This window comes from Sciurus carolinensis, chromosome 7 (assembly GCF_902686445.1).
Source record: "Sciurus carolinensis chromosome 7, mSciCar1.2, whole genome shotgun sequence".
Lineage (NCBI taxonomy): Eukaryota > Metazoa > Chordata > Mammalia > Rodentia > Sciuridae > Sciurus > Sciurus carolinensis.
Window position 1 is genome coordinate 25,673,805 of NC_062219.1, and position 72,089 is coordinate 25,745,893.

The 72,089-nt window shown below is 36.5% G+C and overlaps 1 long non-coding RNA gene across 1 annotated transcript; it reads right to left on the reverse strand.

The window, feature by feature from the left end:
* Nucleotides 1-39,619: 39,619 nt before the first annotated feature.
* LOC124987967 (uncharacterized) lies at nt 39,620-47,710 on the reverse strand. Its single transcript, XR_007109326.1, has 4 exons — nt 47,639-47,710; nt 43,359-43,432; nt 41,327-41,396; nt 39,620-40,070 (listed from the first exon to the last, which is right to left on the reverse strand). It is a non-coding gene; the product is annotated as an uncharacterized LOC124987967 (long non-coding RNA).
* Nucleotides 47,711-72,089: the final 24,379 nt, after the last annotated feature.

Below are 72,089 nucleotides of genomic sequence, written 5' to 3' on the forward strand. Positions count from 1 at the left end.
AATATCTTTCAGAAAATTTCCAAATGACTGGAACCATAACCAATTAATTTATGTCATAAAAATCCTAACACAGCTGTAGGCAGGGGGAATACCTAATCAGTGTTGCTTGATGGTAGTTTGATGGAACAAGGTGAGATGAGAACAAAAATAGGAACATGAAAATTAGAGGTGATGAAATCTGACCTAAATGTCTTCTCTAGTAAGTATTATGCCTCTGTAAAATTTTGAATTCTTGATTGAATCAGCCTCCACCTAAACTTCTCCAATTTAGAATTATGATTATGTGGTCAAGGTGCTGCTAATGGATCAGTGGACAGATGCTTAACCAAATACTAATTTTCCCGGTAGGGAAAATGATACACATGAGGTCAGCAGCCAGTCTGCTGTCATAGATCATTGTAGATAGATGGTTGCGACAACCACAAAACATGTTTCTTTGAATAAAGTTAAAAATAAAAAGAGGAAAATCAAGAAAAGTGCTAGAATTTTTCTACAGGTCTCAGTAATTCATTTAACTAAATGATCCTCTATATATTTATATTTCAAGTTAATTCTATAAATATCATTGAAATTGAAATTCACCATTTCTCTTCCTCATACTCCACAACTGTATGACAATCAGATGGGGAACAGGAAGTTTGCTAGAGCTTAAGGAACTGGTCAACTCATGGGTCAACCCAAGACAAACTGGAGGACAGAGTGGGAAAGAAAAAAAAAAAAAAAAAACAGAGGGTCAAAGTGGAGTCAAAGACTTGACTAAGTTATATAAACTCCCTCTTACTTACAGTGAATTTTTATGCTTTGTCCAACTGTTATTTTCGAGAGTCAAAACTTTTGAAAAGTGGCCAGAATTGAATGACATTCTGAATCAACAGAACCAAAGTCTTTTCATCTCCATCAAAAAAAATTTCACTTTGCTAAATGAGAACAGACAAAATGTCATCAAAATATAATGTTTTTCTTCTATCAGCTGACTTGACACAAGAATTATCTCATTTACAACTCACAACAATTCTGCCAATATGGATTAATAGTATTCCATCTTGTACATCAAAAGGCAAAGAATCAAGTGCCTAAGTCACATATTTCATAGGTTTCAGAGCTGAGATTTGAACCTAGACAAGCCCATAAGTACACTTTTGCCTTTAGTCACTATATCTATACATCTTCCATGACAAGAGTGCTGAACAACAGGCTCTTCAGGAGCACATATACCTATTTGTGTCCTACCATAAAGACAGGTTTGGAACTCTTGGAAATTTTATGCAGATATTTTATATATATATATATGGGGTGTATATACATATATATAAACATATATACATGGACGTATATATACACATACACATACATACACATACATATACATACATATATGTACACACATATGTGTAGATACTTTCTTGGAAATAAAAGCTCCATATTTGATTTCTTTCTTTTTTTTCTCCATCTGCTCTACTTTTATCTGGAATAAATAGTCTAATGGAAAGGCTAAGAGGGAAAAGCAATACAAGGTAAGGAGAAAAGTGAGTTTAATTCAAGACTGGAAGCTAAAGGTCAGAGTTTGACCTCCTGCCTTTTGCACATGCTGTCAAGTAACAGTATGGATATGACAGCTTGAGTATAATGACTGGAACGATCCAGAATATCATGCCAAATCGATGACTAATATTCTGAATCATCATGTAATTAAATGTTGATTTGAATAATAAATTAAAAAGCCATCTCAATCTTAGGGAAAGATCAATATTAGAATCTTTCTGTCATAAGTAGAAATTAAACTGAAATTTACAATTGTGATGAATATTAAGAAAGGCAGACAAAACTGGGGATGGTAACTCAAAGTAAAAAAACGATACTGTGAAGAAAGACAAGGAGTCCTAAATTAGCCTGGAATGTTCATAAGACTGTAAAGAGAAACCATGTAATTTCAGAACAGGAAGACAAATTTTCAATATAAGTATTTTGCATTTTCTTTGCATAGGCAATATTTGATGCCAGTTGAGTTGGTATTGGGAGAAACCAGATGGAGATCCAGTTATAAAACACTTGTATATTAATGACATGAGATAAGAAAGGTTTTAAATACAGTGGTCACAAGGGATATTAATCTATTGAGAGACAATGCAGGTGTGAAATTTTAAAAGAATTTTCAAGGTTTCTGAACAGGTAAACATGGACAGTGAAGAAATGTAAGACATCAACAAAAACTTCAAAGCTACGAACATTAAAATGTAAAAATATGATAGTGCCTTGAGTAGACCATAGGGAACAGCAAGAAAGAGCATTGGGTTGGAAGGCAGATAAAGTATCACAAATGCCAACTTTGACAAGAAAGGAAGAAATTCATGTGGAATTGATCAATCCAGATTTGGAAATCTGACAGTATGCCTAGGAGAGAGGTCGCAGATTGAGATTCATCTTTGAACCTTCATAAATGTAAGTATTGTATTTGAATTAGCAATCCTTCAAGGACAGTCAAGAATTCTGTTTCTGACCATGATGAATTAACAGGGTCAAGATTTACCCTCCTATCTTAAACAACTAAAAAGTATGAAACAAAAGTTTTGAATTATTCACCAGTGAGTATGATCCCCGAGAGAGAAAACAAATGAACTGAGTCTTGTTATTATTTCACACTACCACCTGCAGATCAGTCATTCTAATCGGCCACAGTGACTGGAATTTATTCGGCAGAATATCACAGTGGGGCACAAGAAATGGTGCTACAGAAAACTACAGGACATTCATCTAAGGATCCCTCACATATGAGCATGGATCTGCACATGCATGAACAGAAATTAACTAAGGGTGAAGAAAAAAACTACCGGAAAACAGTAGACTAAACATCTAAAACTCACAGCAAACTAGAACTAATTCATGTTCTCAACAGCCAAAAAGGCACAGAGCACTAGTACAGTTCTAAAAAGTCTAGGATCTCAGTAGTGGAATTATGTTGGGCAAACGCAATTGGCTGCTCTAGACCATACCCCTCAAGAAACTTAAAAGGAACCCTAAAACCCAGCTAATGGATTCCAAGCAAATGTTCACCAGGAAAAATTGAAAACATGTTTTTTAAAACTTCACAGTATCTATCGACATAACATTTGCAATGTTTGCTATCCAATCAAAAATTATTAGACCTGGAATTGAAAGTCAGGAAAAATAAGACTCGAAACCAGGAGGAAAAAAATCAATAGAGCATATGTAGATATGAGCCAGATAATAAAATTAATAGGCACAAAATTAAAGGGAATATATATGTAATATACATCAAATACATATACATGCACACACCATATATTAAAGAAAGTGAAGAAATATGAAAGTAATAAGAAGCAAAATAGAAAGATTTTTAATAATAAAGCCCAAACTTACAAAGTGTAAAAATAAAATATCTGAAAATGTAAAAAGACTTTCAGGATTAAAGGTCTTGACAAATGCAGCAAAGTAAGAAAATGAAATAAAGGAACTAGAGTTTGGAAAGAAATATGCAAGACTATCTTTATTCACATATAGCATGGTCATTTACACTGGATTCTGGTTTTAAAAACCATCTAGAACTAATAAATAATTTCTTTAAGGTGTGGGATACAAGATCAACACACAAAAGTCAACTGCATTTCTATGTACTGACATAGAAATTAGATCTCAAAATTTTAAAAACTACTATTTAAGATAGCATCCAATATCATGAATACTTAGAATAAATTTACCAAAACAGATGAAAATACTGTGTTCTGAAACTTTTAACCACTGATAGAAAAACTGAAAAGGCATAATGTATGTAAAGTTTAACATGTTCATGCTTTTAAAAACTCAGGATTGTTAAAATGCTGGGTTCCCCAAATCATTCTATAGAATCAAGATAGTTCATTTTGTAGAGATTGCAATTCAATTCTAAAATTTTATATGGAAGAATAAAGTTGAAAGACATACCAACTGATTTCAAGCTTTATTATAAAGTTACAAGAAGCAAGTGGATGTGGTTTTAGATTAATGAAAGACATATAGATCAGTGAAACTGAATAGAAACAGGAAATACACCCATATTTATATGGGGCAGTTGATTTTTTGTTTTTTTTTTTACAAAAATAAAAAAGCCAAGGTAAATCAATGTTGGAAAGAGAATCTCTATAACAGATGGTGATATAACAGTTGACTACACACACACACACACACACATACACACATATATACACACCTCAAGCTTTATCTTTCATCATATATAAAAATCAACTCAAAAGGAATGATAGACTAAATATAAAAACTGAAACTATATAAGTCCTAGAAAAATACAGGATAAAATCTTTGTCATCTTATGATAGGCTAAATTTTCATATAAGATACAAAAAGCATAAAACCTAAAAAGAAAATAAATGAGGAATAGGACTTTATCAATATAAAAATTAAATCCTTTAAAATACTGCTAAGAAGAAAAAGCAAGGCACAGTTGACTGAAAATATTTTCAACACAGGTATACATCTACCTCGTATACGACTTATATCAAGTGACTATAAATAACTCATGCAACTCAATAAGAAGAAAAACAATCAAGTTGTATAATGAAAAAAGTTTGAACCAACACTTCTCAGAAAATAAACTGAAAATGAATACATAAACTCATGCTCTCATCAGGAGTCATTAGAGAAATGCAAATTAAAACCACTATGAAATCCTATTACAAATCCACCGGAATGACTAAAGTTAAAGGAAAAATCTGACAATATCAAGAGTTGGTGAAGATACAGAATAATTGAAACTCATACATTGCTGATGTGAGTGCAAAATAGTACATCCACTTTGAAAAATATTTTGACTGGTTCTCATGATACATACTGCTTCATATATTCCAATGATACCTTCGCAGACACTCGGTATCATGATTTGGATGAGAGTTGCATGGTTATATACTTGAACCACAAATTGCACACTGAAAATTGGTAAATTATTTTGTATATAAATCCTGTATCAATAAAACAGAGAGAGAAACACCTATGAAGGTCTAAGGACCATACCTTGAAGAATGTGCACAGTTGAGAGTGACTGAGAGAAAGGAGACAATAACCCACCAGAGGAAGAGGATGGAGAGTGAAAGAAGTTAGCCATGTGAGCTACAGAGGAGATCATGGGAAAGACAGTTCTTAAGAGGTGCAGAGGCATTTCTGAAATTTTTGGTTGACACCAACACTGAAGGATGTTTTTACACTGCCTATGGGAGGAGGGAGGTAGGAGATGTTAGACATCGTGCAATGTATGAGACAGTCCCACATAATGGAAGATTGTCTTCCCTGGAGCAGATGTTGAATAATTCAAGGACACTCATTTGTGTAAAGAAAACATGTGAAAAGGTATTTCATCAAGTCTCACTTATTTTATAAGAACACAAGTGTTTTTGCATGTTTGAAAATATGCTAATCTTCCAGAAATGCAACTACTATGTAGTTCTTTAATTTGCTTTTTTGAATTTCTACCAAACCTCATTCATCTGTTCCAAAATTCACGTTATTGATGGTAGTGCTGCTCATGATATTTGAATCAATTTGTATTTGTATCTATTATATTAAGGTGCCTCTATGTATTAATGCATATTGTTTTATTATAAATGATTTTAATTCTTACCTACAGTTAAGGCATTATGCTGAGCTGTTAATATAAAGAGGAAAACTCTATTACCAAATACATTTCATTTCAGCATGATAAGGCAACATTTTAAGCATTGATTTTTTAAAAAGATTGAAGGTCTGATAGAATTGAGAATAATTATTCTAGAGGAAGGGATTGTTAGAAAGAGTCCAATTTTAAAGATGGCATTAACAAGAATAAGAATTTAGGATATTGCCTCAGCAAGTTTTGTTGATTTGAAATAACTCATATGAAGGAATGCACAGGCCTTGAGACAGAGGGTAGGTTGAACGTGCACTTGAAAGCTAGGCAGTAACAGAAAGGAGGGAAACTCTACTGCAAGTACCGGCACCTGAATCAGATAAAGAACAGTCAGGTTTCAGGAGCTTATGCATCCTTGAAAATCAAAGGCAAGATATTCCTAAAGAGGAAGGAAATAGAGATGGAGAAAGCTAGAGAAAGCACCAGATAGCCACGAGAACGGGGCACATCCTGCACTAAATTGGGTGGAAAATTTAACTCTGGGTGACTGCTAGGTTGGGCTGTATGTGCATAGACAGAGAACCTGACCCACTACCCAAGGTCATGTGATTTGAGAACCGCCACCCCTAAAATGCCTTAGTCCTTTTCAACACTGTCTGTCCCTGAATCATGAATATGTTTCTGTGGCACATGGACTCTTCCTCCTATTGAAACGATAGATGAAGCTCCTCAGCTGAGGAAAAATGCCATTGAGACGGAGATTTTTACAGTTCCATGTTTATTAGTTTCTTCTCCAAGTTCAGATTTTGATTGAGGGATGTCATGGTGAGATATGGACTCCTAGGGCTTCCGAGATGGAATGGATGAAATCCTGAGGGCTCAAAAGGACAAAAGCCCCAAAGCCAAGTCTCACTACCGTACCCTGAAGGAAAGTCAGCAAGGAGCAGCTTACCTAGCACTGGGCAGAGTGCTGGGGCAGGGGTGCACAGCCAAGTTGGAGTTATTACTGAGGTGAAAATTAGGTGCAGCCTGTCAGATGATGCCAGTGTTCTCAGTAAGATACAGGATGAGATCATTTACCAACTGCATTGAGAACTGGAAATGAGAGAATGCGGGAGTGGTTCCTGGGAGGCTTGGAGAGGGCCGACCAGCAGAGTCAGCAGGCAGATGTGGCTGCTCAGTTGTAATGGGAACCCCTGACGTTGCAGATGGCCAGGGCTCCGTGGTTCTCCGTCTTCCTTTGTGTTTCCTCTATAAAGCAAAAAGAAAACCAGGTAGTAGGGTGTGAGTGGGGTGGGGGACACAGCAGCTTGGTAGGTCTCACACACTCAATGTTGCTGATCAGCATGGAGGGGAGAGAGGCCATGGGAGCTGTCAGAACACTGGGCGGGCATGGAGAGAGAGTGCTGTCTCAGTCTACAGTTAATAACCTATTTGACCTTAGACAGGTCTCCAGGAAGGTCTCTTCTAGAAATAGTTTTTATTACTGATCTGACTGATCTGTCCCGAGAAGGAAACCTAACTACACAGAAAGGGGCTGATAATTCAATTGGAACAGAAACAGACAAGGGTCTGAAATTTTCAGTGGGAAAGAGAGAACTCAGAAAGAGGAAAGGGAAGAGATGCCATTTTGGTTATTTCCTCAGAGATCCCTTTTATTTATTTGCCAGCAGGTTACAGATATGGTTAAAAATAATAGCTGGGGAGCTTAAGTTCCTGCCCTGCCTCTTTCTAACTACCTGATCTGGGCAAATCACTTATCTGCCTGGATTTCAGTTTCTTTACCAATAAAATGGTCATGATCCTACAACTATATACACACCCTTACATAACACGATGTTGTACATATAAGATTCCTAAAAGTGCTTAGTAGTTTAAACACTATTGTACTTTGAAAAAAAAGTGAACTCAAAGTTCCCTTTTACTGAGTCCTACATACACGTTATTTGCGCTTTCACATTTAGTCATTTAACAAAGTGCTCCGTAGCTTCTGTTCCAGAAAGCCTGTACGTATAGGGATGTCTGTCTTGTCTCCTTAATGAGACCACAAGCTTTTGGAGAACAGAAAAGGGTGTGTTAGATTCCTTATGTATCCCTTTCAGTTTCTAGAATGTACTTTCAATAGCACTCAGCATATACAAATGAGGTTGTGAGACCTCGATGCAAAACTTCCCTATGTTCCCTATCAATTATACAGCTTAGGAAGAAGCAGGTGGAGAATAATTTAGCTAGATGCAGGGTGTTTGTGTTTGTTTCCAGTTGGTCTGTGACTATACATAGATTCAATCATAATGAAGCTGACAAAGGAGAGATGACATTTTGGAAGCAGAAAAGGAATTTTGGATATTACAGACTAACATTTGTCACCTCCCTGGCTGATAGCAGCACACGTTCGTTCCCTTTGGCTAAATTTGGATCAAATGCTGGCTGAGTGCACTAAGCAAGCCAGAACGGCATTGTACCTCTATTTTGTGACATATGAGCTCCCCGCTTTAATCTCCCCTCTACTGTATAAAAGAGGATCTGAGGCTGTTAGACTTCAATCCGGTGATTCATGCAGCTGGCACACAATAGATTCCACCTCTCTCCTCACTGCTGCACAATATCAAGCTAAACAAAATGTCTTAGAAAGCTTCAGTACATGTAGTTACCCTGTCACAGAGCCCTCCCCCGCCCCCACCCCACACACTCCTTTTTTTCTTCTACTGAGCAAAAGAGTCCAAATGCCCAGCACCTGCCTTTTTACTGACATTTCCACAAAGGTAAAGGAATGAACCTTTTGTCAATTCCAACCAAACGATCTGTTTTGAAACAATGAGATGAAAAGCCTGGGCCCCTCTCCTTGCTACTGGATTACAGTGCAGGGGATTAAAATAAAAGACACTTGATTTTATTGATTTAATGAGGGATGGAGGCTTTTGCCGAAGCATCCCTCGTGGCAAAGGAACAAGTCTTGTTGGCAGGTACCTCCGTGGAGGCCCTTCTTTTCCATTTGTTTGGTTTTGCAGTGGGGCTTGTTTATGGGTTTGGCTGTTAAGATGACCCACCGTGTTCCTTCCTGTGCTGCATGAAGCAGTCAAATGCCTGCAGTGATTTCAGAGTGTGTCTCAAGACAGGGAGAAAGAGAGAGAGCCACAGAGGGGAGGCTGCAAAGTACTGCAGGATGAAGAGCTGCAGGAAGAGGTGACAGGGGAAAGCACACTTTGAATAAAGAAGGGGAATCAAAGAGAGCAGACTGGAAAAGAAATGGCACTTCCACCTGCAAGAGAGATTGTCTGCAGAACCTATTATTTCTCGGCAGCATCTATTTCAGCGAGGTGTCTAAACCCCCTTTCCTGCACACCATTCTGTTCCCTTCCCCAGCCCTTCCCCCTCCTTGTCCATCACCCAAGTTGAGCAATGAAGAAAGTAACTAAGGGGGTTCAGGCACCGAGCTAGCTGTGGACCCGTCTGGGCACAGCTCCATAATCTTTTTGCTTTTGTTCTCCTCTTCTTTGGGGGTTCTCCTGATATTATTATTGACATGTTCATATGGTAATTTTTTATTATATGTGCATCTTCTTTTATATTTGCCCTATTTTTTTCATACAGTCTGACTTCATTGTCCACTGAGCCATGTGAAAGGGACACTGCCAGTCACCTGCTGACCAAATTTTAAGCAGTGATCTACTTTTCATACCGAAGTGGACTGTGTGCTTGTTAATAGCCGTGTACAGCCAGGATTCCTGTTAATATGAGCATATGTCTCGATACACTGTGTACATTTATTTAAATGTATTTATGCAGTCCACCCATAGATTAAACACCCCCAATTCCCTCTGGTGTTACTGTCTCTCTGATTGCTAGCTTAAAGAGAAACAGTTCCTAAGAGCATATGGTTTCCAAAACACAGCCCTTCCCCCCTCCCTTTCAGTTCACACAAAATGAGCGGCCACCCCTCCCCCACTGCTTCTCTGTTCTCTGCCAAAGCGAGTCTGAAACCAGGGGGCAAAAACATTAGTTCCCAATTACCTTAAGCCATGCAAGATAACCTCTCTCAAGGGCTGTTGGTAAAATATGCACACGGTTCCAATGTCTAGACAGTTATGAAATATAGGTGTAGGCTCGGCCACTGAAGAACATCGATGCATCTTAAATGAAGTGCTTTTATTAAAGAAGTATAATCACCAGGATAACTAATTACGTCAATACCACATAGTTAATTAAACCCATTATAGTTACTATTCCCATGGAGAGGAGGTCAAATAAAGCGACCATCTTCCTGATCCTCCTATGCCAACAAAAGAAGGAGAAATTAAATAAAATACAACACAGACCTCTTCATTTTGTGCCTTTTTAGAAAAGAAAAACATTTAATAACTACCTAGCCTATCATCCAAGAAGGTCCTCAAATGTAATTCATATCCAAAGATTGCTGGGTTGTTCAAAACACCACCTCAGAACTCACCTGTACTTCAATTAAGAGATTACCAACTGTTTGCTTGATTGGTGCAAGAAGTAACAACAGGGAGAAGCGGAAGGCACACTGAACAGCCACTGGGTTTTTATTAATATCTTGCAGTGAAACATGATGGAGGGCAGGGCTTATGTTTCAGTTCAGTCTGGCTTCGTGACTAATGCCAGGAATGTGGCCCTGGGTACCCCCTAGACCTTAGCAGGGACTGTGAGAGTGACCCACTGAGGTTAGGTGTTAAAGCTCATTTACCAGCAGAAGGCACACAGATTACAGCACCAACAAAACCTTCATGCACTGACACCAAAATATAAAGGGTGATTCGGATATGAGTGTGGTAACAGAATTCAAGACCCCCATTGCCTGGTGACATTGTCTTCTGGAAGAATTTGGACAAACACACACACAGGCCCAAGCATGTGTACACACACACACACACACCTCTCAAATACTAATCTCTGGAAAATAAAACCCAGATATTTTGATCCCTCTTGTCTGAAAATTCACCAGGTCATTATATCACTGTCACACCTTCTTCTCAAAGCAGTTCATTGTACATAGGGAGGATTTGCATTTACTTCTCCCGATTAACAAAGAAAACTTTGTATAAAAGGGGCTATGCACTGAGACGTGCAAATGTGGCCAGTCTGACCCCCTGCAGGAGAAGGCAGACAAGCAGGAGGGAGAAGAGGTAGATGAGGAAGGAGAAAGAATGCTTTGATCCCAGTGCAGCACACACAAGGGGCAGGCAGCGTGCTCCCCGCCAGCCCTGACCCTGAAGTTTGGCATGGAGTCAAAGAATGGAAGCAATATAATGAGTGTCGTCTCATGCCATGGCGGACAGGAGGCTGCAAAATCCCTGTTCTTGCTGCGTTTTGTTGTCGTGGTTGTTGGGGTTGTTGCTGATGTTATTGTTAGTGTTGTTGTTATTTTCCAGCTCAGAAAATTATAGTATTGCTTCAACGGCAAGATAGGCCTAATTATTTTAATACACACTGAAAGCAAAAGACAGCATGAAAAATCACACAGACCCCATGAAAAACAAAAGGTCAGGTGTTAAGTCCTTTATTTGTCCAGTGGTTTAAGCTGACATGAAGCATTTAATTTAGATGTAAAGCAACTCCTGGACTCAGCCTTTTTTTTTTTTTTTCTTTGTAAATCATCTACAGCCCTCACCTCCACCCCAAACTCTCCTTCTCAGATTTCTTTGTTCTCCTCTTGAAGCTACCAAGCTTTGAGTCAACCAGACAGAACCACAGGGGAAAGGGACTTTCTTTTATAACTTTGTCTCCTTTTCCCCTTTATGAAACCAATTGCCATGTCCCCAAGATCCCTTGCCATTAACCACCTCCTTTGAGTCCCCTTTCCATTACAACTTTCCTCACATCTTTCCCTGTTCTCCCTGTTTAGTTACCCTCCTCTTTCAATCCCTGTCACATAACCCACCTCCAGATTAAGCTAAGTATCCTTCCCATCTGGTGACTCTGCTTCAAAAACACACATGGATCCGCCAGAATTGCCTTACAGAATAATCTATAAATTCTTCATCTACGTTGGGCATGACGGCACACATTGGTAAGCCCAAGAACTCAAGAGGCTGAGGCAGGAGGACTTCAAGTTTGAAAATAAAGAGGGAAAAAGGACCGGGGATGTGCTTCAGTGGTAGAGCACCCCTGGATTCAATCCCCAATACTAAACGCACGCGCGCGCACACACACACACACACACACACACACACACACACACGAGATTCCTCAATTTGGAATTCAGGTAGTCTTCATTCTGTCTATGCTATTGGTGCTGACTTTTCACTTATGACTTTCTTACCAGTGATTTGTACTCTCTTCCTAATGGGGTCACACACTCCATCAACCCTAAGCTTTTGTTTCCTTAATGTGGGTCACTTTCAATACCCTGCCACACCCCCATAGCCATCCCAACCCTTCTAAAACTCAGAACTATAGATCCTTCAATATGTGTCTTAATACTCCACCAATAATGCTCTCTAAAGCACCTTAGCTGATGTCTGCAACACTTTGCTTTCCCAGAGCATGTTTTCATATATACTGTATGACCGATATCATACTCCACCTATAATAATCATCAGTATTGATTTTATCATTTATTCAGATTTTAAACTCTGGAAAACAAACTCAGATACCATGTCCTACTAATCTCTGTAAGAGCTCAATTAAATATCTGTCTCCTGGAATTGAATTCAAATGTCATAAGACTTTGGAGTATTCTTAAACACAGGTTCAACATCCATTTACTTGGAAAAGATTTTGCCATCATATTTCAAGAGAGTAAATGAAATAAATACCTTCAGATACTTCCATCACCATCATTAACGATATAAAGAAAATGAGCTTCATTATTGCTATGGTTTGAATATGATAGTATCCCCCCAAAGTTCAGGTGGTAAAGATTTAGTCTCTAGAGTGGTGCTATTGGGAGGTAGGGTCTATTGGGAAGCATGCCCTCGAAGATGATTATGGAACCTCAGTATTTTAATCTGTGTTTCATAATGTAATTTATCGTCTACCACACGATGTTTGCCATGGTGTAATACTCTCCCCAGAGACCACAGGCAAATGGGATTGCCCAGCCTTACACTGAAATTTCACAACCATGAGCTGCAGTAAGCCTTTTTTCTGTATAGTTAATTGCCTCAGGCATTTCATTATAGTAACAAAGAGCTAACCAATACAATTAATGTAGTTAATCTACAAAAGAATTTGGTGGGCCAAACAATACCATAGTTATCCAAAAAGTTTTATGACCCAATAATACTTTGTAATTTCATTTAAAATTTGTGTTAAAAAGTTAAGTTATGATTTGTATGTTGATGCCCAAGCAAGTACAAATACCCACCTTATAACTACAAAATTTTATTGCTACCCACCTGCTCTGATCTGTGCCTTTGTAAAGTTCATAATGGACTAGATTTGATGACCTGAAATTATTTTACTTAACTTTCAGAGAACAAGGCAATTGATTGGTATATTAATTATATGAAGGGGAGAGTAATGGAGAGGAAAGATTGATGTATTAGGACTCCTAAGATCTGAGTTCAGACTTTGCCTATTTGCAAGTTGGGTGAAGCAATGAAATCAAAGCACTTCCCCTCATGCACGTATACACCTGCACACATGTACACACATGCACACACTGGCACACATCCCCCCAGCCACACTGCTGAATTTCATATACTTTAAAAGGAAAATTGAAGAATATCTTTAATTTATTAAAATAAGCAAATTAAAAATAAACATTCATAATTTTAAATTGTATGATACTGTAATTTCATGTTATTTTGATGGAGAATAAAATTTTCTGCTCACTTGATGTTATAATGCAATGTGACTAATTGAAAGGAAAGAAACAAAATAAAATTAGGCATAAAGTACTGCAATACAAACTTGGAACAATGCAAAACAAAACAAAAACACAACATAAAATGTCACATAAACTCAGAACAATAACTAAGTCACCACCACCACATGCCTGTGCTGTAGAAACACTTGGAGTAATAACAAAATAAACCAAGGACTAACATTCTGGGTGAATACATAATTGTAGTAATGCAAGTACAAGCAATTTTGAAGAAACACATAAAAAAATCATTGGCATTTCAAGATTTTAATGCTTACTGAATTTCTTTGGTTTACTGGTAGAGAAAACTAATTTTGAGATTGAAAATGATTCTATTGTTTGAAAATGAGTTTCTCTTCCACTGAATAAATAAATATAAGCTACTGGACTATAACAAACTGAGTCAAGAAGCTTAGAGCTTGACTGTTTTGGACTGGAATGAACCCAGATAATTCATGGTTTCCCAGTAAACTCTTCTCAATGGATAATGAGTGGATATTACACCATCTTCATTCAAAAAGATCAAACAGAAGAAAATGAAAATATAGAATCAGATTCTGCATTAAAGGGGAAAAAGGAAGGAAGAGAAAAAAGCAAAGAAGGAAGAGGGAGAAAAAGGAAGGGAGGAGAGATGGGGGAAAGAGGAAGAGAGAAAGAAGAAAAGAAACAGTAGAAGAAAATTCCTGGAAGATGAGAGGCTGATAAGTCTGGAAAATATAACTAATTTCCCCCTTATTTCTCTCAGAATCTCCAAAATCTCTGCACTACATGTATTTTTGACATCTCACTCTTATTACAGCTTCATTAGGAAAATGATAGTATGCAGCTGAGACATAGCCATGAATAAAAAGAAATGAGAACCCTAAACTTAGCAGTAATGAAAAGTTTTCCCATGAATGTCCAACAAACAAATATACCCAGTCTACACAGGAAAATGTTCAAGATGCTAAATGTTTAAGGCATCAATTTCATGTACACATAAATATTTCCCTATATGATCCATGATCCATGAGACTGTCCAAAAGTCAGGTATGCTTAACTCAACATCTTTTGTAACATCTTCATTCAGACAGTATTTTGCAGTAAAACCAAAGGACCTATCATTTCCTTTGGTTGTTTGCCAGAGAACAAAGGAGTAGTGATCATTTCAGGAAGGATGCATGTTGACTCAGAGGCACAGAATATTTGTCTGTCTTCTGTGGCACCTCCCCTGACCTGGTAAAGTGGACATTCCTTCCACAAAACCCTCTAACCTGTAACCATCTTCTCTTAGAGCCCTGATCTCACACTTCTGGACTTCTCATTTACATTGATGCCTTCTGTACTAAATTGGAAGTTCAGAGACAGTCAGGATATTTCATCAATTTTGAAGTAGAAAACCCTAATAATGTGTCTGAGACATGTTAATAACAATAATAGTTAATAGATCCATCAGGCATTCAGAGTAATTCTGCAATTATGAAAATCGTACTGAACTCTAATAAGAATTCCTTACATTTATAAAATACTTCATTGTTAAAAAGACACTTTCACAAACATTATCATATTTTATCATTAGGTCTGTGAAGACATTCTTACCCTGGACTGCAAATTGAAGGAAGTGTTAATAGATCAGATAAACTAGTCATATTAACCAACTAGATTAACGAGTTGTAGAATTTTGGAGAAGTTAATTAACTTCTCTAGGCTTTGGTTTTTCTATTGGTAAAATAAAAATATTTTATGTGAGTCTCTTTATAGTACCTTGGCCTCTTTAGCATGAGGAAAAATGGAAAATTATAAGCTACCAAAATTGCCTTGTATCAGTAAAAAGAAGAAGGATCAGACAAGCCCACAGAACAGAAAATGGTCACAATCTGTAGGAGTTAGCTGTTGGCTCTTTCTGCAAATCCTCAGATGTCAAAGACAAGAAAGTCTTTTAGATTTCAGAGATAATCCCAGCAATTTAGTAGTCTGAGGTAGAAGGATCTCGTGGGTTCAAAGCCAGCCTCAGCAACTGAGCAAGGCACTAAGCAACTTGGTGAGAACCTGTCTCTAAATAAAATACTAAATAGGGCTGGGGAAGTGGTTCAGTGGTCAAGCGCTCCTGAGTTCAATCCCCGGTGCCCCCTAAAATAATAATAATAATAATAATACATTAAATTTTTTAAAAGCCGACATTTCCTGTTACTGAAAACTTGTAAAACTTATTACAAAAATTTAAATTGTTAAACATTTGTAGTGAAATCACAATGAAAACTTACAGATCAATTTCTGGAAATCGTACTAAGAAGAAATTTTTAAAACGGTTATCGAAAACTAAGAAGGATTTAAAGAAACAAGTGATTACTCAAAGCACTTGTAAAATGCTGACTAGGTAAACCAAAGAAATTAAAAGGAAATAATAAAAGATAACAGCAGGGATTTTCAGTGGAAAATAAAGGACTGGATGTGTGCCTTTTAATCCACCCCTCCAGAAAACCCATAAAACAATGGTGAAAAGATCTATTAAAGCATACACCTATAAGGTATATGAGAACAGAGGATGGGAGAATAGCAATAAAACTTCAGAAGATGAAAAACAGAAGGAGGGGTATTAAATCACTTAGCAAACTAAGAAAGAGAAACTAAACTGCTAAACTGGTAACACAGAACTGAGAAACTATTCTATTTGGCAAAACCTGCCTAAAGTTGAGATACTTTCAGCACGGGGCACCACTGAAAGTAGGGACGAAGGGAAATCAACAAATAGGTATGAAGGCTGGTTAAAAGCCTGTTTATGAGACATATCTCCATGCACCCTCCTCCATTCTGTGCCAGCACCCATACTCCACCCAACAGAACTGGAAGTGTATTCTCCAGAGTCAGGGAAACAGTGACTCCTGCACTTGGGGGACACCACATCTAGCAGAAAAAAACAATGACATCCTGAACTAAGAGAGACTTCACAGCTGGAATTTTGAGATCTCCATTACTAGGCGCTAGTCAGCCTTAATGGTGTCCAAACTGGAGATTAGAAGATTATTCTCTGGAAACAGGAGAAGTCAAAAGAGGGTGGCATGACAGGCTCTCAAGCATCCTAGCTGGTTCAGGCTACAGTCAGGCCCGCTCTGGTTTTCAAATCTCCACCCTAAATATGACCAGGTATTAGTGATGGGGGAGCTAAGAAGCAAGTCAGAGGAAAGGGAGACTCCCTAAGAGGAAAATCAAATAAAGAAACAAGAGTATTATTAATATTTTTAGAGAGAGAAGAGAATATGTTGCATCCACGAATCAAGAACAAGAAGCTGTTACAAAGGAATGATGGGGAAATGTGATAAAGTCCTTGGATGTTAAAATTGTAATAGCATAAAAAATACTGCAGAAGATCTATAGTGCACTATGGAGAAAATCTCTACCACAATACAGCAAACAGAGTGAGGGATAGGAGAGAAATTAAAATTGGAAGATGGGTTGCTAAATATTAACTAAAATCTATTTTTAAAACTGTGAAAACCAATAAATATCTAAAACAATCTTGGGGAGAGAAACAAAACTATGGAGTTTCATGATAGCTGTGCAGGAGTGAAGGCCAATGGCAGAGAAGATAGAACCCAAAAACAACCTTGTGTTTATGCAGACCTGGTATTTAATACAGTGGAAACCACTAATTTAGTTATGGAAGGATTCATACATATTCATAAAACATTGTATTTTTTTCTGTTATATACATATAATTAATAACAAATGAGAGTTGGAAAGGCATGCTAGTTTGAATCACATGAAATTGCTAATATTCTTCTGACCTACATCAATGTCAGTTTCACAAAGTTCAACCTCATACACTAAATTATTAATATCAAACTATGTAAGGAGGAGAATAGATGCAGAGGTACAAATTGAAAAATATAATTTTTTTTTAAGAAGATCTTTTCTGGATATACCATAAGCTCCGAACTGGAAAGAATAACTCAGTTCTATGCACCAATTGGTGTTGATAAAGAAAGTTTTGTAGACCAGATTACAAAATCATAACAGATGGGAAAATTACCACCAGAGAGCCCAAAGTTGTGATGTTAAGAAAGTTGGCAAAAATCTAAAAAGAAGACAGTTGAAATAAGAAATTAAAATAAAGCTATCTTGGAAGATAAAGAAATATTTAAAGGTGGATAGTTACAGCTATGAGAAAAGGTAAACAGCTAAATATGGTTTCAGAGGACAAAAACAAAAGAAGAGAAAACATAAGACTTTAAAGACAAAATGAAAGTTTAAAAAATTTTTAATAATAATTTGCAATACTTCCTAAACAGAAGAGAAAGACTGCAATGCTTTCCTCAATGAAGCAGAGTCAACAGTGAAGGCAAGGCAGATGTCCAACAGGGTTCACCTCTGCCAGCACCTTCAGACGGGTGCCAGACACATGCTAGGTCCACAAAATGTGCTCCAAGGAATGTAGTTGGAGAGGGTGATCCTCTTCAGAGAGATTTTCCCCTTAGATTGCACAATTTCTTAAGCTCCACATTAAAAAAAAAGAAAAAAGACAGAGGTTTCACATATTTTTCTGATAAGGATCATCATTCTTGCCCTCTTCAACAGACACTTATGACAGTGAGAATTAAGCCTGTGAATTATATATATTAGACTTGACCATGACATGATACATCTTCTACTTATAATTTAGGTGATCTTATATAATGTGCTAGACAGTAATGTTATCATTATTTACAGAACCTCGAATGGAACAGTAATCATCAATCTAAATGACCATGCATTATTTTTAACAGAGAAGAACAGTGAACTAGTTCAGGTTAATGCACGTTAAGTGGGATAGGGGATGAAATTGGGAGGTAGAAGCAGAGATTTCTCTACAGCTACAATAAGGATCTCCATGCACTCTCATTCTCCCCACCCCTCTATTAAGCTAACTTCCTCAAATATCAATTTACTGTTAATTCTTCACAATTTTTTTGTGAATGAAGTAAAAAAAAAAAAGTGCTGTAAATTACCAAAGGCATTAATTGTGCCTTAAAAATGTTTGCACATCATATACAATAATCTTTCAAATAAAGACTCGATAGCTGTGCTTGCACTGACCTGTACTGAAAATTCTTTTTCCATTTTAATTGGTTTTAACATTTAATTTGCTCAAATTGTTACTTTGCTGATATAAATAGATTGTTTACTTACTCTAGCCTCACAATAACTAGAAGAGGAAGCCAAAAAAATTACATTCTGTAGTAAGAATCTATGAATCATCGCATAATAATTGAGGCAAGTGTCTTCCATCAATCTCTAAGTTGCTGTCCATTTTCAGCATGAGACCAAAACGAAGCTAGGCAGCTCTCGTAGGCACTTCAGTGTATAAACTGGGTTGTTTTAATTGAACTCCTAGAGTATCTGACCTCCCTGAATGTCAATTCATGTTCAGAACCACTCTCCAGTTATGATAGGAAATGCAGGTCCTCCATAAATTTTATGGGTATGGAATCAGCTGAGTCTACCAATTTAAATTATTTATACCATTTTGCTCTCCTTAACCACACAGACTCTTGCATACCCTTCCTTATTTTTAAGCTAATAATAATTCCTGAAAGTACTGTGAATTATCTGAGAATCTGCTACAGACATAATAAGCAAAATATAAATGAATTTATGATTTTTCATTACTTGAGAATTTCCATGTCATTTCTTCTTAAATATGTCAATAAGCTTTTTACATGTACAAGTAAGATAATTAGGCTCTAGATGTACAAATTTGCAAATTACAAAATGGTGTTCTAACTACCTTCAGAGTCAGAGGTTAAAAAAAAAAAGGGGGAACAGGAATCCAATAACTAGAAAGAAATTAAATATACATTTTAAAAAGTTTTTCAATGAAGTTCTCAGAATATGTATGTATATAAATATATTCAGGCTCTACTAATTATTAGTTGTGTGATGCTGATTCTTGACCGTGTACTTAATCTCTTTGAACTTTATTATCTTGGCCTATAAAATAAAGATAAAAACAATTACTTTATGGAGTTGTAGTAAAGTTCACAGGGAAAAAAATGGATAAAAAAGTAATTTGTTAATTTTAAAGTCCTATGTAAATGAAATTAGTATTTGTGCACCACGTACTTCAGGCCTAAGATTAGTTGTTGAATTTGCAGAGAATATAAGAGGAATACAGGTATGTTTTCTTCCCACGACAAACTTTATATCCACTTAGGAGACCAGGAAATAATTAGAAAATGAGATGAGCCTGCATAAAACCAAGTTGCATAGCCCAGGTTATGCATGCAGTAACAATTCTAAGAACGGAGAGTTTAAAATGGACTGGAAATTATGACCATTTTCTTTCCAAAGGGAACAGGCTAAGCTTTGCCTGAACAAAGAAGCAAAGATATCTAACAGCTGCTTACCACTTTCTGTTGCTTAAAATATCGGAGGAGTATGAGGTTTAGGCAGCTCTGAGTCATCTTCCTCCTAACTTGGTATTTATTCAGGACACAGCTCTAGCCCTGATGACAACAGCATTCCTGACCTCTGAGCTGCTCAAATGCTAGGATGGACTGAAGGTGAAATGGACACCTCATCCAGATTCCTCTGCGGTCAGTTCCCAGCCCCACTCATGCTTCTGCTGCCTCCTTGTTTATCACAAATTTTGTTCTCCATGAGAGAAGTCTGCACAGCTGAAGAGGAACTGAAGCAAAATAAGAAATATCCTAGATTTCCTTCTTATGATAATGCTCAAGACTCACAGCTGAGGCAGTTACAGAAAGGACTGGAGCCTGGGTCCTTACCACGCAGCCTCTGTAGGTTGAATACTACCAAGTTCAATCAATTCAACTCAGTTGGTCAAGATCCATGAGGGCCTATTTTGAGTCAAGCCCTGTAAGTGCTGGGTATGCAAAATATAACAAGGGAAGATATTAAAAGATGTGTAATGTGACAATTACACACGTCCTTTCTGTTTTCATCTAATCCACTAGTGTCTTCATACTAAGCTGTATTATTAGTTTTATAGGAGGAGGAAAGGGAGCAGCTAGGTTCCATAACTTCCCAAGTTCACATAATTTACAAGCTGCAAACCGAAAATTCAACTCCAGAACATCCTGGCCCTAAAGCCTGTGCCCTTTATGCTTACATTGTCAGAAGAGAAATATGAACAAACGCACAGAAGTAATTTTAAAAGGAAGGAGGGTGAAGGGAGTAGAGTATTCTCAGTATTCTAGATGATGGGTATTTTCACAAATAGGTGAGTTGTGGAGAAATAGCTAACAGAAGGTTGAGACCATGTTATGAAGAACTCTGTTAAGGAGTCACACTTTGTACCCAGTCACCAGTGGCTGACCAGTGGCTGACCAAGTATGGAGGTAGTAGGAGTTCAGGGTACAGGCAATAGGGGGTGCTCTGTCTATAGAGAATTTTAAAGCTATAATAAGAACCTGTCATTCTGATTCTAATCATCACCTCCTGCCTACGATTCTAAACAATAAAGTGATAAAATATTCCTCCTCAGGAAAAAAAAAAACTCTTTTGTAGGTCTTAGTTTTGAACAGTTACCATTATATGGAGTTTTAAAAATACATCATAAGGTTGAATTAGCACATGTTTATTATTTGTCCTTACTAAACACTGTGTTCCACTTGGAAATTAATTCAGGGAACCCCAGTTATAGAGTTGTCCCCCAACACACCCACAACTCAGCTGCAATCTTTCAACAGTGAACTGGGAATCCTTGTACTTACCTTGAGCACAACAAGACAGAACTTGAGTTACAGAACTTGGATCACTTGGAGATTTTTATTTTTCTTTCAATGCAAAGTGAAAGTGTAATATTTTTTATTTGATAAGTGGAAATTTTAGTTCATATGTAAAATAGTCTGAATTTGAGCACTATTTAAAATCATAATCATTTCCTTTTATGTGTTATTTTAGAGCAAAAGATTAAACACTTACGTTGTTTATCAATTACTACATGTAAATAATTTCATCACATGGAGGGAGGGAGGCCATTGTAAAAACAATCTAGTCAAGGTGTCAAAAATGCTAGGAATTGCCAGGCACATGGTGCACGCCTGTATTCCTAGAGGCTTGAGAGGCTGAAGCAGGAGGATCAAGAGTTCAAAGCCAGTCTCAACAACTTATCAAGGTATTAAGCAACTCAGTGAGACCCTATCTCTAAATAAAATACAAAATAGGACTGGAGATGTGGTTCAGTGGTCAAATGCCTCTGAGTTCAATCGCTGGACCCGCCCCCCCCCCCCAAAATGCTAGGAATGCCACTGGAAGTCACTGACTATTTTGAAAGGAGGAGTCAAAAAAAAAAAAAAAAAACAAAAACACATGATGAATCATGAAAGAATTATGCCAATATATGGTGGTATATATGTCTAGTTACCAGAATGTTCTAACTAGAGAAGAACAAAAGTGAGGTACAACTTGTTGCAGGCAATAAAATGTTTTAATTTACAGGAACTATTCTGGCACAAGGCCTTGATAGGCTGATGTGTTTTCATGGAAGAATATCCATCTTACCCCCGGCTGGTCGGTCTGTCCATGAAAGCAGACAGTTCTCATTTTCAATCACCAGCAGAGAACACTGCACTTCAGGGAGTCTGTAGGAAATAATGCAATTTAGAGGTTTTTGTCACCCAATATCTTGGGAAATGTCAGCTGAGAAAATCATTCTTTAGGGTTTTTTGTTAAGGAAGCCTGCTTGTCACAACCTATATTGTTGTTTATGATATTGAGAGCACTTCCCTGTGGGAAAACTGCACATCTGCCTTTACAGAAGACTGCCCTGGTCTGATGATCGCCTTGCTTCAGCCAGTGAAAGGTCAGCAAATGTGATGAGTGTGCTGGACAAAAGTTTTAAAAGCCAGTGCATGGTTTGCCATGTTCCTTCTCCAGTCTCTGTGATCATGAAAGCACAGAGTCTCTACTCACTCAGGTTCCTAGGTGACTCTAATGAACAAAACCTTTTTTTTTTTTTCCAATTTATGATGAACATGTTGCATAAACAAGAAATAAACATTCTAGTTTTAAGGCACTGAGATTTTTCTGGTGTTTTGGTATTACAGCAAAAATCAGCCCAACTTAACTGAGAGGGTAGTCTTTCCATTTGGGCAGATTCTCAGATCTATCCCCAAACTTAACCAGATCATGGACTCCTTGTATAGATATCGGTTGATGTGAGGATCAATTGTCACAGCTCTTGATGTGAAGATCATTGGTACTGGAACACATGGTAAGCACACCTCATGAAACTCATCCTGGTCCACTCTTAGAGAACTTGCTGTGGTTGAGAGGCATTATATAGTCACAACTTCATAAACACCCAAGAGGTCTTTGCCTGGATTTCATGCTAAGAGTGGTTATAGTTCTTGTTTTGGTTTAAATATGAGGTGCCCCAAAAGCTCATGTGTGAGACAATGCAAGAAAGTTTAGAAGTGAAATGATTGGGCTATGAAAGTTTTAACCTAATCAGTGCATTCATCCCCTGATAAGGATGAGTGCTAACTGTAGGTATACGCTGGAAGAGGGGATCCTGGGGGACATGCCTTTGGGGTATATTTTACTCTTGATGAGTGAAACTTTCTACTTCCTGTTGTCATGTTCTGAGCTGCTTTCCTCCATCATGCTGTTGACCACCATGATGTTCTGGGTCACCTTGGGCACAGAACAATAGAATCAGCCTTCTATCGACTGAGACTTCTAAAACCATGAGTGACAAATAAAATTTCCTCCTCTAAAATTGTACTTGTCAGGTATTTTGGTCATGGTAACAAAAAGGTAACTAACAAAGTTCTCAGGAGAAAAAAGTAGACTATTTTGTCTCTTAAACACTATGTACCATATACCTGATCAAGTACCTAAACTACTTCCATTGGTTGCCAGGAAGATTAGACCCAAGTTTTTGGCAAGTGTGTAAGCCTTTGCAGGATCCATTTTTTATGTAGTCTTCATTTTCACTCTATTATAGGTATCTACTTTTGTGTTATTTTCTTTTTTTACAATTTTTATTTGGTATATTTTATTTAATCTTAACATTCATTTTCAAACCCTTAAAAGAACAAATTGTGGATAGAAGTAAAGAAAGAAATATTATATATTAATATTGTTGCCATGTCACTATTTCTAAATATGTAAATGTTATGACCTATGTCGTGTTACAAAAAATGCTCCTAATGAATATTTTTGTTTCTTTGAATCAATGATTAACCTATTAGAAGAAGTTCCCTTAAACCTGTGCTCTGACTAGTTCACAGCTCAGTCAAATTGAAGAAATACTTGCCTGGGAACAGTTCTACCAGTTGCATTTGCTTTACCAGGTTTTTTGGTTTCCAGGAAGCCTTTGAGGTTCAAAATGAACAGCCTAATTCTTTTAATGAATTAATCTAATACTTTAACTCAGTTGAGCTGTCCTTCATTCTGACTACAATATTAAGCATTGTTAAATCACATAAAGGCATGGTAAGTATATTCCTAGATTTCTGGAAGTTCTCCTGGTCTACCTGGGGAATTCAATTTGGTGACTAAAGCAACAAGCATGAACAACCTAAAATAGACAAAATTTCTCCAGGCCAACTACAGACCTAGTAACTGAGGAATTCAAAATCAAATGATGGTCACTGTGAGATGAGAATGAACTGGGGAAGGCTTTCTGAAGGAGGTAAGACTTGCATCGGGTCTATTCATCACTATTCCTTCGAAGTTCCCCTTATCACTCTTCCCTCCTCCTCCTCCCTTAAACATTAAAAAAAAAAAAAAAACTCTGCTAATTAAAATGTCTGGCGCAGGGAGATTGAGCCTCCGCCCTGCTGCAGGGGCCATCTAGAGTTGGGCCTCAGGACCCCTATGGCTTTTTTCTGGCTTAGGTGCAGATCTGCCAGTTGTAGACAGACCTTTTCCCAGCACCAAGTATGTTGGGGTCACTGGGAAAGAGGAAACTTATGAATAAATTTGAAAGGGGTCTGAAAATTTAGAATAATGCCAAGAGAGTCCTTTGTGACTAAAATTAAGCAGTCATTGCCATAGAGGACAAATATTTTTTTTAAAGGACTCTGGCCCACAACAGCCTCCTGAGGCTTCTTCCAGGAGGCGGAGGCATGAGTCTATGCTAAATGGCTTAATTTTCTTAATCAACTATTTCATTGTGAGTTTTTAATTTCATTCCCATGCCTATTATTTTTTTTTTTCATTTTGCCATAATACAGCTCTAAATACCGTGGCAAACATTTGACAGTTTACTCAGCAGGTGCTGGGCTCTGCGGAGCTTGCGGAGCTCTCTACCTCTTATTAATTGGGTTTCAAAATGTGTTCTTGTGTGAACAGAAGCTAAGATGGGACTATTGTACCTGTCAACATGAAGCTGGGCGAAATAAAATATTTGGAATGTGTTTTAAAATAACTCATTGTGAGTTTGATCGGTAGAGAATTTAAAGCAGAAATATTCTTTAATGTTGAAATAAATAATCATGCAATCAAAACAGTAATAAAAATTAAAGAAACGATGGGTTGTGTTCAAGGTCCTTCAGTATTTGGTAACAAAGAGAACATTTTCTGTGTGCACAAACAGGTTATGCACTGATGAGATACTTCCAAAACATCATCTTAAAATACCTAGAGGCCTGGGGAGGTAGGAACAATTTTGAAAACCAACAAATAAGGCTCTCTAAATGCTTCTGAGTGTTTCTAATTTAATTTTTGTCTCCATTGGGAAGAGTTTTGGTTTTTTTCCCCCATATCAAGAAAAGGTCTAGATCTGAAATTTCACACTCCAGCTTGGAAAAGCTCTGCCCAACCTCGACCCTCTGAGGAATATATCTCTCTTTTGCTGAAGCAGAAGTTGCTTTGTGACTCTTTCTTTTTTTATATACGTGCTTCAAGTTAAATGAACTTTAATGACATACATTCTAAAACCCCCTCCTAGGGCAGGAGATCAAAGGGAGGTGAGGAGAGAGCAGTCCAAGTTGAGGGAAAGCTCAGAGCCCTGTCAGGCCCTCTCTTGTCATTACCACTGTCACTGCCATCATTAACTGCTCAACTATGAAATAGTGAATTTAGTCTGTGTCCTCCTGAGGGACCATCTAGGCAGTTCCCCTAGAAAAGTAAAAATGTCTTCGTGTTAAAGAGTGTACTATTATTATAAAAATCTCGAAGAATTATAGAAATGGACAGAGCGAAAAAGCAAAAAACCTCAGAAATTCTACTGTCAGAGATGGCCACTGTTAACAGTTTGGTCTTTCACCTAAATAAATGTTTTTGCATGAGTGCATCGTTCTCTCTCTCTCTCTCTCTCTCTCTCTCTCTCTCTCTAATATAGAGCCACATAGAATAATGTGTTTCAACTTGCTTTTGTGCACTTGTCACTCTATCAAGGACAATATTTTTATTTGATGCATAGAACTGCCATATCTTTTTAAATATCCGTTCAGTACTTCCCCAAATAGATGGAAAGTTTTTTAACCCAATTCCTAAGGAAAACGTTTATGATATTTTTGATATATCCATGTTACAATCACTTAGGTGAATATTTTTGGAGAATAAAACAGAAGTATAAAGTTAAAAATTTTAAATGGCACTACATATTTCTGAGTTACTGCCAAAAAAAAAATGTTGACAATTCACATTCCTATTAGATGTTTAAGAAAATATGCCCTTCCACATATTTTATGTTTTGCTAAACTGAAAGATAGAATATATCTCATTGCTGTTTAGATTTGCATTTTTAGTTATACTAGGTTATTTACATGTTTACTTGGGATTTTTATACCATTAAGTCATCTCACCAAGGGATACAAACAGCTCTGCATTTATGAAGTTCTGCTTTATATTTTTCAGTATTTTCTTGATAGATCACTTACAAAGTTCTTATTAAATTTCTGTGTAGAATTCTTTTATTGCTGATGAGTTATTTTTGTCATATTTTCAAGTGACTTTACTAATATAAATAATATCTATTGATGTTTGAATTTGTTTTATATCTAGTCACTTTCTAGTGGTTTAGTGGTGTTTCCGTTGGTTTCAGCTACATTTTATTTAGTTTTTGGGTGGATTATCAGAATGCTGCAGATCATAAGTTGTGCTTTCTATTTCCCACTACATATGTAATAAATCTGATAATCTTTTCATCCTTAATTTCAGAATTCAGTGAGAATGGCTTTAGTTTTTCAGTGGTCATGGTAGTTTTACTTTATCAACTATTTGCGGCCTTTGATCACTTTAAGAACCTAATTGGAGGCCCTTCTTCCCCACCCTCCCATGTTTACATGCTGCACAAACAAGCAAATTTTTCATATATTTTTAGTTAATTCATACACCCTCTGAGGCTGATGAACATACCCAAAACACACTCGGGCATAGCCTTAACTGACATAAGTAAAGTTGAGTCAACAGGACTGGCCAAAAGGAAAGTTTCCAAGTAGGTGAAGGGTGTCACCTTCATGCTTCAAGCATTTGTTGAGCTCTCTCTCATTAGGGGTTCTAGTTACCCAACAGAAGGGTTAGCTTTCCAGTGCAATTAAAAACAGATCCTCTGCAGGGTCCTGGCTTGTAAACTCTCCTCAAATTACTCTCAGTCTATCCAGAAAGAGAGGCAGAGAAGTAAACAGAACAACATGAAAGTGATATTAAAGATGTGTGCTTTCTGGATGAGAATATACCTGGATGCTGTCTTTCATCAAGTGCAGGAAGTTTTACTGAGAATACGCCTTTCAGAATGAGATTTAAAAGATGGCATTTTACAAATGGCATTGAAGAGGCATGAAAAGAAACAAGACTGAAGCTGGTTTTGCCCGGTATATATGTAGGATGATAGGCAGGCCCCTGTGATCAGAACACAGAAAAAGTGCAAAGATTTTCATTGCACTGTCTGAAAAGGCTTCGTTTTTTTACAGTAGCCTTGGCCAAAATAGCATAGTGTTATAAATCTTTCAAAATAAAGATTCCTCAGAAACCTCACACAAATTGCATAATTCTTCCACTATTTTCTTTGGGAGTAAAACCTTCATAGACATTCGCAGGCTTACCTTTGGCTTACCAATTTAGTCCTTTTGTTCCTTTCTTATTTAATACATCCAGAATATCCTGAATATTCTCTGCTGAGAATGCCTGAGGGCTTTCTTTGTCTGGTATCAATCTCAGAGACCTCTGGCTGAATGCAGAGTGGAAATCGTTAGCAATTGCTAGAAATTTGGTGTGAAAAAGCCAGCTTTGGGGGAGATCAACCCAGAAATACCAATTATCCATTTTACGACCGTACAAAGGAAAGATTATGTCTCTTGGGAATTTTTACTTACCTTCTATTTATCTCAATTAAATTCCTTGGATATGTTTGTTCATGGACAGCTCAACTCACTCCCCATTGTTTCTATCAATTCATTCCTTTTCTTGTCTTGGGGTCCCCTGTATATTATAATTTTCTCCATGATTTTCCCTTCTTCACTATTCACAAGCAGACTTCAACACATCATCAGAATACTTCGTAAATCAAAAATCTATTCTTCCATATTTTGTTTGTCCTCCCTTCTCAACTGAATCAAAATATGGAGGGCAGGGGTATTGCAGAGAGGGAGTTGTGATTGATACGAATATTTTTTAAAGCTTCTAAAGTGATTTTCAAGCACAGTCAAAACTGAGAACCACTAGAACCGACAGTATCTCACCACTCACCTCCCTACCTCCACCACCCACCATGGAACTGCCTCTATCATTCAATCTCACTTTTTCCTGAAAAATAATCAGTAGTTTGGAAATGACCTCTATTTCATCACAGTTTTTTAAATAGTTTTAAATATCCATGAATTTCCAAAATGGAAATGCTGTAAGCACACACAAAAAGGAAAAAGATCTTCAATAAAATATAGTTTCATCTTTTTCCCAACTTGATCTCACCAATGCAAATCTACTGAGTTTCTGAGCCTTATCCATTGACAATTTTTTTTTTTTTAACTTGTGGGTCCCTACATATTCATGTAGTATGATAAAGATGGCAATGGTATGTGAATTTTGATGCTCAAAACACATTAAGAAGCAAAAAAAAAAAAAAAAGGAAAAAAAGTCACAATAATGCTAAGGAACTCCTAAAAGAATTTCTCAGTTCTTTAGAACATGCTGGAATCTAAATATTGCCCAGAGTATTCCATCGTGAAAATGCTTAGATATTCTGTGGATAAAATTGTATCTATTTGGGTTTTCTTTCTCCTCTTATTTCCTTAGCTTTAGCTGTACCCTTTAAATCACTGCTGCTTTAGTAAACTCTTTGTTAGTATTTGCCAAATTATTCTTAGATTTAGCTACCTTCTGTTTTGTTATTGTAGTTCTATCCTCAAAGCTTATTTGTATTACTATCTTCACAGATGATTCTAAAACAAGCTGTTTATTAAGCATATAATTATAGCCTATACAGTTGAAAATTTATTTTCAGAAAAATACCAAGTAGCTTGTGAGACTGCTGGAGAATTCTGAAGGATATAATACAAAAGACATCATAAACTTGCTCTTTTTTTCTTCCCGACTTGTTCTTCTTGGTTTTATTCCTCTCTGACTCCTTATTCACTAAGCATCACATAATAGGTGACAAGGGGACTCATGGTTCACATGACAGTAGAATCAACTTGTGTGTGTTGACTTCATCAAATGCCCTTTTTCTCCCAGTACATTGCTAATTTCATTGCATTGAGTTCCAATTAAGTAACAGTGCTTTAAGGGCATATGTTTCCCCAAACCAAAATGTCATATTTATGTTTTAAAGCAATTTAAAATAATTAAAAATTACAGTAGGTCAAAAACAATTTTCCTAATCTCAATTGATAGCACGTCCACAAATAGCATAAATTCATTTCCCTGCAAAAGTTCTACTATTTTGTACTAAAAACTATTTTTGGCTTAGCAATGATTTCCTGCTCTAAGTCTGGTAGTTTCCACATTTGTGAAACCAACAAACTAGAGAAAAATAAAACTGTTGTGTCCTTGGGGCCTAAGGACCTCAGGAATTAATGAGTTAATAATTTACACGAAGCACATTTTCCTTAGGGGGAAATAGCCTTCATAACACACCAACAGTATAAAGTTAACATAACTAATGATGACAGAAGTAGCAAACTCCATTTATTTTGTGATGTGTATGGCATTTTGATTCTTCAAATTCTGCCCTAACATGTGGTAGTATTTAGCCAATACTCCTAATAATATTTATAAGTAGATTGAGAATTAGCTTGCAAGTGCAATTCAGGAAGTTTGTTTTGATGATTTGTTTTTCATGTTCTGTGAAATGAATCGCATTAGAGGTCACAGAAAGTGCCTTAAAGGGCACTTCTTTAATATTTAAAGTGAAGCCGATCTAGTTGAATGTTCTAATAAGATACACACTACTGGCACCTCCCCTGAGACTCAAACTCTGTAACTTTCTGCCTGGTTTGTCAAATTGTTGCATAATACACAGAAAGACAGCAAAAAGCAGAGAAAATTGTGTTTATTGTTTTTCATTTTTAGCTATGGAAAAGAAGTAAACAAACTACTATATGTGAAGACAAAGCAGGAATTGGGACCTAACCTCAGAGCTGGCTAAATCCTAGTTTATTGCAACACCAATGAAACTCCTACAAAGTATATTTAATTTGATCCTGCAAACCCTTAACCTTTTTAGTGATTTAAACAGAAGAAGATAAGAAAGAGAAATAACTGTTGTCAGCCAAACTGAAGGCAGTCAGATCTCAAGGTTGACATCAACTCCCCAAACACATCCCTGAATACACACCTCCAAATTTCAGTTTCCTCCTCCACAACCCACCCCTCATATTCCAACTACCCCGCCACCAACACACACACACATGCAGAGAGAGAGAGTGAGAGAGAGAGAGAGAGGAGCAGAGGAACCATGTAACTATTTCAACAATGTTGGGAAAAGTTAACAGCTTAAAGAAAGGAAAAAAATGTAGAAAAGGTCCAAGAGGAATCACTTCAGTACAGTAACTTTTTGAAAAAGAAATACATATTTACATTTACTTTTGTAAGTCGCTTCTCTAAGTAATCACTTTGCAAACTTGCATTTGAAAAGAAAGATGATTTACTTTATAGGTTTGTCAACTTCGGTCACCATTTGAACATGTTTTGAATTTAAAAATAGTTAAAGTTCATCTGTGACTTAGTAAAGGAGCTTCCTGGATCAGAAATAAGAGAAGAGGGATGTGTGTGAAGTCTATAGCACACCGTATACGTCCCGGCATCGCGGGATTTTTAGATGAAGTTTTCTTATAAAGAAAAGACAATAAGTATAAATAAGTCAGAAACACACATTAGATTTTTCATTTCCTCGCCAAAGAGGAAAACTTTTAATTCAAGTAACTAAGCATTTTCTTTTACTTCAGCAAGAGATTTCATGGATTCCTCCCATACCTGTCAAGAGAGTGAGATTTTACACCACTCTATTAAGCAGTCATTTGTCCCTAATTTTCATCTAACTTATTTTTTCTGCCACTGAAGTTTGGTTTAACTACCCCATTTTAAAAGTGTAAGCAGAAACATAAGCACGTGATCTCTTTGAACCTACTGTAACTGAAGACAGCTGAATTAACATCAAAACAAAACGCACACCTTAATATTTAGGTGCCACCTTTGAGTATTCATTTTCCCCACAGGGACACCTTTACTTACACTATGGCCACCTAAGAACACACGGGAGTATGCCCATACGCTTCACATGCTAAGAGTCAGTATTGTGATTACATTGGTTTTATTCTCCCCAGGGTATCAAAGTGCTTGGAGTATTAGTGGCAGAGGTTTGTAGATACCAAGGAAATTCTTCATAAAGACTCTGCTGTGGTCTGAAGGCAGATAATTTTTGCCCCTGCATTACATAAGTAAATAAGGCCTGAAGGCAACAGAAATAGCTTTTCTGACATCCAGACGACAGTAAAGCCCATTTACTTCATAAAGCATTTTTCTCCTTTTTCACAAAATTTTAAGAATGTTAGCTATGTACTTTCTAGACCATAGCAGTTTAGAAGCTGCAAAAGGAAAACTAATAGAACCGAGTAATAGAGCAGGCACCCCCAAATGACAAAGATTAATAGCTAGCAGAAAAACTACCAAAGTCAGACAAATAAAATGTAGTAATTTGAGATAATATAGAGATTTATAGAAGGGGAAAACTTCTCCATACTTTTAATGGGCCATAAGTGCATTGGTACATTTATATTTATAGTTATACCTGAATCATAAAAATAGTTATGTTTAATGTGCTCTTTTAAGATGTTTAAGAAAGCAGAGATTTCAAATATAATTATGTTTCCAATCAGAATAATTCTATTTTTAAAAGGTTTGATGTTAAACAGTGTATAACTTTCAGGTAGTATTTAGAAAATTTGATTTTACAGGATATCCTCTTCCCTGACAATCACAAAATGAAATGGGTTTTGATGTTAATATACTTGTAAAGTTCAAATTAGAATTTTATTGAAGTAAAATTATCAAGAGTTCAAGTAAAAGACCAGGAGAAGTTTTATTTATAAGAGAATGAGCCTATTGTCACATGAAGAATGTTATGCTGGTCACCAGATGAACGCAATGAGTAAGGATTTTGTCGGCTATCCTGGTTTTATTATATTCTAACCGATTAGCAATGCTTACAGAGAGAGAGAGAACAATAGTTGAGTGAACCCCAAAGGTGTGAGGGTTATTAGAAGAGGGTGTCTTGCTACTAACTTCACTTCCGGGTTTGGCTTGATCCTGCATTTTTCTGGTCCTAGGAGGTTCTTCATTTAAAAAAAAAAAAAAAACCTCTTGAATTTTTTTTTTTTTTTTAGATGATTCTCTCATACATAAATGCATGCCTGCTCATATGGAAGTGTAAACCATCCCTGATAATATGTTTTTGCCAGGGGCAGGGAAGAGGGAAATTGGGCAGGATGGTGGTGTCTAGCTTAGGCATTTTAGAAGGCAGGCAAAACAGGCTAACTATGAGTTTTTTTGAGCATAGCAATTGGGGAAAATAATTTATGAGCTGATAAACCTAGTCCATGGTAAACATTCCCTAGTTAAGTGATTAATTTGACCTTTTTTATTTTTTTCTTCAGATGAGATGCCCTGGCTACAGATCACCATTATCCCATTATCCCATTATCCCACTGCTATACCATATTGTATATATTCAATCCCATCATGCAAATTAATATCACAAAATACCAGTAATGTAACACTAATGTCTGTGGCTCAAATAAGTGGAGAATTCACTTATTGAATCCCACTTACATCTGATCCAGATGTCTGAAGTCATTTATAGACAATTCTCTAGTCTAGACAATTAGTACTAACATTGAAGCAATTGACTTACCTGCTGACAGTCTGAATCAACAGATAATTTATGACTTGAACTTCCATAATTATTTTAATAGTCTTTTGGTACCTCTTCCATTCTATTTATCATGATGTGAACATTTAAAATGAGAACTCCTCACTAAAGGAGCAGGAATGCGAAGTTCATAAAAGAAATATTTAAGAAATCAGAGACCTGTCCATTTAAGAAGAACCATATTAAACAATTCTTGTTTTCCCCCTTTTGGCTCACTAGTTTGGAAGCACATGGGACTCCTTTTCACCATTTTGAATTATTATTCTCTCTTCTATTGCAACTTGTTCATTGCCTATATTAAGACGAACCTTCAAAATCTCAAAGATCAGTTTGCTCTTCATTGTCTTGCTATTTTTAACACTGGGAGCTGTGCCATTTCTTTAAGTTCGAATTTCCCACCACTAATCAGGCCAAGGATTCTTCACTCCGGGTTCAGGTTTGCAGCCAAAATGGTGCCCGCCTGTGAACACTCTGTTTCCATTCACTGCCCGATGCAGGAGGGAATTCCCTACATCACCAACGTGGACAACAGGCAAATGTCACTACTGCACAGCAGAGGACCAAGGAAGAATGCAGAACAAGGCCAGATTTTGTGAGGGGAAAAACAAAAATAAATTATTTCAATCCATCTAGCGAAGTAAAGAAACTATAGCTCGATATTAAACTGCTATACTTTACAACATACCACAGAGAATACCAAAGAAAATATTGCCTGGGGAGATACATGTTCAAACCTTCCCATCCGCAGCTGCTATCAATTATTCTGCCCTAATGTGACCAGAAATCTCAGTTTTCAATAGAGCAATATGAGTTGTAAAAGAATCCTTATTGGCCACCCCTGCATTCCCCTCTCCACCCCCACCTCCTGATTCTGTTTTGCTTTTCCAGCGTTTGAATGTCCAAGTACTTTGTATTCTAGCCCACTGGGAAGTTAGAAAAGCAAACATAGCTAGTTTGAGGGTACAGGAGAGATTTTGTGGCTTTCCGAGGATCTCCATTGAATTACAAAAGCTCATAAGAGGGTACCGTCACCCTAAATGTTATATAAACAGAGCTCTGTCTCTGTGTGCGATTTACACCCTTACTGAAGATCTTGAATCTTCCTTCTCTCCATGCTGAAAGATAAGTGAAGGACAAAAAAACTATTTAGAACAGTTAACCTGATCATTTTTTAAAAGACGTGTTCAAATCATTGAGGCTGGGATCCCGTTTGTCAACCAAATTGTCAGGAAATAATTTATTACTGACAAGAACAAAGTGTACAGCTGGATATCCCAAACAACAGCATGCTAAATGAGCCAGAGACTTGTTATAAATATCTTCCCCAGAACTGCATTTCCTATAGTCTAAAACTATTTTAAAAGCAGCATGGTGAAATAGAAAACAGCGTAGTACAGGGCATCTGGATATTGGCATTTTCTTTTGCCTGTTTTAGTAACTAGTTGTGCTATCCTCTCACCTCCTGATTTAAAAATAAATAAATAAATGAGAGCATGTACTGGATGATCTCTGAATTTCTTTCAAACTCAAAAATTCTGTGCTGACAACATTGATGTCCTATACAAGGACACAAGCTGCCCAAATGTTATACAAATTAATCTAGGTTCATTCAAAAGAAAAGAAAACAGAATTTAGAGAAAAGAAGAGTTACCATAAAATAGCCTTTTGATTTTTGGGTGAATTATACAATCAAGAAATTATCCTTCCAGCACAGTTAGTATGGCAACTTGGAAAGGCAAAGATGCTAATAACGAATCAAAGAGACAAAGCAATTAGGAATTAGGACTTCACTTTAAAAAACAAGTTCTAAGAAAGAAAGATAATCAGCCAAATCTCTCTTCTCCAGAAGCGTCTTTTGCCTCTGCTGCAATCCACTGTGTACAGCCCTGTGCATACGCCTCCTCTAGACCGTAAACTCCTGTGTGTCAGAGACCATATTTTTTCATATTTATATTCTTCATAGTGCTTTGCCAAGAAAGGTGCTTAGTAAATCCATACTGAATTAAATCCTGTTTTCAATGTATTGGATAAGTGTGTAAATACTTAACTAGTGTAATCAAAGCCTTTCGTAAATCTGAATTTTAGAGAATCCCCAAACTTCAGTCCCTATGAATGACTTGGAAGATCATGATTGTCTATAGAACCTGTGAAAAATGAATGAATTAGAGGGTGTTTTAGTTTTTCACTACCTTGAAAGAAAGAAAAACCTAAGTATGAGGTCTTATTCTTTATTAGAACCATGTCAGATTCTCCAAACCTCTGATTATACAACTATGGATAAGACACAGTTCCTGACTTCAACAGCAGAGTGTTCATAGTCTACAGAGAGAGAAGGTCAATGATAATACAGCAGATCACTGTGGCAATAGTGATATGGGCACAATTTGCTGGAGTGTGTAAGGGGGTACCTGGGTCAATAAGGATCTTGTGAGCCTTCTTGGAGAAGTCGATGGCTAAGGTAATTCAGCCAGAGCAAGGATCTTGTAGATGTGTAGACAAAGGTGGTAGCATTTTATATTTATTTAAGAAACTTTATATAGCAATTATATACCAGACATTCTTCGAAGCACTTTAAAATAGTAACTCCTTTTATATAGCAACCATAAGAAGGAACTCTTACCATTACCATTTCAAAGATGAGGAAACCAAGGCATCAAGAGGAGAAGTAACTTTACAGGTTGAATAGCAAGCAGGTAGCAGAGCTAGGATTAGAACCCAGACACCCTAGGGTCAGAGTTCATGGTATTGACCTTCTAGCTACATGCTATTATTCCAAGACCAGGAGGTTAGAGAACCTAACTCCTCTCCCCTCTCCTTTTCCTTATTCAGTCCTTGCCTCAACATCCTATGCATTGATTATTTATCATGTACTCAGGAGTCATCTGTCTTCCTTACAACACTGCAGATGCTGTATGGCCAAGGACCCTGAGAACCCACTGGGGTTGTAAGCAGGAGAGTCATGTGTTTATACTTTAGGGAGAATGTTTGACTAAAGCAGAAAGGATGTCCATTTTCTTTTTCTTTTTTTTTTTTTTTTTTTTTTGCAGTGCTGGGGATTGAACCCAGGGCCTTGTGCATGCGAGACAGGCCCTCTACCAACTGAGCTATATCCCCAGAAACCCAGGATGTCCATTTTCTGTTTTTCTGGTGTATCTGATCTTTAAATGGAAGTTTCAGCCCAACACATTCCAAAGGGAGTAGACAGATAGACCAAGAAATAAAAATGTTTCAAAGTCCACCTACTGAAATCTACTTTAGATGACTCTTAAATGCCTCAGCCACATCAAAGAGATAAAAAGTTCTCTAGTTAAAATTTTTGGAGATGTAAAGATTTACTCCAAGAGTCTTTCATTCTGAGTCACCACCCCATCTCTGCCCCAAGGGAATGGGAGAGATACCCCTAACCTCAAACCCCTATACTCACAAAAGAATTTTCAGGAGAGAATAGTAGCAAGTTCTGGCCCCTCAACTCATGGCTGAACAAAGCAACTGTAGTAGAACTACTCTGAAGACCTAATGTTTGTCCTGTGTGTTTTAGCTTAGTGTCTGACTCCCACCTGAAAACCACAGGGTAAGAGATGGGCTGATTAGCTTTCCTGATAGGATACAAAGAAGGACTGAGCTGAGATGGAGCAGTGGGCCTGGAGTTCCTGGAACCCAGAGGATATGAGCAAGGATAAGGGCCCGTGGTGGCACGTGTAAGCCCACACAGAGCTGAGCCAGCAAAGGGCTGCCCTAGCTCCACTGACTGGATCCCAGAGGATGGCTTACATCTCAGAAGAAAGTGGAGCTTCTGCTAACTGCACAGGGCCTAGGGGGTGGGGAAGGCACAGCCTAAGCGGGAAAGTGCTGCTGAGAGACCCTCACTGACTTGGGGTGGATGTGGGGAGGAGGGTCTTCTGAGAACCATGAAAGCACCCATGGCAGAACAAGCCCACTCACCCACCTGCCAACTCCAGAGAGAGGACAATGCTGGGTCACCAGGAGAATGCCAGGCAATGGAACTTTCCAGACACCTCTTTTTCAGATACCTCTTTTTCTCCATCTTCCACCATCTTCAGATTTGGGAAGATTCAAAATCCCGAAGTTAGCCAAAGGAGGGAGAAATAATGCAGGAATGAGTGACAAAGTTGACCTTACTCTTCTTTCCTAATATCAGGGGAAGCATTTTATTTGGGACATCATGATTCAAATGTAGCAGCGTGTTGTGATGTAAAGGTAGATGGCCCCCACACATACCTTTCTTCAAAATCTAAATATAGTCAGAGAATTTCATGAGAGCTTCCAATAACCATAAGTAGAAGAGCTTCCTTCAAGAAATCAGTTAAAAGGGATATTGGAGGGACAGAGGTAAAGATGCTCTGTGGTCACACAACAATCACGATTGGCATTTGTTGAAAATTACAGATATACCTAATGTATGATGACCCAACCCGATCAAGAGCCAGAACCAGAGATTCAGAAATTCTGGTCACCCCAAAACTTTCCAGGGAATCTCTGGTGCTCCTCTGGATTACCCACAGAGCATACGTGCAATCCCAGGGGCTCAGGAGGCTGAGGCAGGAAGATCCCAAGTTCAAAGCCAACCTCAGCAAAGGCGAGGCACTAAGCAACTCAGTGAGACCCTGTCTCTAAATAATATACAAAATAGGGCTGGCTCAGTGGTTAAGTGCCCCTAGCTTAATCCCTGGTACCCCACCACACCAAAAAAGTATATATGCTTACATCTGATGGTTTCCTGTGGTAAATAACTCCATCCGTGCAACTTGCCGGCTTGAAGCCTCAGTGTCCTTTCCAGTCACAGTTGCCCAACATGACAAAGCAGGCTTCCCCAGGAGGTTACTCCTGAGAGCTAAGGACACTCACACTGTTTGCTGGTCTGTGCACCAACAAGATTTAAGTCACACACTGCTGGCCTGCCTGCATCTCACCTCATCTCTTGCCACATGTTTTCTGGCTTTGCTCCTGCAATACAATTCCTAGCTACTCACAGTTCCCTCAGCAGAGAGAGTTTCAGCTCCTCAACAGCCTTTTCTATCGCTGCCCCTTCATCTAGAACTCCCTGCGCTTGCACCTACCTTTTATCTGGAAGCTGATAAAAGTGTGTGATTTAGAGCTGAATCTAGAACAAAACATACTGGTTTTGAATCTGACATCCTCTATTAAGTATCTTTCTGAACTCGGGTAAGCCAATTAGTCTAACCTCAACTTCCTCATTGTAAGATGAAGATAATATTATTATCTCATAAGGTTGTGGTGAGGATTAAATGACTTAATGAACAAAAGTATTTAGCCTGTAGCTTGAAGTACTCAATAAATACTTGCTAAACAAATTGAACAAGTGGGCAAGTGAATCCTGATATACCAAGTGGCTCAGATTAGAAAGCTGTTCTCTCCACTACTAAGGTAAACATTTTTTTAGTTGTACATGAACATAATATCTTTATTTTATTTAATTTTATGTGGTGCTGAGGATGGAACCCAGAACTTCACACATGCAAGGCAAGCACCTCACCACTGAGCCACAACTACAGCCCAAGATAAACTTTTAATGACCTGCAGAACCTCAACCAAGTGACTGGGTCCATTACAGAGAATGACCTATGACTGTATAGATGCCTTGATTTCCAGGATGCACTGGAAACTGAGAAAACCATGCATTTTGGCACCTTTTGTCAAGGAAAATCACCATATTGACTTTTGTATAGAAAGAAGGGGAAAAAAAATATAAGTTTATGCAGGTATTTCTGTTAAGTGGAAATACTGAAAGAATAAACTAGAAATTGCTAGTAGTGATTTGCATTTGGCCTTCCTAAAGAATAAGGTCCTCTTTCACCATGCATAAAAGTGATATGGATATTTGTACACTGGGAAACATTGTTTAAGACTGCAATTCTGTGTGAAAATCACTAGTTGACTCAAATTCCTTCTTAAAACTCATTTTACAAGAAGGGGAGGAAGAGAAAGAGAGGAAAGCAGACTTTGTACTGTGCCAGGCATCCAGTTAAGCACTTTATATACATGAACTCACAGGATCTTCCCAGTATAGCTGCCACTATTGTGCACATAAGAAAACTGGAGATCAAGGTTCAGCCAGCTAGTAAGTATGACGCTGGGCTTCAGACTCTGAGTCCTGAGCCCTGCATTCTTCCACACAGCGTGGCCTCTATGTATCAACCAGTTTGGTAGCCAACATGGAACGATGAAGCAGAAGAACACGACGTCATCATTAAACTTATGGATGAAGACATCCAACAGCACCTCTCCAGTGCAGAGCTTTGTTCCACTTTAGTAGAGATCCTTCTCACTGGGGCCTGAATTATTTCACAGTGGTTCTTGAACACAGCACTTCAGCCAATCATGAATTCACATGCACTTGCTGCCCTTTGACTTCATTTGCACATATGGCTACATGTATAACCCCATACTCCATTAAATTCTACGGTGAAGACTATATGGAAATCCATTGAGCTTATTTTGGTATGAATTATCTTAGTAAGTCAATATTGATTCCTAATTACCACTACTTTCTATGCTTAATACAGTACTGGAAAATGATCTGATAAGCTTTATGTGGTTTTCTAGAAAGTTTTTAGAAAATTATATTAAGATCACCAGCTTCTCTTTTTTCCCAAGGTCTACTTTTTAAAAAATAAAAACTGAGACAAATATTAGTTTGGATCTATTTTTCACAGAGTAAAGGGTATATAGTTTCCATTTCTGTTGTATTCCATATTAGACAGATTTTACAAGCAAATATACAAAAATTGTGTGTTCTACCAATGAAAACTTTTGAGCTTAGATATTTCACACAGATTTAAGAAATACCTCCTTACCATCATTCAACCACTCTTGAGCTTCACTCCACCATAATGGTGATGTCCCTTGGTGGATAAAACTTAAATAGCATCAGAGTCAGTAGTCACACATACACTGTGTCCTTGTTGTTCTGTGCCAGGCCCAGGTCTCCATGACTCTTCTTTCTCTGAATATTGTTTTTGAAGTCGTTTTTGTCTTGACTAGTCTGATTTTCAAATCTCAGCTCAGTTTCAGCTTGAACCTGTTAACCGTTTTGAGCTGCTTTTGTTGATGCTGTTGCAGTTGGTCAGTGATCTTATGTCCTTCTTCCCATCTTATTTACACACCCTCTGAACTCTGGCGTCAGGAGCAAGTGAAGTCACACAAGTGAAAATATTTCCGTAAACCAATGTTATTACAGTCTTAAATTTAAATGACACAGTATGATTGGTAGAAGGACTCAGGGCTTGAAAATATTGCTAAAACATCATAACATTAGCACATCCTTCTCTGCTTTCCTTCCTCCTGTTTTTCATTCCCTGTAATTCATGAATGATGACGTTGAGAATTAATCTTCCAAACACAGCCTATCAACACAAACATTACAGAGGGAAGAGGGTATCTCTGTTTCCATAACCTAGACGCTCACTCATCAGATGCATGCAGACAGGGCCACTTTTTAATTGTCAGATGAAAAGCCAGGATTCTTTTTTTTTTTTTTTGGTGGGGGGGTAGACTAATTATTTGTTTTGGAAATCAGATTTTGAGGAGTCAAACATAGAGCAGAAGCAAAACATTTGCAGGGCGGGGAAGATTATTTGCTCCCCTGGGGCCACTGTTATTTGCCTGTCCTTCATCTTCCTGTGTCATCCGGGACTCAGTTCATCTTTTTCTCTTGTGCAGTCTGTATTGAAATTGCAGTGTAAAGGGAGATTGGTAGGAACTCAACACATTTAAACCCAGAAAGTCATAGATTTGTTCATTGAAGTTGATTCAGGTCACTTTACTTTTAGAAAAGAAGTAAATAATAAAAAGAATTGCAAGAGGACATATTTCCTAGACTGAACCTAAATGAAAAACTCATTTTAACTTCTTAATAGCAGACAATTCTCTTTGCTGTGGTTCATCCAAGCAGCCACATGTTCTGTCTCAGCTGAGACATCATCAACTCTGTATTGGCTTGTCTTACAACCAAGCAAGTATTTGCAAAAGGATTAAGAGTATTCGAGACATTACAAGAAGCATGGGCCGCTCTCCTGACACAGGCATTGACTTTGACACCCAGTTCCCCAGGTGGGGCTCTTACAAGTGCTGCTTTCTCAAAAATTCTTCCCCACCTCATGCGCAGGTGGAAAGGGAAGCAAAGTCTCATGTCATTTCCATTTCTTCCTCCCTGTGAAGCCTCTCCTCTATTCTTTAGTCTCAGAGTTAAATAGAAGTCTCCCAAGGAGTAAAAAACTCATTAGCAGAGAAAATACCTATTTCCAAGACAGTCTGTTTATTTCAGCAGATAAGTAATTGACAGTAGTTAATGTCTATTGGAGGAAATTGTTCTTTGGACTGAGCTATATCAAGGCCCCTGTAGAAATAAGTAATAAATTGAACTCCTAATTTATGTTATGTATATATGTGTGTGTATGTGTGTGTGTGTGTGTACACATATCTTTATCTTTACAACATGTTGATTTCCCTGACTTAGCAGATTGCTTAATATCAACATCGTGGAGGAACAAAAAATGAAATCTATTCAGGGGCAACAAGTACCTGGTAGCAAGTTTGTTTCACCAATACTCACCAATAGACCATGCTTGACTGGTGCACAGTGTCTTCAGGAAATTAATTCCTTGTTTTGATTTATTTTGTTCCTACAGGAAAAAAATAAAGAGGTATTGAAAAGATCTTTCTAAAACTCAGACACTCAGACACACAAAAAAAAATAAGATTACCTTCTGTCACCTAAATGCAAAAGTCAACAAAATAGGCCACAACAAACATATTTAAATTTTCCAGTGGCTCACCACCTTGCAAATCTGGTCCTAGCTCTCTAGCAGAACGTAATTTTGAAGAGTTCACGTCAGTTGTTTAAGTCTCTCCCTATCTGTAAAATTAAGAGGTTAATCTGAGATATCTCTAAACTGCTTCCTAGTTCAAACACCAAATATGTGAAGCAACCCCCATAAATGCTTTGACTAGCATTGTCCAGCATCAACTTTTACAAGAAATCTGTTCCTTTGAGGGGAATAGATGTCAGAATTGCTGGGTCTCATACATTTCAGAGTACTATACTTCCTACCTCAGGGGCATAATAATCTTTTCTACTATTGTCCATATATGCCTTCCCTCCCTTTGATAGTATCTGGTTATTTTTATGAATCAATTAAAGAGGCAAAGTGGTAAAGTGACCTATCCAAAGTCACACAAAATGCCTAGAAACGAGGTCTAGATTTTTGTTTTGTTTTCTTGTCAGGTTTCTCTTTGTGATAAACGTGTCCTTACTTAATGGTGTCATATTTATCACCATGACAGGACTTTTTGGTTTCCTGCTGGGTACACAGCAAGTTACCAGACCCCATGGGAGTTTATGTGGCTCACAAAAGGCATGACTCCCACACATGCACTTTCAATCTGAAGTGATCCCATCTGTTTGACCTTTTGAGTATAGTACATAAACATCTCTTTGTCCTTCACTAAGTAAATAATACCACTATGGTTCAATTTAAATGGTGCTTACAGATGAAGAAACAAAGATTCAAAAAAAAAGTCAATAAATTTGTCCACAACCATATGTCTAGAAATTAGTAGGACTAGAAATAGAATGGGATCTTTTTTCTTGCTCAATTTATTTTGATCTAAACCATTTTAATTCTGAGTTATGTAGTACAGAAAAAAAAATGTCAAAATCCTACAGGAGACAAAAATTTTTCTCTTACATATTAAAACTGGACTTCCCAAGTCTTGGAAATCATTGCAAAACATTTTAAATCAGCACAATCTGTTCTGGATAAAACAGTGGATCTAAACTATTAGCTGAGCATCTTCTACAGTTGGGCAAAAACTGGAATCCCTGAAAACCAAAAGACAGGGTAAATGGTGAGCCCTGCCCTCTACTTGGAGAGGCAGGAAAAATGAACTCTTAAAAAGATACCCTGCAGTGTGAGGTGGTAAAAGAATGGAAAGTGACAATTCCCTGGGTTCACTTATTCCCTGGTATGTTTATTAAGCATCCTCTGTATTTAAGTTCCTATGTGTACCAATGGCTGCTAAACATCTTTTCACAAAGTTAAATAATCCTTAAGAAAGACATGAAGAAAGAATCAAATGAGTTCTTGACAAAGGAGCATTATGCAGTGTTCTCTAAGTCTGTTTGTGCACATGTGACATTTGTTGTTTCTTTCCACCCTCGCCACTCTCATTATTTATTCTGACATGTACACGAACATAGTAGTAGAATTTCCCAGAAAGCATTGAAACATCATGGATGAGAGGGACCTTATTGGAAACTTAGTCTGCACTTCTATCATTCCTTCTTGTAGATTTATCTCTAGCATCCCTCACATGGGTGTTGAAGCTCTGTGTATTTCCATTGAAAGAAGGTCATTCTTTATTGAGTTTCCTCATTGAGAGGCCAACTCTAATATTAAAACTTTTTCTTTGATTATCAACATTCTAAATTTCAGAACCTGATCAATTGCAACCTTACAGTTCAAATGTATCTGACAAGTCAGTGAAGGTAGTAGGATTGAGCAACCAACAGAAGAAGATTCAAGAAAGATATTTGAATCAAAGACAATAAGATGGTGTCAAGGGAGAGTCCATTTTCAACATACCACATTGTCAGTCTTCTGTATTTCCCATCAGCCTCCATCAGTTCACTACTGAGTCTTGGGAAGCTGCAAGTACACTGAAGAGAAGAAAATTTGGAACAAATCTATATAAGCCATGGAATCCCAGGGTAATCCTAAGTGAATCTAAGACATTAGGGTTACAGGGCAATCCTAACTGAATCCCAGGGTGAAGACACAAGTCAACTACCAGCAGCATATCAGGGCTAGGATTCTTTCTTGAGCAAAGGATTCTGTCTTGGCCCACAGCTGGGGGAGTTGGAATGAAGGAAGTAGGATCATCAGGCTGCTCCCATGATTCTGACCAATCAGTGACCTCAACCATAGGTATTTCAAGAGTGAAACATTGCTAGAAAGGAATACTAGGACTCAGAGGGTAGCTGAGAAGCCTCTTCTACATATAAGACTCTGTCCAGAGGAAAGTCAGAACCATCTGAGAAACTAGACATCCTCTAGAGAAAATGGGAATCCAAGTAAAAACCTATTTAACTAATCCACTGTGGTCCTATTTTTCCATGAGGCTGAATACTGGTAAGCAGGAGCCTCAAAGAACGAGCATCTGTCATCACATCAGGTTCCTCATGTGCTCTCCCCTTAATGATGATCACAACACTGTGAAGCTGGCATTACTGTTGTGAGCGTACAGAGGGAACTAGGTCTCAGAGTGCTAAGTAATGGGCCCCAAATCCATGTGAAACCAGAATTTGAAAATAGGTCCGACTCTTTTCAGTACAACATGCTATCTCCTGGAGTAACATGAAAAAACATGGATTGCATAAATATTAAATCAAAGTCTGCCTTCCTAAATTTTCCACCCACTGACTTGAGTTCTATGTTTAAAAAAATAAAATACTATTTGTGTTAATCCTTCTTCCACAATCCTCAGGGATTAGAAAGTACATGTCACCAAACTTGTCTTAGTTCTCTGGAAGTTTAGATAATGAATGACTCTCTCACTGTAAGATGTTCTCTGATTTCTGCTAAAAGTGATTTCCACCAGAGCACGGTGCTTTCCTGAGGTTTCAGGACTCATACGCAATTCGACAGCCCCTCATTTTGGTTTGACAAGAGACACCATCTCAACATCACCCATCAGAACCGCTAAGAAGGTGGACAAGGTCCCTAAAGCCCAACAGGCCACATGAATTAATTCTCTGGAGCCCAGCCTACTGCCATCCTAATGTAAATGTTATGATAAAATATTAAACTGTATGTATAATTGATGCTTGCTTTATAGCAATTCAGGGTCTTGCTTGTTTGAATAAAATTCATTATTTACCATTTTCTACTAGAAGTGATTTCTCTTTGTTGATGTCTCTTCTTAATTGCCTGAACTGCATGACACATTTTCCTAGGCAGCATTGAAATAATTATCATATTCCTCTTAGTTTAGAGTTAGCCTCTACATCTGTGATAGATAGTATTATAAATGCCCTTTTTGCACAATGAAAAATGTCTGAATTTGATTATTCAGGGATATTTATAAATAGATATATTCAGCCTATATGATGCCCTAGCCATATGAATAAGAAATCCAAGTCGTGGACCACACATATCCGAACTCAGCCACCACTTGCTTAGAGCTATAAAGACTGTGGTCTCTGTTTGTAGACAAAAGGGCATATGCAAGGACATATCTTAATCTATTAAAAACTTGATCATAATTGAAATTTTTGACATCATTTCCACTGAAAACTAATATAAAACCAATATACCCGTGGACACAAATGTATCCTTGGTGTCCCTGTCCTTGTGATGTAGGAGTAAACTGACATAATCTGGAAAAGTTTCCATGCTATCTACTCAGGGAAGAACAAGTCCTTAAGCAGACCCCCTTGGTTCCTCATTGCAGTGTTATATAAACTCCCTTGCAGAAAAGAAGAGAGGAGGAAGCTGATTATTCCTCATTCAGAAGTACATGCAGTTCCCAGATATAAGAAAAGGGCCTCCTGCCTACTGCTCTGTGAGTTCTTTTCAACCATTCATCATCCAAGTAAAGAGCCAAAGTTTTTTTTTTTTAACTTCTATTTACTTATGTGGTACATAGCCCAATGATTAATAAAGACTAACAGCCACACAATCCCACTCAAAGAAACATGCATTTAAGACAAGACATCAAATTTTCTGACCTTTATTCAACTATAAGTCAATTGAGAAATTACTTAAAATAGTGAAAAGTCTTCTAAATAAATTCTTACATTCATGTATGTGGAAGATATAATCACTAAATCACTTATTGTTTTTCTGAATAAAAATGTTTTAAAAAGCATATCATGTAATTATATAAAAAAGTACATCCGAAAATCGTTTTGTACCTTATTTTCCCAATATTTTTTTAATTTCAGTGAAAAAAGCTGCTCCTGCAGCATTAATTGCATGCTACCATTTATTTAACAAGCACATTGAACCATGTGACATCTATTGGTGTCTCTTTTTTAGTTTTTAAATATGTACCATTAATTAGTTTTTTTCATCACAATTATTTCTAAGATCTTTAAGAGCAAATACCATTTATCATACTACTTTCTATCTTTCCAGAGTGCCTAAAATCACGTCTTTGGTTCACTCACTTATTCATTCAACTGTCTACACCTTCACCACACATCAGGAGCTGAAGATGTCATCTCTTCCCTCAGAAAGCTCACGGTAGATCATCTTCTCTAAAACCAGCACAAGGTACCCTGTCCCAGATTGCCTGGCACAGAAGGGGAGAAAGACAGAAGAAAGTCAGGAAGCCTACATGGAAAAGAGGATGTTTGACTCTTTGGGGGACCAAATAAGCAGAAATCTGCCAATGAAGGCAGGTGGGAAACTGATGTACAGGGGCATTAAACATAGTAGGCACTCAATAAAAAACAAAGTAGACAATTGTCTACTTGTTCTGGAATAAGTGGTATTGACCTGAAATCAGTGACCTCCCAACCCTAAGAATCTATGGGTCTCTGACTTTTTTTAAGCCATTAGAGGTCCATTTATTAAGTCAATGCTTCAGGCTTTCTTTCACCAAAGAGTGTTTCTCTTCACTCATAGAACAGAAAACAGGACTTCTTTTTTTAGAAAAGGGGGAAAAACCCTTAGGCTTGATGTCCATATGTCTATTCTAAAGGTAATAAATACTAATTTGACATATTTTTTTAAATGAAGAAAAGAAAAAGAAGAAAATTATCACACATCCCACCACATCAGCCATTGTTAATAAAATGGTGCATTTCTTTCCAGTTGTTTTTTATTTTGCAAAGATTTTGGTCTATTATTTTTACATAGTTGCAATGGTATTAATTAACAGTGCATATTTAAAATTAAACCTCACAGTACTAGATATCATGTGGCACAATGTGCTGAATTGTTAATTAAATGGTACCATGTTATTAATGTTTTAGGAGTTATTTCTTTCATAGGAAACCAAGTTAGCCTTTATATTAACATTTTAACAAAGCACCATTGTAAGTAGCAGTTTTGTTGACCCATATCCCCTGAAGACTTCATAAGATGCACACAATTTAATCAATGATCCTATCTTTGGACATTTAGGTAATTTCCAAGTTTTCTGTGTTCTTGATAATTCTGCAATGATTGTGTTTGTATACAATTCCCTTCCTCCATTTTGGATTCATTATAGGATTAAATCTTAGAATGAGTGAATCAAAAGATAGAATGATTTCAAGGCTCATAATACATATTGCCAATATGTTTTTGAAAAAGATTATACCAATTTATCATGAGAATGGTTTTTGGCTGTTATCAGCACTGAATATCATCACATAAGTATTTGTTTATTTGATTCCTTTAAAATGTTGTTCAAATTTGCATTTATTTTATCACAATGAAGTTGAATATTTTCCCCTGTCTCAGATGATTGTGTTGATTTTGAGGACCTAAAGTCATATTGATGTTAGTTAAAAATCCATAGCTCTATCTGCATATAGAACCTATCTATTTGCATGTAGAATACCACGAAGGCTTCTGGGTTTCTTCTAATGATTACATCATTGCTCTTTGTGAAAACTTAAATAATCTCTTTGACAACAAATTTACAATAAAAATACTTCTCGGGTACTATACCATGTTTCAGAAGAACGCTGGACCAGGTGTCCCAGGTTTGGAGGCCATTTGCACTAGAATCTGTTATAGTTTTCTGAACTTCCACATCCATAAGAGTCATGTCTTTACCCTGTTTTTTTAAAGATGAATTTTCTGCAAGAGTCTGTACTCCATGAAGGCCAGAGCTTGGCAGTTGTGCTTGCTATCACGTTCCCATTGCTTACCCCAGAGCCTGGGAGACAGCACTTCCTCTGTTAGTCCCACTTGGTGTGATGGGGAGGATAGGTCAGTCTGAAATACAAAGAGGAGTATCTCTAGAGAGACCAAGGTCCTGAGTTCTGCCTCCCCCATAGCCATACCCTGCAACAGCTTCTGCTACATTTCCACTGCTGGGAGCACTTTTGTCCTTCCTTGACAAGGTATTTTAACATACTGAATGATCATCTTTATTTATCTGTAAATTCTACTTGACCCTCCTAATCACAGGCACAAAACAATCATCTCTGTGCTTCTGCTCAAGACATGGGATAATTAGCAAGGAGAAATTCCTCCTGCCAGCATGTACTATGAATAGAAAGCTTGAATTTGACTTCTGGGTTTTATCCAATTGTGATACAGTTTGCATCCCAACTTCATGAAAATTCATAAACAATACATGATTTTGATCTCAGACTTATATAGAATGTACTACTTGGGGGAAATGCACTGGTTATAGCAAAAGAAACTTATTTCCAGTTTCAATAAATACTGTCATCCTTTGTGCTTTTCTGGTGGACTGCTCATGAAATTACCTCTTGGGAAGATCTATTCTAGCAAACTAGTCATATATGTCGATGATTCAGCTGACATTTATCCAGCTTTTGTGCATGCTTTTCACCACACTACTGACTCTCACTTGCTATTACATTCAACTCTTACATAAACCATATTAGATAAATATTATTTTCCCATTTATTTCAAACGTAGTTTAATGACTTATCCAACCTCATCCAGCCAGACAGTATCCAAGACAGAATGTAAACAAAGAATTCCTAATCTTTAGTCCTTTTCTTTTTTTCTGACCTAGGCATGACTTGTCTCTGTGTGTCTTTGAGTGGTGATATCCCTACACCATTTGCCACAGCATGCCTTTCAGGCTGAAACTGCTACATTTCTTGCCTATCTCCCCGATGCCCCACCCCACCCCACCTCCCTGTGGGCTATAAGTCCATTGAAAGAAGAAATCATGTTCTATTTGATTTTGCACCACTAGAGCCCAGAAGACTGCCTAGAATTAGTAAGTGATCAATATTATTTTTAATTAATGCATAATTAAATCAATAAGCCACTCAGCAAATTGATGGAGATGGTGATATTTGGATTTTGTGCTGCCGTTTTGCACATACAAATAAAAATAACTTATAGTTCACTTTGCTTTGCCTACATAAAACTTATTTTAATTGAGTATTTATAAGCTAAAACATAGTGCCAACCTCTGTATCTTGCTTGGCCTTGGTTAATTCCATTCTCCAACAAGTTGTAAAATATTGCTCTGAGTTCCCTGTTGTCTTAATCATTTAGTTTTGCTAAAACAGAATACCACAGACAGAGTCATTTACAAAGAAAAGAAGTTGATTTCCTACAGTCTGGAGGCTGGGAAGTCAAAAATCAAGGGTCCATATCTGGTGAGGACCTACATTTTTGCTGTGTCATAATGTGATGGAAGGTGTCCCATTATGAGAGACCAGAGCATGACAGCTCAGGTCTTTCCTCCTTCTTTAATAAAGTCACTAAAGCCATCACGGGATCCTCACCTTTATGTCATCTAACCTTGAAAAACCTCTCAAAGACCCAACCTCCAGTTATCATCAACATATTATTTTGGAGATTAAGTTTCCAACCCATGAACTTTGGGGGACACAAGCATACCGCAGTACATATTTTAGTTTTGCATTTTGTTTTTCCATTGCTTTATGGGAACTATTAGCAAAACAACTGACTCATTTCTATAGAACAAAGTACAATGACAGAATTTTTCAATATTCTGCCATCTTTCTTTCCTTTTATCCCCAATCTTAAATTGTAAAGGAATTCTAAAACCTCACTAACCCTTCAAATACTCAACTAGATTTCACTCAATAATTTCCCATCCAAGTGAATTTCTAGCACGTACTGAAATGTTTCCAATATCAGGAAACCCTCCTTCCCTTGATGAACTTTATTTTAAATGTAGAATTCTCTAGATAGAAACTGGAAATTAATAGAATAGTGAAAATTGGCAAAAGTATGAATTGGTACAAACTTAATAGTATAAAGCAGAAACCTTCAAAGCATGCACATATTTCCGGTAAGTAATCCTAAAAATCTGCTTGAAAGAAATTACCAGAGATATACACCAGGATGTATGTTCAAGGATGTTCTTTGCAGTGCCATTTATAGTAGTATAAAAGAAAGAAAATTGAAGAGCACATGATAGCCCAACTATATATAAAATGGTTTTATTAAATGATGACTCATGTATATAATAAAGTACTGAAATCATTAAAAATTAATGCTCTGTATACTCTATCATGAAATGAGGAAATATTCATGGAATATAGGTAAGTGAAAAAGTGAAGTTACAGAACAGTATAATAATATCTGCATAGCAGGAAACAGTCTTTTATGTATATTTGCATGCATAGGAAAATGTATGGAAAAATAGAGAAAAATGTTGAGCAGTGGGATTATTAGTTGTGCATTCTTTGTACTTCATTCTCTTACTGAGCATCTAAAAGAGACATTTGTTACTACTATCATCTGAGGAAAAGCTTACATAGTCTTTCTTGAACTGAAAATTTCTTTCATTTTTAATAACTTCAGCATATTTGTACTTGAAGATAGAAAAGAAAAATATCCTACCTAGCCATAAAATGTCTTAATGCATTTGAAGCAACTGCAGTGCACCCTCTCTCTTCCCAGGCCTTCTCTTACCAGCTGAGCATCATAATTTCTCCAATTTCTACCCTCCAACCACACACCATCGGCACAGGGACTGGAGTGATCCTGTGTGACAGATCCACCATCTCCTTTAAATCTTTCAGTGCAAAAGCATTGCCCATATCAGGGCCTATACTGCTCTCACTCATCCAGTAACCATGCTGATTTCTCAGTTCATTTTGGCCTCAAAGTTCTATGGGTCCCATGTCCCCACCTCAGGACTTCTCATTTGCTGCTTCTTCTACCTGGAATCCACCTCCTCCAGATATCCCATGACTTGTTCCCTCCTTCCATTGCAATCTCCATTTTAATATCCCTTCCCCAGAGTGGTCTTCTTTGAACACTCTCAAAACTAGCTCCCCTGTGACTTTCCTTGCCTTACCATATATCTCTTCCTAGCACCTAGCACTTATTACTACACCATTACTTCTTCTTTGTCTAATTGTTTATGATTATCATTCCAACCAGAATCCAAGTTCCATAAAGTCCGGGGTTTCTGTTTTGTTTTCTTTTCTCCACTGCTGTAATTTCTACTGACTAGAGAAGACACAGATTAGAGATTTAATACACATGTCTAAATAAATGAAGGAAATGATTTCAAGTCTCCTGACCCAGCTGCTGAAGTCAAGGAATGCCCAGAAAAGACCACCATGTTCCACGCATGGTCTGACCAAGAGGAATAAGAGGCCCCAGCTTCCTCATCCTTCCTCCTCTTCCTTCCTCCTCTTCCTTATTCTTCACTGAGCTCCCTAATGTGCTTCTACATTCAAATGACATCCCTGGCTGCCACATCGCACTTCTCACTCCCAGGGAGCATCTAATGAGCTCACTGCTGAGAAGCAGGTATGAACCACAACTCCCAATTAATATTTATTCACTCCAGCAACAAATGAAGAGAACTGCAAATAACATGTTATTTTAAGAGAAAATTTACACACAGAGAGTTTTCTTTTTAGAGAATTATAGGAAAGAAATTCTCTCTGGGGTCAAAAACACTTAAAACAGAATGGTGAAGAAAAGAGTAGAATTGAATAATACCTGAAGTTTGCAGCAGCTTCAAGTCCTGGCCCTACTGACAGATTAAACAATGAAAGACTTGTTTGTGCACCCTCTTGGCAAAAACACACAGCTGGAGAAGGCATGACTCACAGAACAAGGAACAGGACATGCAACAGCTATTCAGGCAGATCCACCCAGGCAGGAGGACCAGCACCCAAGTCTGTAGTATTTTGTCAATAATAAACAGGTAGATGGAGATGAAACCACAATACGAAACAAAATATGCCCTAATTATAGGACTCGCTAAAATAAGTTTGATTCCATGAAAGTGCTGTCACAGAAGGGAAAAACCTCAGTGATGGTAACTATGGCTCTGTCTTTCATAAGATCTTAAAATGCCCCTTTTTAAGAAAAATGAGGCAGACAACAAAATAATGTGAACATAAAAATGGATTCAATTGATGATCATCTGTGAAGGTAAGCCATTAAGAATGGAGATGTTAACCACTATTACAAATGGGATTCCTTGATAAGTTTATTTTTTCTTTTCTTTTTTTGCCATGCTGGGGATCAAACCCAGTGCCTCCTACATGCCAAGCAAGAGCTCTACCACTAACCTACACCCCCAGTCACAAGAGGTTTAACTTCGATCAGCATGGCCTACCTCTCTCATGAAAGCTAAAGTGTCATTCAAGGTTATAGTGCCAACTTGTCTCTACTAAAGTCTACCATAAAAGACCAAACAAGCCTGAGGGGGAAAGGAAGATTGGGATGCAGATAATATTTTCATTTGTATTCCGTTAACTTCAAAACACAATTTAATTGTAGTTTTAAAAAAGAGCCAAATAGCATAATGTTTACTGTTTTAGCCATTTTAAAGTGTGCAGTTCGGTACTGATAAATATGTTCACGTTGCTGTACAACCAATCTCCAGAATGCTTTTCATCTTGCAAAACCAAACTCTACCTCTGAAAAACAACTATTCCATTAGCTCTTGTGAGATCAGAATTTCTAACAATTAGAATATGGTCTTACAATAAAAAATACAAAAGGAAAATCTTGAATTCACGTTTATTTAACATTTATTTAATTCATCTTGTGTGTTTATTCGTTTGGCCCTGGGGATTGAACCCAGAGGCAATCTACAACTGGACTACATCCTCCACACTTATATTTTTTATTTAGAAACAGGGTCTCACTAGGTTGCTAAGGCTGGCCTCAAACTTGTGATCCTCCTGCCTTGGCCTCCCAAGTTGCTGGAATTACAGGCATGTACCATGGCACTAGGCTCTTTTAATTCATCACTGCATGGGAAATCCAATCCTGAAATAAAATCATTAATAAATCCTGGAAGAAAAAAATAAACAAATTTTTAAAAATTGGTTCCATAAATTTATCTACCAACTAAAAGTTACCTGAATGTCTAAAAAATATTTAAACTACAAATTCATAAGCAGAATAAATACTAAGCAGTTGTTCCATTCTTCAAATGCAGTGCCAAATCTGTCTCCCTGTTACTAGCTATTTCCATTGACGACATTTATACTCAGACAGATATTTGAATAAAAGCCTATTACTAGTAGTAACTTGAGCTTTAGAACCAAATGCAGCAAAGCCAGAGGCATGGTAGTCAAAAATCTCCTCCCAGTCATACACAGCCTCTGAAAGCACATCTACCTATCAGAGTTGGGCTTGGGGGTCCAAGGACTATCAATGGGCCTCGGTTCAAATATCTATCTATAGATTTTCCCCTGATACTCAATTTGCCTGGAATTCCCCCAAATACTGAATAGTCATTTTCTTATTGCATTATCTCTGTCAGACTCTGCATTCACAGTGATATCACTTTATTAGGATGGGGGAAGACTAGAATATATAAATGCAGCCCTACAATTCAGCCATTTTCTTATCTATTCAACATGTCATTTCAGTACTTAAATCCACAGTTAGACCATGTTATTGATAAAAATTCATTTTCCACTGTTCCCTTTTCTCTTACCTGAAAAGAGCACTTGGATAATAAAACTTTTGCATTTCCTCTGTGGCTGACTGGGAGGAGAGGAGTGTGGCTGGGGAGGGGGCACTTCATTAACAGCTGCCTGAGCTCTTACACCTCAAAGATAATCATACATTGCATCCCCATCTAATTAACAATGTCTCGTTACCAAAATTAAATGATAAAAATTTTCTTAAACTCCACAAGCACTTCCCACTCAGTTAATCCCAGGAACTCTTAGTTTAATTTGCAATTAACAAAAATAAAAATAGCACTTCATATTTATATAGGGCTTTAGATTTTTCACAGTGCTTTGATGAACATTATTTCATTTTGATCTTCAGGACTATTCAGGGTGCTGGATATTGTTATTTCTATCTTGCAGACGAGGAAATTAAGATACTATTTAAGTAAATTGTCCCTAGATTATGTGTCAAACATGTGCAGAGCCAGGATTTAAACCCGGGTCTCCAAGTAACAATTTCTAGCTCTTATCACAACACTAGTCTTTTTTGTGAGTCCAACCATTATGTTCATTTTTGGCAAATGTCAACACCATTATTAATAGGAAAAATACAGATTTTTTTTTTCCCTTAGACTAATTTGTCCCATTCACCTACAGAGATCGGATTTACAAAATGAATGGCATAGATTAAAGAAATTTATTATTCCATTAATACTTCTTTGGCTTTGGCTTTTTTTACTGATTTATGTAGATGTTGTGATTTTATAATCTCTTGCAATTAGTTTGAAATGTCAAAGAGCTTTGATATTTTAGGTTTTACACTTCATGTATTTCTCCTTGTGTGTTATGGTTTCTGCCAAGCACCAAATTTAGCAGCCTCTTGGAGCTTTTTCTAGCCTGCCCCAAACAAGAAGCGCTAGAAATTACTGAAGACAAGTTGGCCTTGTGAGATTTCCAAACTAGTTTCTAAACCAAAGAAATTGAGTGAGATAAATTTAGAACACTTGGGAGCTTTGAAAGTCTATTTGGATACATTTCAGTTACTGCCAATGAGAAAATCTGTCTTAGAACCAGAAAGGGTAATCAAAGTCTCACCTCTGAATAACATTTGTACCTGATAAAACCAGATGCAAGGGTAAACTGTGCTTTGTTGGGAAATGATAACATTTTCTTTTTTCAGAAACCAAAACACATTTAGATTTTTGGTTGGGAAGAGGGTTTTTGTCTTTGCTGTCTTTGTTACTGTTTTGGTTATTTTGCTTGTTTTTCAAACAATTGATATTTTCCTGAGGTTTTGCCCAGACCCATAATCAGATCAATATTTGAAAATTATTATTATTATGGTAAGTAACTGTTTTGTGGATTACAGGTTGGATAAAGAATTTACTGCACTGAATCATTTATGGTAGTGAATTCATTACAAGGTGATCGATAAAGTACTATATCTGTGGCCCATCAATCAAAGGCAGGAAATCTTTTCAATGAAGTAAACTGTTTGCAGAATACCAGAAATGCCATGGGTATTTCTGGAAAGCAAAATGTCAATATGCTAAGAATTCTTGCCTTTTGGTCCAATAATGAATTCTAGAAATCCCTTGTAATATATTATCCATAAATACAGGCAATAACATACAGTCCAAAGATGTCCTCAAAGGCAGTATTTATAAGAGTGACAAGTTGTAAATAGTCAAAGTATTCAGTAACAAGGGAATATGTAAGTAAATTATGGTTTAGTCACACTCTGAAATATTATTATGTAGCAATTAAATATCATTATGAAGCTTTTAAAAGTTGTAAAGATGTACTTGAGAGTCCAACAGACTTGAGTTTGAATCTTGATACTAACCTTTTTTTTTCAGTTTTATAAAAATAATCTCAGGTTTTTAGCTTATAATGATAGTTATAAAAGTGTAGTAATTTAGAAATAATATATAGAGAATGTAGTACAAAGTCCAGCACTTTCCACTCAGTCAAATATAATTATTATAGAATATTAAGGGGGAAAAAAGAATACCCAACCATGTAAATATTGCAAACTACCTATATATAAATGCATATGAATGTTGGAAAAAGACTGGAGGGAAATATTAATATTCCAAAAAGACAATTGAAATGGTCTCCAGAAAGAGACTATGTGTGAATGTATATATTTTTTTCTGTATTTTTTGGATTTTTTTATGTAGTATTAATTTATTTTATAAGAATAAAGAGATGCTATAGTCACTTAAAGAAATATGTACACTTAACTATTTGTATTTCAAATTAACATAAAGTACATATTTTTTAAATTTCCAACTTCAGACTTCCACACTACAACCACATTTTGCTTACAAAATACTGCACATGCTTATTTAGGCTTCTGTACCTTTCCTTCCCTTCTGTTCATGATAAATCCCTACCTGTTCTTTGAACTCAGCTGAAATGTAGTCTCTACTATGAAACTCTTTTTAATTTCCTTAAGCAGTACAAGTCCTTCTGCCTCTGTGATCCAGAGTGTTCTGCTTGGTGCACTGCTAACTCAGGGCATGATCATCATCACCATAACAACATATTAAACATGTATTGAGGTTTCACTGTCTAATATGTACACCATATTATTAAATCCTCATAGAAACCCCATGAATCAGATACTGTCATTATCCTCATTTAAAAGAGGAAGAACTGACACTCAAGGAGAGTTGAAATATTCTGATCCCAAATTCCATGCTTAATCACAATGCTATAAGCTCCCACTCTATATTTGCCCTTAAACTTGATATTTTAGCACTTAGAAGAGATTACAAACTCCTCCAAAATCAGAAATAGGTAAATAATGCTGGTTTACCTGAGCGAGATTTTTACTTGTGTACACCTCCATCATCTCTGTCCCTTAAAACCTTTATGTCTATTTATTACTTTCTTTAAATATATATATTTTTAATCTCCTTCATGCTGTGAGCTGGAGAAACAGTGATGAGAAAGAATAACCCAAGTGCTGGTCCTCAAAGAAATGACAATATGTCCAAGTGGTACAGACATTAATTAGAGTCACACAAATTCAGAATTGCACATGAGGAATGCTATAAAGGCTAGGAATGGGACTCAATGTAAACCAATTATGGAGAAATTTTCCCTTGAGGAAGTGAAGATAAAATGGAGGTCCAGATGGGAAGGGAAGGCAAGACAATCAGGAATTGAGTTTTGCATTCATAAGTGTGAAGTTATTATTTATTGTTGAGAAGGCAAATGGATATGAGCTAAAAATATAAATTGAGGAATGATCAGCATTTGATGCTAAACTGGATGAGCTATCAATAGAAATAAGTATAGGAAAAATGAGAGACCCACAGACTGAATTCTGTAGCAGTTCAGTGTTTAGATATTAAGCAATAAAGTAAAATCAGCAAAAGAAACTAAGCAGAGAGCAGTGCCATCAACTGAAAACAGGAGAGCAAAGTCTACTGGTAACAAGTCTTTTAAAAATAATGAGTGATCAAGTGGGTCAAATGCTGCCAATAGGTCCAATGAGACAGGCACAGAGAATTGACCATTTCATTTAGCAACATGACAATCATTGATGACTTTCACCATTTCAATGGAATGGTGGGGTCAAAGGCCTGATTGAATTGAGTTCAAGAGTGAATGAGAAGAGATAAATTGGTGGTGTGAATGTAGAAGAAAAGTGGGGTAGTGGTTTACAGGAAAAAATAAGGTAAAGAAAGGATTTTTTCCTTAGGGATAAGAGAAATAATAGCATGTGGATAAGAATACCCAATAGAGAAGTTAACAGTGACAATGTGATCTAGAGAAGGGAAAGATACTGGAGAAGTATCTTTGGCTTGGCAAACACACATGGGATCAATCAACTACAGAGGAAAATGCCAGACCCCTCATTGGAGTTCAGACAGGTCATCAAGAGCAACAGAAGACAAAACGAAGAAATAATCATAAACACAGTAAGAGGGTAGATGGCATGGCAAAACTTGTAGAAGTTCTCTTCTGATTGTTACTATTTTCAAAGGACACTATGAAGCAGAATCATCAACTGTGAATAAAGATAAGGGGAAAGTTTCTTAGACTTGAGGAGAAAATAATTAAAATAATAATAACAACAACAACAATAACAATGCACAATGCAGTCATTTAGGAGAGAGAAAAAATAGATGTACTAAGGAAACTTACCCAGATTGTCTAGCAGAAAAGTTGAGTTTAATATAAAATGATGGGGTGAGTTTCTCAACCCTGTAAAAAAGAAAGTACACAAGAGAATAATGGATTGTGTAAAAGGTAGATTATAAGTCCTCGTAAGTCCTTGCCATAGAATATTGGAGAAAGTGAGAAGGAATGGTGGAAATAGTCATTGGAGGATAGGATACTTGAAATGGTGACTATGGAATGCTTAGAAGTATTAACATGACAAAATCTAGAGAGCAACCCTGAGAGCCAGTTATGAAAGTGGGAAGGTGGACAAGGAACTGACAACTCAGGAACTGAAAGATCATGGAGGTGGTACAGAAGCCACAAGAAGTTGTGATGGAAGCAATACTAGAGCAACTATTGGAATGAACTACACCCCTCAAAGAAAATATGAATGCAAACAGAGATTCTACAGATGATTATGACAAGGAATGGAAGCAGATGGATTGTTCAAACAACTTGAAATTCAAAGAAGTGATTTTAGGAGAAGGTACAGGGATAATGACTTGGAAAATGGAGTGAGGGGCAAGGAGAATGCCTCTCCTACAGAGACTGGGAGTACAGAGGTGAAGAGAAGAAATTATGGTCCTTGCTTTGAAGTCCTAACTCAATTTAATGTTTCAAGCTCAAGTGGACACTGATAATCAAGTGAGCTAAAAAGGCACTCTCTTGTCAATTTTGCGAAAGAAAAAAGAAATTAAAACAGAATGATGGTTTTAAAAGACTCTAAAATTGGGAGTGAATGCCTTGGTATGCTGATAAGCCACCATATATCACAAATGAAAATGTAAAGACAATCCAAAGAATGTTAACTATCATTCGTCAAACAAGTCAGAGGCTACAAGCAGAATCCTTTTTAAGAAGCTTGGGAAGGAAATGGGGAAAAAACATGAATATATTCATTATTTGTAAATTATTGACAGTGGAAGTCAAAATAATGGACCAGAGCTGGCAGAATTCTCTGTTCCCAAGAAGTCAAGAAAACAAGCCATATGAAGACAATGCTTTCAGTTACTATTTCCTTTACTTCTTTCCCAATCTCAATCATTCCTTTCTATGTCCAGAAGAAGGAGCTCTGTGATATTCTCTAGAGCAGGGCAATACAATAGAACTTTCTGTGCTGATGGAAAAGCGTAGTCCAGCATGGTATCCGCTAGACACATGAGGGACATTGAGTCCCTGAACTGTGGCTAATGTGCTGGAGGAACTGAATTACAAATGTATTTAATTTTAATTAATCTAAGTTTAAGTAGCCTCAGACTGGCTTCCCTACTGGACAGAATGTTTGAGAGCTTTCCAGCCACAGGATACAAAGTAGGTTGGGAGGGTAGGGAGCAAGACAATTTTAGGCAGATAAAGGTGACTGTCCTCCAACCCTGCCTCTTCATTCAGGCTTCTGTGTGGACCATTTGAGCTGTGGAGTTACAGGTCTCCACAGTACTTAATCTCAATCTGGTTTATCCAACAAAGTTGTTTTATGACCTTACTTCAGTTCATTAAACACCATTGTCCCAGATGTTGGACACCCATAAAAACTTCAATTGCACAACAAATATACCACTTATGGTAACTTTAGAAATGAATTTTGTGTTTGCAGAGTTCTATTCTTTGGAACAAAGCAATAGGTGAATGATAAAAGCTTTTGAAAAATTATTTATATATTTTCAATGAAACTGTGAAAAAAGCATATATAAATTTTGGGTTATAATTTCTAGCCTATTTTAATGTACCAGTGTCAATTTTGTTGTTGGCAGAATTGAAAACTTGGAAGTTAATAAGTTAAACTAAGTTACTCCTAAGCTAAAAAAATGTCCAAAATGAATTGAGAAAGGAAAGAGTTAAAATTTCACAGAAATATTATTTTACAAGCCGAGTTATTAGAAAAATATTGTAGCTTGACCAGGAGTAGTAGAAAGTCATTTTTAATGATGGAACTGGAAGAAAAAAAAATACAGATTTTTTTAAATGAGAGTTTATTTGATTTTCCTTTTGCATAAATGGATTTCATGTACTGAAAAAGTAGCTAATTTTGATAGATATGCCTGGAATTGGTTTTACAACTGATGGCTATTGGAGCCAGCTTTCTCATTCTAATTTCTTTTCTGAAACTTCCAATTGAAGATGACATCAATATTTATGTGAACTGGGAAAAAGAAACGAGGCACAAGGTACATAAAACTGATTAATGTAAACTGGAGAGGAAAACCCTAAAACCAAATCTAATGATCCATCAAACAACAGTCACTCTTCTTCTTAACAATGTGAATGCTGCCAATTTAAAGTAACAATTTAAATCACATAAGATAGGAGAGGATAGCAAATACATTGCTCTTAAGAAATGAAGTAGAAAAGCTTATTAAAATCAAAGAACAAGAGAATATTGAATGCTTAGGACAAAACTGGCATCATTCTCCAATTAGCTGAAGACCTTAGAGAGGACTGTGCCTGTGTGCCATATTTAAATAAGCTTTACTTGTAAAATTGCTATATGCCACATTTCCAAATGTAGCTGAGAAATCACCCTTTTTGCCGTACAGATGATAACCTAATTCCAACTATTTTTATCTACTTTGTAATTCAAGTGATGCATGCTATATATTATTTCCCTAAGAGTCAAATTATATTTAGAATTAAAATTGGTTTTATGTAGTTCAAGTTATTGCACCCAAAAGCAATGAGTCATGCACCAGAAGTACACAGATTTGGGAGGCAAATGCAGAACCATTAACTGCTCAGCAAGAGCTTGCTCAGCCCCTTAGCTTGAAAAATAAGCTTTAAAAATACTGTACAGTTAATGTGGGCTGGAACAACAAGGTCACCTCTGTTTCTTTTCAATGGTGCCATGGGCTTTTTGTCTTCTTTCTTAAGGCCATGGGATAGAATCAGGGTTGAAGAAAAATTTCAATGTCTTGTAATTATGTTCTGCAGTATACTTCATGTGTAAAAGTAACTCTACTGATCCAGTTATTTTTCCTTGTGGTACAGATGCGTATTCAATGTTTCAGACATCTGTGTTGCTCTATTACCTCATAACCATGATGAAGATGAGAGAGAGAGAGACTGGAAGATTTTTCACCCACGACCTTGTTCTCATTATCACAATTGAACCAACCATCCGGACATCAAAGAGCCTGTGACACTGCACTTTGTACAAATCTCACTTTTCTCTATCACACTTACACTCACCAAAGAGGTGAATTCATGGTCATCAAGACTGCTTGGTGCCATACCTGAGCCCATTTCTTTTTATAGGTCTCTCATTTAATTCTCACAAAAGTCCTATGAGGAATGATCACTTCACAAATGTGAAAAATATAAGTCTAAGCAACTAAGAATTTTTTCCAAGATCACATGACTGCTAGGAAGAGGCCAGAATTTGAACACAGGCTAGAATGATTATAAAGCCCCTGTTCTATCATTGTGTGTTTGTGTGTGTGTGTGTGTGTGTGTGTGTGTGTGTGTGTGTATGTGCATTCCCTCCATTTATGTGACTCTCAGCATTACTTGACAAAGAGGAAACATGATATGTGGAGCCACTTTTTGGACACAAATCTATGAAAACTGTATCAGGAGTTGAACTGGACATAGCTTTCCTATGTTCATATATGAATACACCACAGTGAATCTCCACATCATGTACAACCAAAAGAATGGAATTCTAATTAGAATAAGTTATACTCCACGTACGTATGTGTCACATGTCAAAATATACTCTACTGTCGTGTGTATCTAAGATGAACAAAAAAAGAAAATAAATTAGAAGAGTTTAGAAAATCAGAAGGGCTCAGTAAAATCATATGTAATTTTGGGAATTCAAAGCAACTGACTCCTTACCCTAGCTCCAAAGTGTCTTTATATTCAGATATGCCACAACTATAAATCAGATACCCCAATGTTTGATGATTAAAATCAGATAGCATAACAAAATGCTTAACTATTGCCAATTGACAAGAACGAAGCAAAGGAAAAATAGAAACACAATGAGGTAAAGTTACATTTAAGATCATGAAGATGGAATCACAAACAGCCCTTGAAAGAAGTCAGTCTGAGAAACTCTACTTCCAACTGCTATCAAGCACCTTCTTAGAATAATCCTCCTGTCCTGAACAAACCAATTTCCTGATTCAAGAAACAGGTAAAATTAGAGTCAAAAATGTTTGGAAAGCATCAGAGATTCACCAAGTCACAGGGACTTAAGTGGTCAGTATTCCAGAGAGAAAGGAGATACATAAGGTGAGAATGTTTTTCTCTGTTGCTTTGCTTCTTAAAATATTTCTCTTTATTAATGAGTAACAGGAAGTTTGGAAACCAAAAAGAAAATGACAGCTCAGAGGTTTGAACAAATTCACAAAACTATAGAGACAAAAATGAATTATAGGGCTGGGGTTATGACTCTGTGGTAGAGCACTTGCCTAGCACACAAGAGGCCCTGGTTCAATCCTCAGCACCACATAAAAATTAAATAAAAGTATTGTGTCCACCTGCAATTAAAAATACATATATATATTAAAAAATGAATTATAAGCCTACTAAATTGGCCAAAAGTAGGGACTAACACTCTGATGACAAGAAAATCACAGAGAAGCAAGTTCAACAATTTAATATTCTGCACCACATTTTCTCCCTTCCCATTTAAAAATACTAAGATACCTCAGATGGGAATCTGAGAACCCAAGTGGACATCCATAGCTAAGTGGCTAAAAAGGTAATTTCAGTTTTCTGTAACAGTACTGTGTAAAGAGTCAAAAACAAAAGAATACATCAAACCATGGAGAAAAGGCACTGGAAAATTCCCTAAATTTTGAGTTGAGATAATGAAGGATAGATCTAGGAGCACCAGCAAACCAGAAATACAGTAGTACAAAAGCACTCAAACATGATCTTGAACCATCTCAATCCTTGATTGAATCAGGATGTTTTTTCACTCTTCTAACTACCTGGAAGTTGTAAAGTCAATCCTCTATGGAAGAAAAAAATAATAATCTAGACACATAACATCTGGTATTTAGTCTAAAATTACCAGGCATACCAGCAGACAGGGCCAAAGCCAAAATCTAAAGTAAAAGCATAGACAAAAGTCATATTGTTAATAAACATAAAATTGGAATTAATCAGACACTGATTTTAAAATAATGGTGTTATGTTATTTAAGAAAATGGATAAGATAAATCAATAAAAATAAAGCCAATTGAAATTTTAGAAGTAAAAAAACAACTGAAGTTAACAATTAACCAAACAGACTTCACAACAAATTATATACAACAGAAATGCATGGTAAACTGGAAAAAAGACTGGCAAAATACATGCAACAGGAAAAAGAATGGAAAATACAAAAAAAGAGGATATAGGGCATGATGGGTATAGCACCTCTGTAATTGTGATGCCGGAAGGAGACGATAGAGAAAATGGAGCAGAAACAATGTTTGAAGAAATACTTACCAAAATTACGTATTATATCATCAATTCATAGATTCATGCTACTCCAAAATAGAAAACAGGGAAAGAAAACCCAAAATTAAGCACATAAGGATGAAATGATTAACACTGAGGGAAAAGAATATCTTGAGAGCAGTCATAGAAAAAGATACATCACTTGAAAGGAGAGATAATAAAACTGACAGTTGACCTTTCAACAGAAACTAAGTGAAAGAGGGGACATAAAAGAATTAACAACTTTAAAATGTTGAAATAAATTAACTGCCAACCTAGAATTCTATACAAGCAAAAATGAGGGCCATATTTGCAGACTAAACAAAAAATAAAATTCATCTCTTGCAAATCTCAATAAAAAGTAGAAAATACAGACAGCAATGAAGGCCAATGAAAAAAGTAAATAAGTGGGTAAGTATAAATGAATATTGATTGTATAAAACATTATTAATGCTTTGTGGAATTTAAAAAATATAGAGTTGCATACTTGAAAAATAGTCCAAAGGTATAAGGAAATAAGTGGCTTGAAAAATGAATTAAGGAAATTGTTTTTACTGGTAAATGGCAAAAGTACAAAATTATAGGAGACTGCAATAATTAAAGGAAGCGTTCTTTCTCTCTAAAGTAGCCAATACAATGATTGTTTTAAAAAAATAAGTAAAATATGCAAACTAACTAATAAAGAGGGAAATGTGAAATATGCAGAACTAACTACTAAGGAGGAAATGCAATCAAAATTTTTGATTAGTACAAAAAACAAACAAGGAAAGTGAGGGAAGAAAGATAAACAAGAAAAAATTTGATTTATTTTTGTGGATTTACACTTCTATTTTATCCATTTTCTTATATAACATAACCATCATTATTTTAAACTCACAAACAAATACAAATGGGACAAATGGGTAAGAAATAGTAAGAGGGCTAATTTAGACATAAATACATCAAATTATATAATGTGTGAGTAAACTAAAAAGTCCAATTAAAATACAAAGATTATCAGACCAGAATTTTAATTTTTCAAATCCATTTATGTGCTACTTACAAGAGGCATACTGTAAATATGACACAAAATATTGAATATAAAAATATGAAGAAATACCATGAACACATTGATCAAAACTAACATTTACTTTTATCAACCAAATTATACTTTAAGGTAAAAATTACTGGAGACAGAGACACATGCCATGAAATCAAAATGTTAGATCCACCAAAAAGATTTAACAATCCTAAAAATGTATTCATACAGATTCAAAATACATAAAGCAAATATTAATAGTACTAAGAGAGAAAATAAAAACTGCAGAAAATATTTGAAGGATTTAGTATTCTCTTTCAGTACATGATAGAACAAGACATACATGGGGGTGGGGGAGAAACAGATCTGAATAACAATCCTGACCTTGTCCACCTATATTGAATACCATTCAAAGCAATTCTGGAATACACCCCACCCCCCCGCAAATCCACACGGAACATTTGCCAAAGTGAACTATATACTGAGGAAAAAGGAAAAAAAAAAAAAAATGTTCTTCACCTATTTAGGATGATATAAATCATACAGACTATATTTACCAACCAGAATAAACAATTGAATATTCTCAATCATTTGAAAGTTTATCAATACTTCTCAAGAATAATCTAAGATAAAGAAAAAAATTTGAGAAACTTAGAAAGTATTTTTGAATTAACTCACTACCCAAAAAGCCACATATCAAAACTTTCAAGATACAACTAAAGTAGTTTTGGAGGGAGGTTTACAACAATAAAGAAAGTAAAAATTCAATGATCCAGTGTCCATTAAATAAAGTAGAAAAGGAATGTTAATTAAATTTAGATAAAGTATGAATAACAAATTATAAAGATAAAAGCACAAAAGAATAAACTATAAAATAAATATGCAAGAAAAAAATCAATAAAAGTCAAAGTTACTTTGTTGTAAAGATAAACAACTTTAGCAGAACTGCATAGGGAAAAGAAAGAGAATGCAAGTTACCCAATTGCAGGAATAAAAAGGAAAATATCGCTACATGCTATAAAGATGCTAAAAAGGATATTACAAACAATCTAATGTCAATGCATTTGAATAATTAGTAAAACAAGAAAAAATTATTTAGGAAACACAATTTGCAAATTCTGTATCATAGAAAAGAAAGAAAATATCTGAGTAGTCCATTAAATAAAATAAAACCATAAGTTTAAAACTTCCTACAAAAAATATTTAAGGTGCAGGTATCTTTACTGTTGAATTATTTCCAACGTAACCGCCCCCCCCCAAAAAAAAGAAAGGAAAGAAAAATCACCCACCACCAATCTTATACAAACACATGAAGAGAATTAAAAAAAGCAGAACATTTCCCAACTTGTTTTATTAGACCTGTATGACCTTGACTTCAACACCTGGCAAGGACATTAAAGAAAGGCAAAATTATAGGCTAATTCCTCTCATGAATGGGGGTGAAAAAGTCTTAAACATAATACTGGCAAAACGAATCCAGCTATATATTAAAAGAATTATAAATCATTGTAATGTTACAGAATGCTATTTTTTAATTTTCAAAAATTCATTCAACATTCACACATTAACACAATAAAGGAGAAAAAATGATCATCAAAAATGACACAACTCAACTGATAAAATTTGACATGTTCATGACAAAAATGTAAATTGAGAATAAAAGGAAGTCTTTTAATTTGACAAAGTATATCTCTGAAACTCTTACTGAAAAAATCACAACTAAATATTGAAAGCTATATTTTTTTCCATTCGGGTACAAGAATAATGATGCTTCTACCCACTTCTATAAATTATGTAACTGAGGTTCCTAATGACACAACAAAGTGAAAAAAAGGAATAAAATGTATCTTGAAAAAGAAGCAAAATTATTACTATTTATGATGACACACTTGTGTATTTAGAAAACCCAATGAATCTTCAGAAAACTGTGAAAAATCACTGTGAATTTAGCAACTTCGCCAAATTATATACATAGCAAGTTCACTTTTGTATACATAAGCAAAATTAATTACAAAATGAGACTTGAAATTGATATTATTTGCCCTAGCATTAAAATATCAAATACCTAAAAGTCAATCTGTCAAAATATGAGAAATCCATTGCATTAAAAATAGCAAGACATCACTGAAGGAAACTGAGAAGTCTTAATTAAATGGAGATATGTATCATACTTGAGATCCATTCTGTATTGTAACAATGTCAATTTTCCCCAAGGTAACTTGCACATTCATTAAAAATGCAACAAAAATCCAGCGAGGATTTGTGTGTGTGCGTGTTTATGAATGTTTGTGTAAATCAACAAGCCCATTATAAAATTTATGAAAATGCAAAGAGCCAAAGAAAAGAGACAATTTTGAAGAAGAAAAACTTGAGAGAATTGAAGCTACTAGATATCAAGATTAATTATAAAGCTCTTGTAATTAAGATAGTAAATAGTGTGGTTATTAGAACAAGGAAACACATTAGACACATGAATCAGAACAGAGTCAAACCAGACTTGATTTATGGCAATACTGCCTTTGAATTAGAGTGTGGAGAAAAGATAATCTGTTCAAAAATTAGGACAAAAGTAATAACCTCTACAATACTCTGTAGGCAAAAATCAATTCCAGATGATTATGGTCCTACATTTCACTTTTTGAAGCAAAATAATAAACCTTTTAGTAAAAAAAATAACATTTCCATCATCTTGGGCTAAATGACAATTTCTTCAACATGACACGGTCATCACTATAACTATAAAGGAAAAGACCTATAAATTAGACTTCATTAAAATTAAGAACTTCTGTTCATCCAAGTTATTATTAATGAAAAGACAAGCCACAGAAATGAGGGAGGTATTTATAATGCATGTACTCAACAGTCTTGCCAGACCTAAACCTATAGGCAAACAAGCGTGTGTGAATAGACATGTTCTTTCTCAATAGACTAAGAAAAATACAAAAAACTGAATTCTCTTGCTCTATGACTTATAAATTTCTTTCCTATACATATGGATGTCATAGATGGGTACATATATCTGCCCAAAAGAGTGTTCATGGCTGTATTATTCTTTCTAGTTCAAAACTAGAAACAACCCAAAAGTCAATCAACAGGGATGTATAGATAATATAACCTCCTGTGAAAATTAAAACAGATAAAGTACTCTTTTATACAACAACAATAAGTGAATCTCACTGGTATAATATCAAACAGAAAGGGACATGTAGCATATGCTTACACACAGGCAAAATTCAAACAGGCAAAACCAAATATTTGGTGGTAGAAGCCAAAAAGATAGACACCCTCAGTGAAGGAAGACCAGTAGAGTGACAAGGAAGTTTCTAGGGTGCAGAAACTCCTCGGTTCTTGACATTTGTAGTGTTTGCCTAAGAATGTTCACTGTAAAAATTTGTTGAACTGTTAACCTACTCTGCGTAATTTGCTTAATGCATGTATGCCTCACTAAAAAGTACTTGTATAAAACCACTTGTATATTAACATGGTTGCACATAACTACATATACAAAAATAAATAAATAACGCTTTCTGGAATGTTTTGCAATAATTTATTTACATTAGTGGTTGGCTGAGTAATCCCAATTATCAATGGATATGGTAAGAATGATAATATCTGTATAAAGGGGGCTTTTCTCTTCAACCCCATTGCCTTCCATTATCATTTACTTCATTTGATCCTTACACCAAAACCTTTGAAGTAAGTACCACTGTTATTTTTTTTTTTTTTCTTGTCAGAGATGAGTAAAGAGTAAACAGAAGGATAGGAGTTGAAGTAATTTGCACAGGACCACAGTCACGAACTGGTGAAGCTAGGATTTAAGAAGAGATGAAAAGTCATTCAGTCAACTTTATGAGGCAAGTCCTATGTCTTGTGCAGAGACCTGCTTGCTGAAGAAGTGTCTCTGAATCAATAGTCCATAATACCCAGTAATTGAAGATCTATTGTTGTTGACCTTTAGATAAGGGAAAAGCAACAGGTATTTACTGGGTTTATATTATGAAGTATGAAGGATTCTACCAGATCCTGAGAGCTCAAAACTAAATAAGATATTATCTTTATCTTCAAATGGCTCACAGATACAGAAGAGAAAACACACACACACACACATATAAATCAAAGTTCAAAATCACTGTGGCCATTTTAAAACATTGACTTTGATTTTTTAAAACCTCTCCCATTGCAAGGTGAGATCTGAGTTCCATACCTGAATCTGGGTGGGCTTGGCTCATTTGAGTCTGAGCAAAGTGAAGAGAGGTCATAAATGGCCATACAGCTTGTCCCTTTTGAATGCTTGCTTTCCTGGAATGTCCCCTCTCAGAACTGAGCTCTTTCTTGACAGTCTCCCTTATATCCAGTCTTCAAGTCACTCTTGGCCTAAGAGCCAAGTGCATGAGAGAGAAAGCCACAACCCTAACACCAGAGATCATACAACCCATCTATTCAGTCCTCAACTGTTCAAATCACCCCAGACATCTACGTCTTCCTCATCCTCCTTGTCTCCCTTGCTGGGATCCCAGACACCGTAGAGCAGGACCAAGTCATTCCTGCTCTCTTGTGCAAATTCCTGACCTTCAGAATTCATAAAGACTTGTTTTTTTGTATCTCAAAGTGGTTTGTTTGTGCCCCTGAGGATGTTTGGTTAAGCAACAATAGATAACTGGAAGAGTCAGTTTCCTCAAAGTTTGCTCCTATGCACCTGAGTCACAATCACCTGGAATGCCTGTAGAAACAGCAAGTTTCTAGATCCCTCCTGGTTACTTTTGAATAAGAATTTCTGGGAATGGGTTCCAGGAATTTGGATATTATCTGACACCTGGACAATTCTTAAATATGAACCTCACTGACATAGAGCAAGCTACAGAGACCAGCTCAAATAAATGTTGAGCTTTGAAATTCTCAGTGATCCTCAGACACAAGGGCCTAAAACAGGAAAAAACACTGATTCACAAATTGCATATGAAAAAGTAAACCTGTAGAAATCCACAGACCTGCAAACAATTGGTAACATAATGTGTTATAAGGAGCATGGAGGAGGTACCTAAAAGGGTAGTATGTCTTCCTGTTGGGTCAGGAAAGTCTTTAGAGAACGAGTGATATTATTTGGAGGCATAAAACACGTGTATGTATTTGTTCCTCAAGAGAGCAAGACCCAGAAAGTTTCCAAGTAGAAACAGATTCAGTAGACTTAAGTGTGCAAGAGCGATGTAGTGACAGGGTGCACATGCCACCAGACCACAGAAGAGACTAGAAAAGGGAGGTCATGACGGGACCAAGCCTCTTAAGGGTTCTAAATTAGGAAAACTGATCAGATTTGCATTTTTCAAAACCTCTGTGGTAACTGTGTGGAGGAAAGAATTCAACAAAACAGTAAAAATCCTATTGTAATAGCTCGGGCAAGAAAGTAAACTAGGAGTGGAAGTACAGAAAGATAATGAAATGATACAAGTCAAAGACGGAACTCCAAGATACTTCATTTCTGATTGGATGAGGAGCACTGACCTAAGTCTACAATGACTTCTAGGTTTCTATCATAAGACTAAAAAAGAAAAAAAAGAGTCATCAATCCCCTCTCCTAGGGACTGTGAAAGAACCAGGTAAACTCACTCTTCCAAAAATACAAAGTAGAAAACTTTTACTAATATTGATGTTGCTATTCCACAACTTGCCCCCTTAGACTTTTCTGGAGAATTTTTGACATAACTGGAAGCAGTGGGTTTTTTTTGTTTTCTTTTCTTTTGTTTTTACTGCTAAGTTTAATGGAACTCATTTCCTCTGCAGAAAGAATTTAAAATTAGAAAAAGAAGTAAATATTCTAACTTTGGATGGCTCCATTTAGCTGTTCCTCCAGCTGATGCATTCTAACTGTGGAAAACTGGGTGACACAGAGCTGCCCTTAAAATTGCACAACAAGAAAGATGTGATGAAATACATATCGTTCTTGATTGGGCTGTCCACTCAGATAGCTAAAGACAGGATATGTGTGATAATAAAATCTTAAATCTGTGAAAGTAATTGCATCTGACATCTCCAACTAGGCAGCAGACTGCCCAAACAGGGTTGTTCAGTCACAAATTCTAAGCCTAATGAAGTGAGAAGAACACAGTGTAGATACAAATTAAAATCTACTTACTAAGAACAGGCAGTATTTTTTTTCATTCTTTTTTTGTATACTTCCTGGTTTATGTGAAGAAGAAAATATCCGTTGGTAATAATCACCCTTTTAAGTTTTAAGTCAACACAGTAGACCTGTTATTAACCACAAGAAATGGCCATCCAGTAATTCTAATCTGTTATTGAAACCTTTGGCTTCTAAAGGACTATTTTTAGATGCTTTTAATGATTATTGTTAAGCAGGTGAAATGCAGTTGCAAGAGAAAGGAACCTGCTTAAAATAATGACTGTTTATCCAACTGCCTTGTGAGGTTTTTTGTTTTATTTTTACCTTAGTCTCCAGCACAGTCAAAATCTTTGAAGACTCAAATCTCCCCTCAACCCTAAGACAACTGATACTGAGAAGAGATGGAACTTCAGAATGAGGATTTCATAGAACTGAATTGCTATGAAGTATGATGTGAATAACCAAATATTATGGATTCACTTTCCAATGATTATTATATTTTGCTTCTAATGTGAATTGTAACTTCGTTAGCTTCAGAAAAAAAAATGGTCAGAAAACCTCCAATAATCTGTTACTTAACCCCCCAAAATGACTCACATTCTTTTATGTTACCTTTTAATGTTACCTTTGAGTAAAATAATAAAATGCATCCTCTGTGACACAGAACCTTCAATAAGAAAACAAAGGATTATTAAACATATTACAGCAATAAGTCATCTATCATTCAATGACCAATTATACTTTGGCAGCTCTAATGTAGAGGTCTGTGGCCCAAGTCTCTCTGTTTTTGAGAAATCAGATGAAAAGTCATACAAACAATTCTGCTCATGCTGGAGCAAGTAAGGGAATTCTTCTATGAGCGTCTCCCAAAACGTGGATGCAACACTATTTATACGTATGTTTTTCAAATATAAATTTGATTATTTTATTGAGAGTATGAAAAATAGCATGACTTAATATAGACAAAACAGGACTAGAGCCGGATGAGTTAAATTTGAATTGTCACTTCACTACTTCCTTAGTTACTCTAAAAAGTCAATTACCCTCTAGTATAAGTTGTCTCATCCTTAAAATGAGAAAAATAATGTCTACCAAAATAGACATATGAAAATCAAGTGAATCAAGGGTATAAATATAATCTGGTACCAAATTTGCTCTTAAATGTTAATATCAATGTGATAAGCTAATGAGATTCTAAAACAGAAAACAAACCAAGGAATTTTAAATAAAGCATGAACTTTAGTTAATAATAATGTATTAATATTGGTTTACCAATTTTGATAAACCTACAATATTAATGTAAGAGGTTAGTAACAAGGGAAACCAAGTGCAGGGTTCAAGTAGAGGTTCTCTGTGCTGTCTTTTCAACTTTTTTCTAAGTTTAAGTCTGTTCTAAAAATAAGTTTTTAAATAAGCTTTTAAAATTATTTTAAAAGTTAAACCAGTACCATCTGCTCCTTGTCTATGTTAACCTCTTAAAGGCTAGCTTTTCTTCGGTCACTAATAGTGTGATACACGTACATTTAATCAGTTCTACAAAGAAAATGTGCTGCATATGGTTCCATATGAAAACCGAAGGGTCTCTGCCATTTCTCCTATTGTGGAGAGAAACTTTGGGGAATTGAGGAAACTGACCAATGATAAGCATCCATTTAACCACAGAGGCTTCTTTTGTCTCTCCAAGGAATCTAACATTGGACTTGGAATCCCAGGCTGTCTTTCCTATCCACTTAGTGGTAACCACAGGGGTGCTGCAGGTCCTTTGTCTTCAAGGTCCACCCTCTTTTCAACTCCCTTCTCGCTCCCACTCCACACCACAAACACTGCCACAGAATGCTGATTATGTGGACACACGGCTCAATTTCAGTCAGGATCTTTTTAATAACTATGAAGTTCCAAAGATAGACAGCCTAGAAGTGCACATTGTCCCTCGGGCAAATAATTAAGATACATGAAGTGTTCTTATTAACTAGTAAGGAAAGAACAAAGAGAAAGAACATTGGTTGGAGAACTCT